Here is a 70,104-nt window from a genome sequence, read left to right as displayed (position 1 = left end):
TCTAATAGTGCGTAGGCTTCGACGTTTCCGGAGCTCAACGTGGACGTAGCCTTCCCAATCTTGGAAAGGTGAACCACGGTAAATTGTGGTGTTCTTAATCTTCTGTAATTGTGTCTTATTGGTTATAATCTGTGTTTGTGATGTGTTATTACAACAGTGGTATCAGAGCGGGTTTCGCCTTAGAGCCTAGAGCGAGTCTTGAGATCCGAATTTGAGAAAATTAATTTCTAGGTTTCATAGAAATTAGGGGTTTTCTAAAATTTCGAGTTCTAGGGTTCTTAGGAGTCTTTAGTATTTCTCTAAACCAGAAATAATCTAGAATCAACAACCGATTTCTAATTATGACACTACTAGTTCCACCCCAGGAAATTGCACATTACACGTAAAAATTGACTTCAATTCTTGGAAGAAGAAATGAATGCCCTACTTTCGCATAATAAAGTAGGGATTGCACTAGAAAAAGATGCTGAAAAGTGGTCAGCGGACAAGTTAAAAAGAAGCGAAATAGACGAGGAGCGCATACAACTTGATCGTGATGAACTTGGCAGACAACGTGCTGAGGAAAGTGGACGGATTGGAGGCTCCAATCGCACTCTAGGATAAACTCGAAACTCTATAGCTTTACAAACTGCACCAATCTTGCTTTCCTTGAAGGGTGCCTTTTTCATATAGAATGGACAGTAGTAAATCATAGAAATAATATTGAAATTCTTGAAATGACCATAGCCTAAAGGGTACTGACCAAGAATTAGGTGAAACGATTTTAGCATGATCCTGCTAAACTCTCTGACCGAAGACTATCAAGTTTAAGAACGTTTTACATATTCAGGCACAGTCCCTAGTGTAGATCTCATAGGATCAGGACAAAGGCTAGGGAATTGGAATTGAAGGTTTAGAAGAAGTGGCAATAACTGTTTTTTTAAAAGATAAACCTGATCTAGGTAGTTCCTCAAATGGCATGCCAAGAACAATTGGTCTAGGCTAAAAAGAAAGGAAAAGGGGCTAACAGAAATGGGAGACTAGAAAATGCTTTCACTGTAATAGGCCTGTCATCTAAAAAAGAATTGCTATGATTGGTTAGGAAACAAAAATCAGTGAACACTGAGAGCAATTTTGCATGTACTGATAAAACATTACTAATCCAGAAGTTCTAACTGTGTCTAGAACAGATCAGACTCATGACTGGGATTAGACTCTAGATGCTCCTTCCATATGAGCCCTAACAGAGTGGTTTCAGGATTTTAGGGGTGGTGAATATGAAACTGTCTATATGGGTAACAATACACTTGCCGAGTGTTAGGATTAGGTACATTAGCCTAAGACTAGATATGGAAAACCATTGTGTTATCAAATGTTGAGTACATTCCTAAACTAAAGAGGACCTAAACAATATCCCTAGGTACCCTAGATAGTCAGGATGTAGCTATAGGCTGAAAGGGGTTGTATAATGTTTTTAAGAATACTATTGTTCTAAGGGGTTGAAGAAGAATGGGCTATACATTCTTTGTGGCAGTTATTACTCTGAGAATGGAACAGTGCCTTGGTCTCCACAAATCTGAATGATACTAATAAGTGCATTGAGGTTAGGTCGCATGAGTGAAAGGGTATAGAGTATTCTTAGACACAGGGGTTATTTGGTAGAGATAAAATCAACAACCCTAGATTCTGTGAAACTTGTGTTTTGGGAAACCAATAGTAGGTTTCACCAAGGTATACACCTATCCCAAACTATTTAGATTATCTACATGCTGACCCCTTGGGGGCCTGAAAGAATTAGATCTCGTGGGGGAATTCCTATTTCTTTTCTATTGTTGATGACTTCAGTCGAAAGTTTGGGTATACCTCTGAAGTCTAAATGAGGCTCTTTCCAAGTTCCAAAACCCGAGACACTTGTGGAAAACCTAATTGATAGAAAAGTGAAGCTTTAAGGACAGAAAATGGTTTAGAATTCTGCAATATGGGTTTGACAATTATTGTAGGATCAAGGTATATTAAGGCATAGAACAGTTAGGAAAACCCCTTAGAAAAATGGAGTTGCTGAGAGAATGAACCGAACCTTGTTAGAAAGTCAGGTGTCTCTTGTTCACCTCAGGTCTCCCAAAAACTTTTTGGGGAGAAGCTTTGACCATTGCTGCCTACTTAATAAACAGAAGCCCTAATACTCCATAGATTCAATTGTCCTAAGTCAAAGTGGTTAGGAAGAGTAATTAAACCTCAGCCATCTAAGATGTTTGGATGTGCGGCTTATGCACATACCATGATGGGAAATTAGAGCCCGTCCATAAAGTGTCTATTTTTAGGATACTAGAGGGCACTAAAGGTTATAGATTGTGGGATAAGACTGCCACCAGGGTTAAGATTATTATTAGCAGAGATGTGATTTTTAATGAGGGATTTCCCTTGCAAGTTTGCTAATGTTGATGCAGATCTCCAAGCAACAAGGTAACACACCAAGCACTACACCAATTGAGTAGAGGCAACCAGAATAACCCACACCGAAGAATATCCTGCCACCAGAAAAGGAATTACACCTGATGAACCTGACCAAAATGAGGAGGAAACAAGAGACCCAAGACCCATTGCAGAATGATTTGCAGGATTACCAACTGGTAAGGGACGGACCAAGACATAGGCCACTATCAATATACTCATTTGCAGAACTGGTCTATAAGGCCCTAATGGCAGGAACTGAAATTCTGAGGACAGAACCAGAGTCATACTCTGAAGCAATCACCTCAAGACAAGCATAAATGGTGGCAAGCATGACAGAGGAAATTAACTCTCTACAAGTAAATGGGACTTGTCCCTAGTCCCTAAACCTAAACACCAAAATTATACATGTAAATGGTTTATAAAGATTAAAGAGGTGTAGATACGAATGAACCACCTAGATACAAAGCTAGATTGGTGGCCAAAGGGTTCACCCAAGGGAGGGCATAGACTTCAATGAATCTTCTCTCCCGTTGTCAAATAAAACCATTAGAATGATGATGTCTGTAGTAGCTCACCAAGACCTAGAGTTAGAGCAACTTGACGTGAAAACAGCATTCCTTCATGGGATTTAGAAGAACAAATTTACATGGCCCAACCACAGTTCTGTAGACTGCCTTAGACCTGACCATGTATGCAGACTGCATAAGTCCTTGTATGGACTTAAACAGTCACCCAGACAGTGGTATAAAATGTTTGATACCTTTATACTTAACCTAGATTCACTAGGATGCAGTATGATAACTATTTTTACTTTGCCTTGAAGATGCCATGCCTATTTACTTGTTGTTTATGTTGATGATATGCTCCTGATTATTAAATTAAAATCAAAGATAACTGAACTAAAATCTAGACTGAGTTCTGAATTTGATATGAAAGACCTAGGAGTGGCTAAGAAAATATGGGAATGATGATAACAAAGACAGAACCAGGAATACCCTAAAGGTTCATCAACACCATACCTACAGAAGCTAGTTTCCAAATTTGGAATGTCTAATTGTAAGCCTGTACAATGCCTCTTGCAAATCATGTTATTCTGTCTAAGTCCCAATGTCCAAAGAACTCTACTGAAACCATAAAAATGGAGATTGTCCCTTTATTCAAATGTGATAAGGTCTGTGATATATGCAATGATTAGCACCAGACCAATTTAGCTTTTGTAATTTCTTTACTGAGTAGGTTCATGTCAAATCTAGGAAGTGATCACTAGACGTGCATTGAATGGGTACTCAGATATATAAACTGTACTACATGTATAGGTTTAGAATATTGTAAAGAACATCTGCACTTGATCTTGTGGGGTTTGGGACTTAGACTTTGCAGGTGACGGGATAGCAGGAAGTCAACCACAGCCTACTGCTTCACCCTTGGAGGAAATTGCATCAGCTGGAAATCACAACTCCAGCCTCTAGTTGCCCTGTCAACAACTGAAGCAGGGTATTTGGCACTAGCAGATGGCTAAAAGGAGACTGTATAGATGCAAGGATTATTGATAGAATCGAATTGACTGACCAAACAAGTGACTATTTTCTCAGACAGTCAAAGTGCCATACTGTTAAGCAAAAATCCTATCTACCATGAGAGAACGAAACATGTGGACGTGAGTTTCACTTCATCAAAGACCTAATTACCAAAGGCAGATTGGTTAAGGAAAGTTCCCACTAAACAAAATCCAGCAGATATGGGAACCAAAATTGTCAGTCCGCCAAGTTCAAGCAATGCATGAACTTGCTATTCCTTAAATAATCAAAGCATCACCAGAGCTATGAGGGAATAAGTTGAGACAAACTGCACTGAAAGGGAAGTCAGTAAGAGAGTGGGTTTTATGTCTTCAAGGTGGAGATTGTAATTGTGAAGACCAAAACGGTGTCGTGTCACTTAACCAACACCTGTCGTTTCAAGCATGAATCTAGACCATCAGTTTTGAGAAGATCCAACGGCTGTGCTTAGTCCATCCTGGTCAACGTATATAAGTGAACAACAAGTACTAAAGACATAGACCCAAAACAGTAAGTCTTTGTAGTAGACCTGTCTGTTTATGTCTATTTGCCCAAATTGTCATCCCTGTCTACAACTCTTAGAAAAGTTGAACTTGACTAACACAGGAAAACTTTTTTTAGTTTGTGGAAAATTTGTACTTAGACCAATTATGCCTATGCATTACTCCATTTCATACGTCTATGTTGGAAAGGAAAATCTTTACAATTATTGTAATATTCTATGCTCTAATTTCCATTATTTAAAAATGAATTATATCGAGTCGATAAATTTCCAAGTTTTCTGAAAAACCAAGACCATTGAAGTGGTCAGACTTGTCTCACAACAATATCGAGGGTCTAATACCCACCTCCATATTGAGCATAAATGTAATAATTAGGTATGTTAACCTTTCTTAAATTTTAAACAAGCTTTAAACCAATATTTTGACGTTCTTCCATAGAAATCTACTCACTTTAGACCTAAGCTTTAACATAATCTAGGGATATATCCTAATTTACCACAATTTACATATACCCCTTTTATCTTCCAAGTCCTTGATCTATTGAACAACAATCTTAGTGGAGTTCTTCCTCAATGTTTGGAGAACTTGGGTAATTCTTTGGTAGTATTGAATCTCCAAAACAACTTAATTTACGGTCAATTCCTCAAAATTTGCAAAATCATAGTTATTGCACATAAATTCTTACACCATTACATTGGCAAGTACCAAGATCATTACTAAAATGGTAAGAGTTTCTTGATTTTGGAAACAAACTTATACATGACATTTTTCCTCAAATATGCAGGTACCTGTGGCATGTTATATAGGAAAAATTCTATACAAACTTAACGTTTCTTCACCCTTGAAATAATTGTACTTAGAGTAACTACAGCTAGGTTGCAATTTCCAATTTTCCACAGTGAATAGAGAGTGACCTTTTGGTCTTTGTTAGGAAAGATTTTGGAAAAGTTGGACATGTCTAGATGTGTAATTGTTCCCCCTATCTTTAACGTGTCCACCCACTCTTGACTTAAGAACTGCACATGAATGGAAGCTAAATATTTTTATATTAACAATGGGAGGAGTGTAGTATAAATCTTTTATTCTTGTCTAGTATTTTTTATAAAGGATAAAAAAATAGTAATTCACTCGTTAATATTAAAAATATAAATTCATTACTTTATAATGTCAGTTAGCCTTCTAGTAATCGAGTTTAGCTAAAATATTGAAGTTATTATATATGGAGGGTTAATAGGTAATTAATAATATAGACAAGACAGCTTGAATCCGACAACTAATATTAGCTTTCCCACTCTTATATTTAATTCAACATTTCTATATATCACTCTTATTTATATTTTTGTATAATTATTATGATATGCCTCTTCTAATCCATGTAAATATTTTCAAGTTGATGATTTGACGAAACAAACAGAGAATATAATGGATGGTGAAACGAGTATTATTGTTTTCAGTGACATTTTCTTCCCACTATATCCTATTATATTTTGGATAATTTTAACAAAATTTAAAATCTGAAGTTTGTCCAATTTAATTAGTGAACAAATTTGGCTACACATATTAATTTTAAATGATTAGTTAGTTGAGGTGGGCTGTTTCCTAAATTTTTATTTTAAATTATTTGAAATACAATATTAGTTATAAAAGACAGAATGATTAATTGACAATAGTTTTCTGGTTTTTATTTAACAATTAAAAATTTGCGTGATAGTTCATATTATAAAACAACACATAATAAAATCTAGAGACGAAAAAAAGAAAGGGAGATAGGATTAAAAGTAAATAAAGGTGAAATCAGGAGGGCCTGAAGAAAATGATTTTACAGGTGGAAAGGAATAAAGTTAGTTGTGTGGGTTCTTCTCCGTAAAGAAGAATACCTTCGGGGACGTTTGGTTCGAATGTTAGTTACTGGGAATATTGATTACTGAAAGATAGATTACCTTGGAAGATTACTGGGAATCTTTAAAAAATATGTTTGGTTAGTTGGTGGGTATGTTATATTAATATGTTTGGTTATGGGAATAATTGGTGGGTATGTTATTTAAATTACTAATTGACCTCCTTTTAAATATTAATAAATTATTTTTATTATTATTTTTGAATTATTTTTTAACCCCCATTTCAGATTTAGCTAAAACACCCCGCTTATAAAAAAACTTTAATTCTGACGAAATCACCCCACCTCCTGCCGCCACCGCGAAAACCGCCGGAAAATCGCCGGAGCCCAAAAACACTGGAAATTCTGTGGGAGGCTCCGGAGAGCTTCGATATGGCCGTTTTGGCCATATTGATGGCCGAAAACGGCCATATCGGGCCAGATCGAGGGATCTGGCCGTAAACGGCCAGATCCCTGGCCATTATCCCAGGTCTGACCAGACCTGGCCGTTAACGGCCACCGATCTGGCCGTTAGCGACCAGATCTGGCCCGATATGGCCGTTTTCGGCCATCATATGGCCAAAAACGGCCATATCGAAGCCTCCCGGAGCCTCCCACAGAATTTCCATGTTTTTGGGGGCTCCGGCGATTTTCCGGCAGTTGTTCGCGGTGGCGGCAGGCGGCGGTGGTGGGGCTGGTGGCCGTGGTGGTGGTGGCTTGTGTCAGTGGTGGTCTGTAAATTCTTTTAAATATAAGGGCATTATTGTCCAAAATTTTAATTAAAAGGGTAAAATTGAAATAGATATTAATGTAAATTTGTTTTAAAGTAGGGGTATTATTGTCCAAAATTTTTATAATAAGGGATAAATTGTAACAAAAAAAATAATACCCTGGTAATCTCAGAAAACCTAAAAAAATGGAGGTAATCAGATTACCTCTTATACCAAGTAACCACTATTGGTATTTAAGATTACTGGTATCTTATTACTTGACAACCAACGGTAATCAAGTAATATAAGATGACATTACCCCAGTATGTCACTTAACCCCGAACCAAACTGACCCTCGAAATAAGTTGCAAGTCATATCAATTTCCTGACACAGTCGCTTTAAATATAAACGACTGGTGCACGCGATTCGTTAAGTATTTAATCAAGAAGTAGTATCCTAGTATCTATATATACGGAGACCGTCACTTAAACAGATTACACAGTTTTTCAGAAATACATTTTCTTTGATGTCCTATTTTCTTCTGATTAAAGAGTAAATTCTTAGAATAATGGCTGCAAGGAAGAGGGACCAGCGATCGGAATTGATCTAGGGACTACATACTCTTGCGTGGCAGTATGGAAGAATGATAGAGTTGAGATCATAACCAATGAGCAGGCAACAGACGACGCCGTCTTGTGTGGCCTTTACTGATAAGGAACGTTTTATCGGTGAGCCTGTAAAGAACCAGTTTACATGAATCCTTGTAACACCGTTTACGGTAAGTATTTTTATACTTTCTCTGGTTTGATTTCATTAAATATGTTTTTTTTAGGTAAGGAATGTACTTGAAATTAACTTTCATTTAGTATATTGTTTCATTCTACGACACATGTTAATCATTGTAGATGCAAAAAGGTTGATTGGAAGAATATCGAAGATGAGTCAGTCCAGGGAGATATGCAGTTTTGGCCTTTCAGGGTCGTGGAAAGCCAATGATTCTAATTAACAACGAAGGTGAAGAAGCGGTTGGCTCCTGAGTTTGTCTCTCTATGGCACTTTCCAAGATGCGGCAGGTTGCCGAAGATTATCATGGTACAACGGTAAAGATGCAGTTATCGCTGTTCCTGCTTATTTCAATAACTCCCAACGTCAAGCCACCAAGGTTGCTGGTGAAATTGCTGGACTAAATGTTTAGAAATCATCAATGAACCCACTGCTGCAGCCATTGCTTATGGTCTCGACAAGAAGGACTCCATGTATGGGGAAAGAAATATATTGATTTTTGATCTTGGTGTGGTACTTTTGATGTGTCTTTGCTTACCATTGATAATGATATCTAAAGTGAAGGCAACCGCTGAGACACCCTCTTGGTGTGCAGATTTTGATAACAACATGGTAATCACTTTGCAAAGAGTTTAAGCGAAAGTACAAACAAGATTGTGAAATCCTCGAGCTCTTCAAAGATTGAGAACTGCTTGTGAGAGGGCGAAGAGGACTCTTGCATTCATGACGGAGCCTACTATTCAGATTGATTGTTTTCTTTAATGGTATTGATTCTATTCAAATATTAGTCGCGCCAAATTTGAGGAGCTCAATATGGATCTCTTCAGGAAGTGTCTGAGCCGGTTGAAATGTTTGAATGATGCTGAATGAATAAAATGAGTGTCCATATGTAGTCCTTGTGTGTTCTACAAGATTCCGAAAGTGCAGCAGCTATTGCAAGATTTTTTCAATGGAAAGACCTTTGCAAGGACATTAACGCAGATGAGGCAGTTGCCTACGGTGCTGCTATTCAGGCTCTTTTATTAAGCGGTCAGTGTAATGAGAAGGTGAAGGATCTTACTCTCTTGGACTTTATCCCTCTATCCCTTGGCATAGAAGTCGAGGGTGGCTATATGTCTGTTATGATCCCTAAAACACCGCAATTCCCACTAAGATAGAAAGATATACTTCAACTCCTGTGACAACCAAACTACCATGAGATTGACGTTTATGAGGTTGAGAGACCAAGAACTAGAGATAACAACTTGTTGGGCAGTTTCAATTTATATGGCATACCTCCACTCCCAAAGGGGATTCTAAGGTGAATGTCTGCTTTGATATTGATGCTAATGGAATCTTGAATGTCTCAGCTGAGGATAAAATCACTGGCAGATTGAAATTAATTAATTAATTCAATGTCTAAAATTGAAATTACGGTATGAATTCAATTAAGATTTTGTGGGATGAATTCAATTAATTCTGATATTCTCAATATGAAATTAAGCTTCTTCCTCTTGAAGCTAACCTCTTCAATAAGGCAACAAAAAGGCAAAGCAAAAATGCCATACTCAAAGGAATGCGGCCGAACGACATACTCCTACCCAAGCTTTGTCTCAAGTAAAGTGGTACCCAAAAAGTTTGAAAATGACAAATACCTATCTTCCATCCTATCTTGTTAGTGAATTCCATCTGTAATTATACAAAAGACTAAAATGCCCTTTTCTTCTTCATCCTCTTCTCTTCTTCCATTTTCTTCTCCCCGCTTTTACCACACATCTCCTTTTCCAAGATTTCATCTTAAGAATCTCTAATTTCTGTAACTTTTATATGTGATTCATATTATGTCTTCGGTTAAGCAGTCAAATTTTGTTATGAACTTAAACACAACTTGGAGCATCTCCCCACCAAATCCCACTCATTCTCTCTCTCTAAAATCTTTAATCAATCAATTCCCCTTCAAAATCACCATCCTCCTTTTTTTTTTTTTATTTAACACTTTGAACAGGGAAAACATGTTGTCTCCATCTCCACTATCTTTCTTCTGTGCTCTACTTCTCTGCTTACTCTTAGCCATTGGCTTCACTATCACTAGCCCCACCACCATCTCCTCTCAAAACACTTCTAACCACACCCGTCAACCCCACCCCATTATGCCATAGCCACAGCCCTGCCACCACCACCTCTGCCGTCGCCAATACCAAAAGATGATGAATTAAGATTTTAGATAATGATAGACAGTTTAAAGCTCAGATTCGGGTTTAAACAACCCGATTCTGCTCTAAGATAGACGGTTTCAAATTCTCATTGAACAAAGCGGAAATGTAAACCTCAAAAATCCGATTAGGCATCAGAGGCATCCCTTCACCAGAGTTCACGTGCTTCGCAAGGTTCCCAATACAACAGCGCGTTCTGTAAATTTGAATCCGGTTGGTTCGAGTCACCCGCTGACGGCCAATCGGTCTCCCCTACTATAATATCCACATCACCATAACCAACCTTCTTCATTGCTGAGTAAGTGTACAAAAAAAAAAAAAAAAAAAGATTGGTGATTTTGAAGGGGAATTGATTGATTAGATATTAGAGAGAGAGAGAGAGGAGAGAGAGAGAGATGATCTCGAGAAGGAGGTGCATAAAGCCGTGGGGAAGAAATGGAAGAAAGAAAGGGCGTTTTAGTCTTTTCCATGATCATAGACGGAATTCACTAACAGATGGACGAAAAGGGTATTTGTCTTTTCCAAACTTTTTGGTGTGCTAGCTTCCATAAGGCAAAGTTTGGGTAGGAACATGTCGTTCGGCCAAGGAATGCTTGAGCTGTACTATAGGTTCAGACAACGGTTTTGAATCCGACAATTAATTAAACCTTCGCACTCTTACATTTAATTCAACCATTTCTATGTATCACTCTTATTTATATTTTTGGAGAATTACCATGATTATACCTCTTTAATATACATGATGTTGAAAATTATAGCCAAACACACAAATAATGAAACGAAAAATAAGAAAATACATGTTATCATGATTGTAGACGTAAAAATCTACCTGTACAGAGGAGGGTCTGATCCCGTGAGGTTAAGGTCCACTAACGATTTACTACCCCTACACAGTAGAGAAACGAACGTGAAGCAACAGAAAACATCCGGGTGATGTTTGCCGTAGGTACTCCGACGCTCAAGTCAGCAAGGCTGAAAGAGGCTAATTTAGTGAGAGATAGGGAGTAGAGAGTTACCAAAAGTCTAGTCGGAGACTGTGACTAGACGCTTGATCTGAAGTTCTCAAGCGGAACTCCGGGTCTGAATGTGTAGTGTAATCTGCCTTGTGAGAGGGCTAATCTCTGTATAAATAGTAACTGTCTGGTCTCCCAATCCTGGTGGGATTGAGAGTCCTCGATCAATTCGTTTCCTCCAGGGATATATCTTTTGATCCCCTTATCCTAGTGTGAAAGGAATCCAAGTATTGCTCTGACATGGACCTTGGAGGAGTTGGGGTAATAGTGGATTACTTTGTCATTGTTGAATATGAATGTGATCCGTAGTAGCCGTGGGCTCTGAATTCGTTCCAAATCCAAGAAGTGAACTAGGATTAGGAGGCTTGTGTCCGATGGTTTGGGCCGACTGTCCCTCTTATCAATATGCCTAATTCGGCGATTTTCGGATTGGGCCACATCGGATTGGGCCTGGTCTTTTCCTCATTGTCAGACTCGTTTTTTAATTTAGGCCGAGGACGATTTTTGACCCTAACAATGATTCAAATGAAACGGAAAAATAAAGAAAATACATGTTTATCATGATTCATTTTTATGTAGGAACTACATTTAGTATTGAAGATAGAAAATTTTTTATTGAGTACTGCAAATACACGTAAATGACTGCAATTCACTCTTTCTCTCCTCTCTCTCAAGTGTTTTTCATATTAGGTTTTTCCCACTATTACAATACATAAAAGTAATTTTCGAGTGGTTTAGTGTATGCAGATAATCCCTGCAAAATATAAACCCCATCCAACACATGTAAATATTTTCCAAGTGATGAATTTGACGAAACAAAGAAATATAAATGGATGGGTGAAACAGAGTATTATTAATTGGAACAATAGTTTTCTGGTCTTTATTAACAACTAAAAAATATTGCGTGATCGTTCGTGTTAATAAACAGAACACATAAAATGTAAAGCTTTTCAGTACCAAACGAGAAAAAGAAAGGGAGATAGGATTAAAAAGTGTGAACAATGTTCTAAAAGTAAATAAATAGAAATTAAAGGCCCTTGGTACACAATTTTTCAATATCCTATTCCCTATTTCTATCAAAATACACATTTATTCCCTTATTCTCAAATATTATTCTATATATTCATTCCTTTTAAACCCCCTAGATTTTTATTTAACTAAATACCCCAAAAAAATTTATGAAATTGATAAAAACACCCTAGCAACCCACATTTGCCAGATTTCGACCACCACCATCGAAAGCTGGCTGAAATCTGGTATAATGGTGCACTACAGCTGGATTTGGCTGGTAATACACTGATCTAGCATTTTCTGACCAAATCTACGGTGATCTAGTAGAAAATACCAGATCTACTACCAAAGATCTGGTCGTCGATAAAGATCTGGTCGTTGATGGTCATTCTTTGGCCTGTAGCTATCGTCAACGATGGCCAAGATATGGCCGTCGTTGACCATCAACAACGTTCATTCTTTGGCCATCGTTGACAACCAAATGTAGTCAGATCTGGTCCCATGGCTAGACTTACCTTTTATCCAAATCTATCATGAATCTGGCTGAAAAAGGCCAAATCGATGTACAAAACACTAAATCCAATCGGTTATACGCTGATACGGTGACTCTAGCCATCCTCTGGTGTGTGGTCAGCTATCGACATTTAATGGGTGGGTGAATTGTTTTTGTTAATTTTTAATATTTTATATAGGAGTGTTTAGTAATAAAGAATATATAAGGTATTTTTGATAATTTTTAAATATTTATTGTATAACCATCTAATTTTACTTTTTATCACAATATTATCCTAAAAAGTATAGTAATTACCGAAGTGCACCCTAAGGCTTAATGATTTTAGAGTGTAAAGAATAAAAGTTTGCTGTAGTGGGATTCTTCTCAGTAAAAGAAGAATCCCTTCGGAAATAAGTTGCTGTCATATCGATATCCTCTACACAGTTTTTAATGATAGTAGATCACTTAAAACGACTGAAGTGCACGCGATTCATTGAGTACTTAACGAAGAAGTATATTCCTAAATCTACTATATACTGAGCCCGTCACTTAAACAGAATTACACAGCCATTCAAAATACAAATTTCTTCGACGTTCTATTTTCTTCTTAATTTTCTTCACATTAAAGAGCAATCTCTTAGAATAATGGCTGCAAGGAAGAGGGACCTGCAATCGGAATTGATCTAGGGACTACATACTCATGCTGTGCTATGTGGAAGAATGACAGAGTGGAGATCATAGCCATGATCAAGCAACAGGACGACGCCGTCTTTTATGTGGCGTTTACTGACAAGGAGCGATTTATTGGCGACGCTGCAAAGAACCAGGTTGACGTGAACCCCAAGAACACCGTTTATGGTAAGACCTTTTACATTTTCTCTGGTTTAGTTTTATTGAATTAGAATAAGATAGTAGTTTTTTTTCATCGTCAACATGAATTTAACCTTTATATTCTTAATGCTTCATCCTACATGTACTTTATCATTGTAGATGCAAAGAGGTTGATCGGTAGAAGTTCAATGATGAATCAGTCCAAGAGATATGAAGTTATGGCCTTTCAAGGTCGTTGATGGAGATGGTGGAAAGCCAATGATTTGACAAAGCAGGGGGAAGAGAAGCAGTTGGCTCCTGAATTAGTTTCTTCCATGATACTTTCCAAAATGCGTCGATTGCCGAAGATTTTCATGGTTCAACGGTGAAGAATGCAGTTATCACGGTTCCTGCCTATTTCAATGACTCCCAGCGTCAAGCCACCAAGGATGCTGGTGAAATTGCTGGACTAAATGTTATGAAATCATCAATGAACCCACCGCTGCAGCCATTGCTTATGGTCTCGACAAGAAGAATTCCGGTGCCGTGAAAGAAATGTTTTTGATTTTCGATCTTGGGGCGGTACTTTTGATGTGTCTTTGCTTACCATTGATAGATACCTTTCAATGAAGGCCATTGCTGGAGACACCCATCTCGGTGGTGAGGATTTTGATAACAACCTGGTAGATCACTTTGTTAAGGAGTTCAGGCAGAAGTATAAGAAAGCCGTCAGTCAAAACCTAGAGCTCTCCAGAGACTGAGATCTGCGTGCGAAGGGCCAAGAGACTCTTCATTCACTTCTCAAACTTCAATTCATGTTGATTGTTTGGTTCAGGGAATTGATTTCCATTCAAATATTAGCCGTACCAAATTCGAGGGCTCAACATGGATCTCTCAGCAAGTGTATTACACAGGTTGAGAATTGTTTGAGGGATGCTAAGATGGACAAGAATAGTGTCCATGATATAGTCCTTGTTGGTGGTTCAACCAGGATTCCGAAAGTGCAGCAGCTATGAAAGACTTCTTCAATGGGAAAAACCTTTGTAAAAACATTAACCCAGATGAATCTGTTGCTTACGTGCTGCAATTCAGGCTGCACTATTGAGTGGTCAGGTAATGAGACTATGCAGGGACTCGTCCTCACGGACGTTACCCCTCTTTCTCTTGGAGTTGAAGTTGGAGGTTGTATCATGTCTGTTTTAATCCCAAGGAACTACAATCCCCACAAGAAAGAAAAGGTGTTCTCAACATGCGCAGATTTTCAATCTGTAGTCAGGATCGACGTTTATGAGGGTGAGAGAGCAGAACTATGGATAACATTTTTGGGAAGAGTCAGTCTCTTCGGTATTCTACCCTCCAAGGGGTTTTCCTCAGATCAATGTCTGCTTCGAAATTGATGAAAATGGAATCCTGAATGTCTCAGCTGAGGACAAGACCACTGGCATGACGAGCAAGATTACAATCACCATGATAGGGGAAGGATGTCTAGGTGAAATTGAAAGATGGTTAAGGACAGAGAAGTACGAGGCTGAAGATAAAGAGTATAAAAGAAAGTTGAGGCCAAGCTTTCTTTGGAGGGTTATGTCAGCCATATGAGCACATTGTCAAGTCTGAGAATAAACATCTAAGCTCCCTGCTGGTAAGAAGAAGAAGATTTTGGGTGATATTAATCGTGTCATTGAGTGGCTTAATGAAGAGACGAAGTTGTTGAGGCAACATTTACGAGGACAGAAGCAGGAGCTTGAAAAATTTGCCGCCCATTTTTTGAAATTCTTTCGGAAGACGATGTGACATTGAAGTTGGCATTGATGTGAAGCTTTCCTGAGCTATGCCATGGGTGGTGTCAAGATCGAGGATGTTGACTAAGTTTTTCCTAAGTGTTTTGAATATGCTAGCACTAGGCGAAGCGTATCTGCGTACTTATGGTTACGTTGATTAGAACTTATGATTGTATTATCTTTCTTTTATAATTTCGACTTGTTTGTGCAAAGAATCAAGCCCCGTTAACTAACCTTAAAATCGTTTGTGTACCTTAACACCTGTAAGCTTTACACTTATGGTTTATATGGTAACTACTCCACTTGAGTTTACGCTAAGCACATTAATTTGATCCCACGTAACAGCCTCTAGGCCAAACCAAACTTAGTTTTAAGACATTTCAACTTACAAAACATAACAATAATATTTCTAATATCATATCTTATACATTAGTACACCTTAATCTAAAATATTATTTAAAAGTATTATCTAATCTGCTTCATATATTTATATAGTAATGTTACGGACACCGAAATTTTACACTAAATTTTTGTACCGAGGACATGGCAACCAGTCAGACATGACCACGCTGAGTCTTTTGTGAATGAACAGTCGTCCAACATCATTCACAGCCGTCTAACATTTATGGATGTCCGCTCATAGTTAATGGACTCTCGTTCATATTATAGGACGGGTGTCTATTTACTATGGACAGACGTCTAAAAAAATTTTAAAAGCAAAAAAATCATGGGCGTTCGTCCATAATTTATGATATACTAAAGCTTATTTCTTGGAGAAAAACAGCTGAACTGTTGATATACTAAAGCTCATGTCTTCTACGCGGCTGCTCTACGCCAAGCCATTGACTTGAGGCATTCAGAGAGAAAACCTAAAAACACTGCAAAGAACACAGCAAGTTCCTTAAGGATTTAAATTATTGTAGGCTTTACTGTGCATATGTATCTTTGTAAAAGAATTTAATTAAAAGATCATATTTCTAATATTAATACTTATATTAATCTCATATTTAAGGTTTTCTATATTATGCCCCTATATTTAGGGTTTTTAAAATTTTATTTTACATAAAAAAATTATATATGATTCTAGATTATTAGTAAAAGAGTTTTAATTTTTTTACTTTTCAATTCTGGAAAAAAAATCTATTTACTAGTTTCCAAGACTTAAGTAAAGGAAAACTTGGACATACATAATCTAAAATGATATCAGCTTTACCTCTCTAAAGATTTTGCTTTTTCTTTTACTTTTAATATGCAATTTTATACAATTTCATAAACCTTCAAAATTATAAACCAGAGTATTGTGCTTGTTCTTTTCATCTTGTTCATAATAACATTTCTCACTTTCTCCATGTTAGTAATGTATTGAATATGTTGACAGTATACTAAAAAAAAAAAGAAAAATCTCAAGTCAGTTTCCTGCATTTAAGCATTTAAAATTTGATCGCCTGAGATTGTTGGCTGCATTAATTAATTTGTTGGACAATCGGCATTTACTTGAATAATATGAGGTGTATACATTAACCCCACTTGTAACCTTGATTTCTATTGAATGAAATTGCGGCTACTTGCTCTTCGTTGATTTTTGAGCTTGCAGGGGAAGAGTTTTGTTGTCGTAACCCACTTAATTTACATCATTTATCAATAAGTTCCGCGATATCTACGCGGTCGTCTTTGTCATATGCTTAATTAATTAATTGACAATGTCTAAAATGAAATTGCAGGTATATTTCATTAAGATTTTTGTGGGATGAATTCAATTAATTCATGATATTCATCAATATGAAATTAAGCTCTTCCTCTGAAGCTACCCTCTCATAAGCAACAAAAAGCAAAGTAAAAATGTCCTACTCAAAGGAATGCATGAAGCTGTACTATATGTCGGACAACGGTTTGAATCCGCACTTAATTAAAGCTTTCGCACTCTTACATTTAATTCAACCTTTCTATGTATCACTCTTATTTATATTTTTGGAGAATTACCATGATAGACCTCTTTATAATACATGATGTTGAAAATTATCGCCAAAACACACAAATAATGAAACAGAAAATAAAGAAAATGCATGATTTATCGTGATTGTAGATGTAAAATATACCTGTACAGAAGAAGGGCCTGATTCTATAAGGTTGAGGTCACTAACAATCTACTGTATCTGCACACTAAGAAACAAACATAAAGCGACGGAAAACACTAGGGATGGCGTTTGCTGTAGGCACTCCGACGCTTAAGTCAGCAAGGTTGAAAGAGGCTAATTTAATGAGGGCTAGGAAGTAGAGAGGTTACCAAAAGTCTATTCGGGACTATGACTATGACTGTGATCTGAAGTTCTCAAGCGGGAACTCCGGGTCTGAATGTGTAGTGTAATCTATCTTGTAAGAGGGCTGACCTTTGTTTAATAGTGACTGTCTGGTCTCCCAATCCTGATGGGATTGGGAGTCCTCGTAGCAATCTGTTTCCTCTAGGGATTATTCCTTTGATCCCCTTATCCTAATGTGAAAGGGAGTCCAAATATGGCTCTGACATGCCTTGGAGGAGTTGGGGTGATAGGGGACTACTTTGTCAGTGTTCGAATATGAATGTGATCCGTAGGTGGTCGTAGGCTCTGAATTCTTTCACAGATCCAAGAAGTACTAGGATTAGGAGGCTTGTGTCCGATGGTTTGGGCTGACTATACCTCTTATCAAATATGCCTAATTCGGCGAGTTTCGGATTGAGCCACATCGGGATTGGCCTGGTCTTGTCCTCATTGTTAGACTCGTTTCCCATTTGGGCCGAGGATAATTTTTGGCCCTAACAATGATTCAAATGAAACAGAAAAAAAGAAAATACATGATTTATCATGATTCATTTTTAATATGGAACTACGTTCAGTATTCAATAGAAAATTTTTTTGTTGAGTACTGCAACAAATACACAGTAAATGACTGCAATTCACTCTTCTCTCCTCTCTCTCTCAGTGTTTTTCATAGGTTTTTTCCCACTATTAACGTACATAAAGTAATTTCCAGGTGGTTTATGTGATGCAGATAATCCCTGCAAAATATAACCACATCCAACACATGTAAATATTTTCCAAGTGATGAATTTGACGAAACAAAGAAATAAAAATGGATGGGTGAAACAGAGTATTATTAATTGGAACAATAGTTTTTTGGTCTTTATTTAACAATTAAAAATATTGCGTGATGGTTCTGTTATAAACAGACACACTAAAATGTAAAGCATTTTCAGTACCAAACGAGAAAAAAGAAAGGGAGATGGATAAAAGTGATGAACAATGTTCTAAAAGTAATAATGAAATTAAAGGCCCTTTGGTACACAATTTTTCAATATTCTATTCCCTATCTATTAAAAACACATTATTCTCTTATCTCAAAATATTATTCTATTTATTCAATTCCTTTTAAACCCCCTAATTATTAATTTAACTAAATACCCAAAAAATTTTTAGAAATCGTATAAACCCACCCAGCAAGCCACATTTACCAATTCCGACCACCACTATGCCGAAAGCTGGCTGGAATCGGTTGATGCGCACTATGCTGGATCTGGTTGTATGGCATGTCTAGCCTTTTCCGACCAAATCCATGGTGAATCTTGCAGGAATGTCAATCTACAGCCAAAAAAGGGCCAGATCTTTGACCGTAGCCAGTCGTCAACGATAGCCAAGATAGGACCGTCAGTCATATCTTTATCCATCGTTGACAACCAATGCAGTCGATCTGGCCGTCAATGGCTAGATCTACCGTAGACTTGTATTTTAGGTCAAATCTACCTGGATCTGGTCGAAAAAAGCTAAATCGACGCACAACCGCCTAGATCCAGTCGGTCATGCGCTGATATGGTGACTCTAACCACCCTTGGTGGTGGTGGTAGGCTATCGGTATTTAATGGGTGGGTGAGAGTATTTTTGTTAATTTTTAATATTTTATTATAGGGTTTTTAGTAATTACCAATGCACTAAGGTTTCGATGAAGAGGGGCATATGATTTTAGAGGTGGAAAGAAATAAAAGTTTGCTGTAGTGGGATTCTTCTCAGTAAAGAAGAATCCCTTCGGAAATAAGTTGCTGGTCATATCGATATCCTCTACACAGTTTTAATGATAGATGACACTTAAAACGACTGAAGTGCACGCGATTCATTGAGTACTTAACGAAGATAATATCCTAATATCTATATATCTGAGCCCGTCACTTAAACAGAATTACACAGCCATTCAGAAATACAAATTTCTTCGACGTTCTATTTTCTTCTTAATTTTCTTCACATTAAAGAGCAATCTCTTAATAATGGCTGCAAGGAAGAGGGACCTGCAATCGGAATTATCTAGGGACTACATACTCATGCGTGGCTATGTGGAAGAATGACAGAGTGGAGATCATAGCCAATGATCAAGGCAACAGGACACGCCGTCTTATGTGGCGTTTACTGACAAGGAGCGATTTATTGGCGACGCTGCAAAGAACCAGGTTGACGTGAACCCCAAGAACACCGTTTATGTAACCTTTTACATTTTCTCTGGTTTAGTTTTATTGAATTGAATAAGATAGTAGTTTTATTTTCATCGTCAACATAATTTAACCTTTATATTCTTATAATCTTCATCCTACAATGTACTTTTCATTGTAGATGCAAAGAGGTTGATCGGTAGAAGATTCATATGAATCAGTCCAGAGAGATATGAAGTTATGGCCTTTCAAGGTCGTTGATGGAGATGGTGGAAAGCCAATGATTGTGATCAAAACAAGGGGAAGAGAAGCAGTTGGCTCCTGAATTAGTTTCTTCCATGATACTTTCCAAAATGCGTCAGATTGCCGAAGATTTTCATGGTTCAACGGTGAAGAATGCAGTTATCACGGTTCCTGCCTATTTCAATGACTCCCAGCGTCAAGCCACCAAGGATCTGGTGAAATTGCTGGACTAAATGTTATGAAATCATCAATGAACCACCGCTGCAGCCTTGCTTATGGTCTCGACAGAAGAATTCCGGTGCCGGTGAAAGAAATGTTTTGATTTTCGATCTTGGGGGCGGTACTTTGATGTGTCTTTGCTTACCATTGATAAAGATACCTTTCAAGTGAAGGCCATTGCTGGAGACACCCATCTCGGTGGTGAGGATTTTGATAACAACCTGGTAGATCACTTTGTTAAGGAGTTCGGCAGAATAAGAAAAGAAGACGTCAGTCAAAAACCTAGAGCTCTCCAGAGACTGAGATCTGCGTGCGAGAGGGCCAAGAGGACTCTTTCATTCACTTCTCAAACTTCAATTCAGTTGATTGTTTGGTTCAGGGAATTGATTTCCATTCAAATTTAGCCGTACCAAATTCGAGGAGCTCAACATGATCTCTTCAGCAAGTGTATTACCCAGGTTGAGAATTGTTTGAGGGATGCTAAGATGGACAAGATAGTGTCCATGATATAGTCCTTGTTGGTGGTTCAACCAGGATTCCGAAAGTGCAGCAGCTATTGAAAGACTTCTTCAATGGGAAAAACCTTTGTAAAAACATTACCCGATGAATCTGTTGCTTACGGTGCTGCAATTCAGGCTGCACTAGGAGTGGTCAGGGTAATGAGACTATGCAGGGACTCGTCCTCACGGACGTTACCCCTCTTTCTCTTGGAGTTGAAGTTGGAGGTTGTATCATGTCGTTTCTAATCCCAAGGAACACTACAATCCCCACAAGAAAGAAAAGGTGTTCTCAACATGCGCAGTTTTTCAATCTGTAGTCAGGATCGACGTTTATGAGGGTGAGAGAGCAAACTGGATAACAATTTTTTGGGAAGAGTCAGTCTCTTCGGTATTCTACCCCTCCAGGGGTTTTCCTCAGATCAATGTCTGCTTCGAAATTGATGAAAATGGAATCCTGAATGTCTCAGCTGAGGACAAGACCACTGGCATGACGAGCAAGATTACAATCACCAGTGATAAGGGAAGGATGTCTAGGGATGAAATTGAGAAGATGGTTAAGGAGGCAGAGAAGTACGAGGTGAAGATAAGAGTATAAAAAGAAAGTTGAGCCAGCTTTCTTTGGAGGGTTATGTCAGCCATATGAGGCACATTGTCAAGTCTGAAAGATAACATCTAAGCTCCCTGCTGGTAAGAAGAAAAAGATTTTGGGTGATATTAATCGTGTCATTGGTGGCTTAATGAGAGAGAAGTTGTTGAGGCAAACATTTACGAGGACAAGAAGCAGGAGCTTGAAATAATTTGCCGCCCAGTTTTTGAAATTCTTTCGGAAGACGATGGTGACATTGAAGTTGGCATTGATGATGAAGCTTTCTGAGCTATGCCATGGGTGGTGTCAAATCGAGGATGTTGACTAAGTTTTTCCTAAGTGTTTTGAATATGCTAGGCACTAGGCAGAAGCGTATCTGCGTACTTTAGGTTACGTTGATTAGAACTTATGATTGTATTATCTTTCTTTTATAATTTCGACTGTTTGTGCAAAGAATCAAGCCCCGTTAACTAACCTATAAATCAGTTTGTGTAACCTTAACACTGTAGCTTTACACTTATGAGTTTATATGGGTAACTATCCCTTGAGTTTACGCTAAGCACATTTAAATTTGATCCCACGTAACAGCCTCTAGGCCAAACCAAACATTAGTTTTAAGACAATTTCAACTTACAAACATAACAATATATATTCTATATCATATCTTTATACATTAGTACACCTTATATAAATATTATTTAAAAGTATTATCTAATCTGCTTCAATATATTATATGAGTAATGTTCGGACACCGAAATTTTACACTAAATTTTGTACCGAAGGACATGGCAACCAGTCAGACATGACCACGTTAGTCTTTTGTGTGAACAGTCGTCCAACATCATCACAGCCGCTAACATTTATGGATGTCCGCTCATAGTTAATAGACTCTCGTCATATTATATGGACGGGTGTCTATTTACTATGGACGACGTCTAAAAAATTTTAAAAGCAAAAAAATCATGGGCGGTCGTCCATAATTATGGTATACTAAAGCTTATTTCTTGGAGAAAAACAGCTGAAGCTGTTGATATACTAAAGCTCATGTCTTCTCCGCGGCTGCTCTACGCCAGCCATTGACTTGAGGCATTCAAGGAGAACCTGAAAACACACTGCAAAGAACACGCAAGTTCCTTAAGGATTTAAATTATATGTAGGCTTTACTGTGCATATGTATCTTTGTAAAAGAATTTAAATTAAAAGATCATATTTCTAATATTAATCTTATATTAATCTCATTTTAAGGTTTTCCTATATTAGCCCCTATATTTAGGGTTTTTAAAATTTTTTTACATAAAAATATATATATGATTCTAGATTATTAGTAAAAAGAGTTTTAATTTTTTACTTCTCAATTCTGGAAAAAAAAATCTATTTACTAGTTTCCAAGACATTAAAAGGAAAACTTGGACATACAATAATCTAAAATGATATCAGCTTACCTCTCTAAAGATTTTGCTTTTTCTTTACTTTTAATATGCAATTTTATACAATTTCCATAAACCATTCAAAAATTTAAACCAAGAGTAGTGTGCTTGTTTCTTTCATCTTGTTCATAATAGCATTTCTCACTTCTCCATGTTAGTAATATGTATTGAATATATGTTTGACAGTATTACTAAAAAAAAAAAAGAAAAAATCTCAAGTCAGTTCCTGCATTTAAGAGCATTTAAAATTTTGATCGCCTGAGATTGTTGGCTGCATTAATTAATTTGTTGGACATCGGCATTTACTTGAATAATATGAGGTGTATACATTAACCCCACTTGTAACCTTGATTTCTATTGAATGAAATGCGGCTACTTGCTAGACTTCGTTGATTTTTGAGCTTGCAGGGGAAGAGTTTTGTGGTCGTACCCACTTAATTTACTCATTTATCAATAAGTTCCGCGATATCTACGCGGTCGTCTTTGTCATATGCATTAATTAATTAATTGACAATGTCTAAATTGAAATTGCAGGTATGAATTCAATTAAGATTTTTTGTGGGATATTCATATATATTCATGATATTCATCAATATGAAATTAAGCTTCTTCCTCTTGAAGCTACCCTCTTCAAATAGGCAACAAAAAAGCAAGTAAAAATGTCCTACTCAAAGGAATCATGAAGCTGTACTATATGATCGGACAAGACGGTTTAATCCGACAATTAATTAAAGCTTTCGCACTCTTCCATTTAATTCAACCATTTCTATGTATCACTCTATTTATATTTTGGAGAATTACCATGATATGACCTCTTTAATAATACTGATGTTGAAATTATCGCCAAAACCACCAAATAATGAAACAGAAAATAAAGAAAATGCATGATTTATCGTGATTGTAGATGTAAAAATATACCTGTACAGAAGAAGGGCCTGATTCTATAGGTTGAGGTCACCTACACATCTACTGTATCGCACCACTAGAGAAACAAACATAAAGCGACGGAAAACACTTGGATGGCGTTTGCTGTAGGCACTCGCCGCTTAAGTCGCAAGGTTGAAAGAGGCTAATTTAATGAGGGCTAGGAAGTAGAAGTTACCAAAAGTCTAGTCGGGGACTATGACTATGACTGTGATCTGAAGTTCTCAAGCGGGAACTCCGGGGTCTGAATGTGTAGTGTAATCTATCTTGTAAGAGGGCTGACCTTTGTTTAAATAGTGACTGTCTGGTCTCCCAATCCTGATGGGATTGGGAGTCCTCGTAGCAATCTGTTTCCTCTAGGGATATATCCTTGATCCCCTTATCCTAATGTGAAAGGGAGTCCAAATATGGCTCTGACATGGACCTTGGAGGAGTTGGGGTGATATGGACTACTTTGTCATGTTCGAATATGAATGTGATCCGTGGGTGGTCGTAGGCTCTGAATTCGTTCCACGAGTCCAAGAAGTGAACTAGGATTAGGAGGCTTGTGTCCGATGGTTTGGGCTGACTATACCTCTTATCAAATATGCCTAATTCGCAGTTTCGGATTGAGTCCCATCGGGATTGGGCCTGGTCTTGTCCTCATTGTAGACTCGTTTTCCCATTTGGGCCGAGGATAATTTTTGGCCCTAACAATGATTCAAATGAAACAGAAAAATAAAGAAAATACATGATTTATCATGATCATTTTTAATATAGGAACTACGTTCAGTTTCAATAGAAATTTTTTTGTTGAGTACTGCAAACAATACACAGTAAATGACTGCAATTCACTCTTTCTCTCCTCTCTCTCAAGTGTTTTTCATATTAGGTTTTTCCCACTATTACAGTACATAAGTAATTTCCGAGTGGTTTAGTGTATGCAGATAATCCCTGCAAAATATAAACCACATCCAACACTGTAAATATTTTCCAAGTGTGAATTTGACGAAACAAAGAAATAAATGGAGGGGTGAAACAGAGTATTATTATGGAACAATAGTTTTTTGGTCTTTATTTAACAATTAAAATATTGCGTGATAGTTCATGTTAATAAAACAGAACACAATAAAATGTAAAGCATTTTCAGTACCAAACGAGAAAAAGAAAGGGAGATAGGTAAAAGTGATGAACAATGTTCTAAAAGTAAATAAAGATAGAAATTAAAGGCCCTTGGTACACAATTTTTCAATATTCTATTCCCTATTCTATTAAAAATACACATTTATTCTCTATTCTCAAAATATTATTCTATTTATCAATTCCTTTTAAACCCCCTAAATTATTAATTTAATCAATCCCAATTTTAGAAATCGATAAAACCACCCAGCAAGCCACATTTACCAGATTCCGACCACCACTGCCGAAGCTGGCTAATCTGTATGATGGCGCACTATAGGCTGGATCTGGTTGAAGTGCACTGATCTAGCCTTTTCCGACCAAATCCATGGTGAATCTTGCAGGAAAATGTCAGATCTACAGCCAAAAAAGGGCCAGATCTTTGACCGTAGCCAGTCGTCAACGATAGCCAAGATATACCGTCAATCATATCTTTATCCATCGTTGACAACCAAATGCAGTCAGATCTGGCCGTCAATGGCTAGATCTAACCGTAGATCTTTTATTTTTGGTCAAATCTACCATGGATCTTCGAAAAAAGCTAAATCGACGCACAACCGACTAGATCCATCGGTCATGCGCTGATATGGTGACTCTAACCACCCTTGGTGGTGGGTAGGCTATCGGTATTTAATGGGTGGTGAGGTATTTTTGTTAATTTTTAAATTTTATTATAAGGGTTTTTAGTAATTAACCAAATTGCACCCTAAGGTTTCGATGAAGAGGGGCATAATGATTTTAGAGGTGGAAAGAAATAAAAGTTTGCTGTAGTGGGATTCTCTCAGTAAAGAAGAATCCCTTCGGAAATAAGTTGCTGGTCATATCGATATCCTCTACACAGTTTTTAATGATAGATGACACTTAAAACGCCTGAAGTGCACGCGATTCATTGAGTACTTAACGAAGAAGTAATATCCTAATATCTATATATACGAGCCCGTCACTTAAACAGAATTACAGCCATTCGAAATACAAATTTCTTCGACGTTCTATTTTCTTCTTAATTTTCTTCACATTAAAGAGCAATCTCTTAGAAATAATGGCTGCAAAGGAAAGGGACCTGCAATCGGAATTGATCTAGGGACTACATACTCATGCGTGGCTATGTGGAAGAATGACAGAGTGGAGATCATAGCCATGATCAAGGCAACAGGACGACGCCGTCTTATGTGGCGTTTCTGACAAGGAGCGATTTATTGGCGACGCTGCAAAGAACCAGGTTGACGTGAACCCCAAGAACACCGTTATGGTAAGACCTTTACATTTTTCTGGTTTAGTTTTATTGAATTAGAATAAGATAGTAGTTTTATTTTCATCGTCAACATGAATTTAACCTTTATATTCTTATAATGCTTCATCCTACAATGTACTTTATCATTGTAGATGCAAAGAGGTTGATCGGTAGAAGATTCATGATGAATCAGTCCAGAGAGATATGAAGTTATGGCCTTTCAAGGTCGTTGATGGAGATGGTGGAAAGCCAATGATTGTGATCAAAAGCAAGGGGAAGAGAAGCAGTTGGCTCCTGAATTAGTTTCTTCCATGATACTTTCCAAAATGCGTCAGATTGCCGAAGATTTTCATGGTTCAACGGTGAAGAATGCAGTTATCACGGTTCCTGCCTATTTCAATGACTCCCGCGTCAGCCACCAAGGATGCTGGTGAAATTGCTGACTAAATGTTATGAAAATCTCAATGAACCCACCGCTGCAGCCATTGCTATGGTCTCGACAAGAAGAATTCCGGTGCCGTGAAAGAAATGTTTTGATTTTCGATCTTGGGCGGTACTTTTGATGTGTCTTTGCTTACCATTGATAAAGATACCTTTCAAGTGAAGGCCATTGCTGGAGACACCCATCTCGGTGGTGAGGATTTTGATAACAACCTGGTAGATCACTTTGTTAAGGAGTTCAGGCAGAAGTATAAGAAAGACGTCAGTCAAAAACCTAGAGCTCTCCAGAGACTGAGATCTGCGTGCGAGAGGCCAAGAGGACTCTTTCATTCACTTCTCAAACTTCAATTCATGTTGATTGTTTGGTTCAGGGAATTGATTTCCATTCAAATATTAGCCGTACCAATTCGAGGAGCTCAACATGGATCTCTTCAGCAAGTGTATTACACAGGTTGAGAATTGTTTGAGGGATGGTAAGATGGACAAGAATAGTGTCCGATATAGTCCTTGTTGGTGGTTCAACCAGGATTCCGAAAGTGCAGCAGCTATTGAAAGACTTCTTCAATGGAAAAAACCTTTGTAAAACATTAACCCAGATGAATCTGTTGCTTACGGTGCTGCAATTCAGGCTGCCCTATTGAGTGGTCAGGGTAATGAGACTATGCAGGGACGTCCTCATGGACGTTACCCCTCTTTCTCTTGGAATTGAAGTTGGTGGTTGTATCATGTCTGTTTTAATCCCAAGGAACACTGCAATCCCCACAAAGAAAGAAGATGTGTTCACACCTGCGCAGATTTTCAATCTGTTGTCAGTATCGACGTTTATGAGGGTGAGAGAGCAAAAACTGAGGATAACCATTTTTTGGGAAGAGTCAGTCTCTTCGGTATTCTACCCGCTCCAAGGGGTTTTCTCAGATCAATGTCTGCTTTGAAATTGATGAAAATGGAATCCTGAATGTCTCAGCTGAGGACAAGACCACTGGCATGACGAAAAGATCACAATCACCAATGACAAGGGAAGGATGTCTAGGGATGAAATTGAGAAGATGGTTAAGGAGGCAGAGAAGTACGAGGCTGAAGATAAGAGTAAAAAGAAAGTTGAGGCCAAGCTTTCTCTGAGGGTTATGTCTGCCAAATGAGGCACATTGTCAAGTCTGAGATGATAGCATCTAAGCTCCCTGCTGGTAAAGAAGAAGATTAAGGTGATATTATCGTGTCATTGAGTGGCTTGATGAAAGCGATGAAGTTGTTGAGGCAAACATATCGAGGACAAGAAGAAGGAGCTTGAAATAATTTGCCGCCCAGTTTTTGAAATTCTTTCGGAAAACGATGGTAACATTGAAGTTGGCATTGATGATGAAGCTTTCCTGAGCTACGCCTGGTGGTGTCAAGATTGAGGATGTTGACTAAGCTTTTCTAAGTGTTTTGAAATATGCTAGGCAGAAAGCGGGGCAGTCTAAGCACTTATGTTTCATGGTTACGTTGATTAGAACATATGACTGTATTTTTCTTTCCTTTATAATTTCTGTAAGTATCTTTTAATGAATAGTATCTACACTTGCTTTATACTTAGGAGTTTATATGGGTAATTATCCACTTAAGTTTACACTGAGCACATTTAAATTTGATCGCACGTAACGTAACAACCTCTAGGCCAAACCAAACATTAGTTATAACAATTTCAACCTACAAAACATAACAATAATATATTCTAATATCATATCTTCGTACATTACATACACCTTAATCTGAAATATTATTTAAAAGTATTATCTAATCTGCTTTAATATAATATGTGTATAGGGGAAAAAAGCATGTTGAAAACCCAAGCCTAGGCCTTCAATCTAGCAAACCATGTCCAAGGACCAAGTCAGATGCAGGCCCAAGACGAGAGTCCAGAGTTCCAAGGACCAAATCATGTCAGGGCTCAATATACAAGGCCCAAAAATCCATATCAAGTGGGCCTAGACCCACGGATCAAACCAAGGTCCTGGACTACCTTATTCAGACTGAGTCAACCAAAATCGCCTCCTGATATCTCGAAAATGCATCCTAATATCTTTAAATTGCATCCTAATATCTTGAAATTGTCCCTTGAAACCTTGGAGGATTTTCAGAAGACCAACGGCACTCCCTCTAAACTCTATAAATACACCCTTTCTAGCATAAGAAAAGGGAGCTTCAGGCAACTCATAGTCAGCATCAAATCTCTTCTAACACACTCTCAAAAGCTATCTCACTCTTTAAGACATTTTGGCTACCGTTCCCCAGAAAATCAGACCACCTGTTTCCAGAGGACCGATGAACCTCTTCGGAGGACCAGCATTAGCATTCATACATCCACACCATCGCGATTGCTTTCACACATAACACAATTTACTTTCTATTTCTATTTAAATTCCGAACATAATTCTAATTTGGGCGTCAAAGTCTCTCATGCTGGCACCATCTCAATGTCAAGAATCTTCGTTTTTCTCGTTTAACATATTGCCATGTTCCCAATTTTCGGGATTGTGGATTCCGAGCATCTACAATATGTCATGTCTTTTTATTTTAAATTGATCAATGACCTAAACTTTTTTTAATTGAAAACCAAAACTGTCAAGATCATCGGAGGCTAAAAAAATATAAAGAATTTTAGGCATCACAATAAGTGTTGATTAATGTAATTTAGAGTTTGAGAAGCTGGTTACTTTCGCTTGGCCCTAAAAAGTGATAATTCAAATAAATAAATAAAGGAGACAAGAAGTCTAAGGATATTATGGCCACATTCATGTGTTATGAATTCGGCCCATCAAGGCCCAATTCTTCTTAAGAGGGGAGATAGGCCCAGTCAAAGAAATTCAGCATGACCTCCACGCGTTCGAATTTAAACCAAACAACGTTTTCTTAATTCAAAAACAAAACCCTCTACGATTCTAAATTTTAAGGCGCGTAGCCGACCTAGTCAAATTCCAAGACCAGATTTCAACAATCTAAGACGTCCATTACCCTCCCATCAACGGCTGCAAATTCCTCGAGACCACGGAACATTCTAGAACGAATCTCCCATAACATCTATATAAACTCAACCCTAGCCCTACACACAACCACTCAGTTTGTTATTTACAAACAACAGATCAAATTTTCTATTTTCTTTTTTCTCTAAGAATTTAAATTCATTATAATATTGTTTCGTGAGAATGGCCGGAAAAGGAGAAGGTCCGGCGATCGGTATCGATCTAGGTACCACGTACTCGTGCGTTGGCGTGTGGCAGCACGATAGAGTGGAGATCATAGCCAATGATCAAGGGAATAGAACGACGCCGTCTTATGTGGGGTTCACCGATACAGAGCGTCTCATTGGTGACGCTGCTAAGAACCAAGTCGCCATGAACCCAATTAACACAGTTTTTGGTAAGCATTCTTTACACTAGATCTAGTGTTGTTTTTTCTTTTCAGATCTGATTTTGTTTCTTTTTTTATTTTATTTTAATAATGTTTATGACTTAGTTTTTTTAATGAAGAAAGTAATTATAGCGAACGATTTTTTTTTTTTTTTAATAAATGCATTATTGTGTTTAGATTAATGTTATTATAGTTTTATATTTATAGAATGTGACAAATCTTAATTTTTATGTGTAGCTACTTATTATTGTGTTTAGATCTACGTTATTCATACTGTTCATATTTATCGAAGTTGAGAAAATCTGGGTTTTGTTTCACATTATGATTCTTATTTTTAGCTTTCTACAATTTTTTCGTTATTTTATTTTATTTTAATTTTTTGGTTATTATCAGGCTTTCTTAAATAAAATCTAAGTTATTGTTTTATGTTTTGATATGAAAGTAATGTGAAAACGTTGAATGTCTTATAATTTTTTTTGGTTCTACTGCTATGTTTTATGTTTCTTTTTCTTTTTTTTTTTTTTTTTTGGGTGGAGCCGTTTGTATTAATTGTACATTGTTATTTGCATGTATTGTAGATGCAAAGAGGTTGATTGGTAGGAGATTCAGTGACTCGTCAGTTCAGAGTGACATCAAGCTCTGGCCATCAAGGTCATTCCTGGACCAGGAGACAAGCCCATGATTGGGGTTAACTATAAGGGTGAAGAGAAGCAGTTTGCTGCCAGGAAATCTCTTCTATGGTTCTCATTAAGATGCGTGAGATTGCTGAGGCTTACCTTGGCTCAAATATTAAGAACGCAGTTGTCATGTCCCAGCTTACTTCAAGACTCAGCGTCAAGACAAAGGATGCGGTGTCATTGCTGGACTCAATGTTATGCGTATTATCAATGAACCCACGTGCAGCCATGCTTATGGTCTGACAGAAGGCCACCAGCGTTGGTGAGAAGAATGTGTTGATTTTTGACCTGGTGGGTGGTACTTTTGATGTGTCTTTACTTACATTGAAGAAGGTATCTTTGAAGTCAAGGCCACTGCTGGAGACACTCATCTTGGTGGTGAGGATTTTGATAACAGAATGGTTTATCACTTTGTCCAGGAGTTCAAGAGAAGACAAGAAGGATATTAGTGGAAACCCAGGGCTCTTAGGAGATTGAGGACAGCTTGTGAGAGAGCTAAGAGGACCTTTCATCTACTGCTCAGACAACAATCGAGATTGATTCTTTGTATGAGGGTATTGATTTCTATTCAACCATTACTCGTGCCAGATTTGAGGAGCTTAACATGGATCTCTTTAGAAAGTGTATGGAGCCCGTTGAGAAGTGTTTGAGAGACGCTAAGATGGACAAGAGCACTGTCCATGATGTTGTGCTTGTTGGTGGTTCAACTAGGATTCCAAAAGTGCAACAGCTTTTGCAAGACTTCTTCAATGGAAAGGAGCTTGCAAGAATATTAATCCGGATGAGGCTGTTGCATATGGTTGGTTCAGGCTGCCATCTTGAGTGGAGAGGGCAACGAGAAGGTGCAGGACTGTTGCTTTTGATGTTACCCCTCTGTCCCTGGGTTGGAAACTGCAGGAGGGGTCATGACTGTTTTGATCCCAAGAAACCCAACAATACCACCAAGAAGAGGAAAAGTATTTTTCACTTACAGACAACCAACCTGGTGTCTTGATTCAAGTCTACGAGGGTGAGAGAACAAGAACCAGGGATAACAACTTGTTGGGAAAATTCGAGCTCTCTGGCATTCCTCCAGCCCCGAGGGGTGTTCCTCAGATCACTGTCTGCTTTGATATTGATGCAAATGGTATCTTAAATGTCTCAGCCGAGGACAAGACAACCGGCCAGAAGAACAAGATCACTATCACCAATGACAAGGGTAGGTTGTCGAAGGACGAAATAGAGAAGATGGTTCAGGAAGCGGAGAAGTACAAGTCTGAAGATGAAGAGCACAAAAAGAAGGTTGAGGCCAAGAACGCACTGGAGAATTATGCTTACAACATGAGGAACACAGTCAAGGATGAGAAGATTGGTTCCAAGCTTGGTACAGAGGACAAGAAGAAAATTGAGGATGCCATTGAGGAATCCATTCAATGGTTAGATGGCAACCAGCTTGCTGAGGCAGATGAGTTCGAGGATAAGATGAAGGAGTTGGAGAGCATTTGCAATCCAATTATTGCTAAGATGTATCAAGGTGCTGGTGCTGACATGGGTGGTGGAGGCATGGAGGATGATGCTCCCCCAGCTGGTGGAAGTGGTGCAGGTCCCAAGATTGAGGAAGTTGACTAAGCGTCAATATTTTTATTTTCATGGAGAAGTGGATTTAATTTTTCGAAGTTTATGCGGATTTCATCCTTCCCTTTTTTTCTTGTTATTTTTATTTTGAAAGATAGTTTAGACTTCCGTGTATTTCTTTTTCTCATTTCTTCAAGTCTATAGGGGATTAATGCATTTCGGCTTTTAAATATTTAATTCAAAAGACATGTTGCTCAATTTTTTGCTTATCAGTTATTTAAATGCTTCTCTCCAACAACCTTAAAATTATAAATTGGTTACTGTGTGTGTACACGAGAAAATTGGTGCCTTGCCAAAACGGGTAGAAGATCAACTCTGTATATTACATTACAGAAGGGAAATAAAAACAAGAATGAAAACAAATAGATTGGACTCTGCTTATATTATTAAAGACCGCTGTAGTTTGAAACCATTTTGACAACCTCTTCTTCCATTTCCACTAGTTGACGGCAAAAACTTTCAACATCATGGGCCTCTTCCTTGAATGTGAACCTGAATTCTTTCCACTGGAATTCGCCGATTCCATCCGTCATTACCGGATTAGGAACCTTTCCCAGCACATCAAATCCTTTGCTATCAACAGAAAGCATAAATGCATCCTGAAACACCATGCAACGGCCAGTTTATTAAAGATTAAAGCAAGTTGATAGTTGGAGATTAACATGCAGAATATAAAACACAAATGCAATCTTTCAAACATCTAAAATTGGGGTAGATATTCATGTGTACTTGTGAGGCTTATATTGATTTAACAAGTACTTAATAAGAACTTAGTTAAGTGTCTTACTCTTGCATTTGCATTTGCGTATATGAAGCAAAAAAGCATCAACGCCTTGCGCCTTGCTTCACTTTGGTTAATGCCATCAATTAGATTAGCAGAAAGAGGTGCTGCAAGTGAAACAAATTCAAGATGTAATTTTATTAGTACATGCCAAAAAAGTATAACCTCCAAGACATAATAGGTATTCCATTCTGATGAAGACACAGTGATTATCCTTAATGAAAGTTCTTACCTATCACATCTGATTTACATGTCTCAATATCCTTCAAGTCTACTTTATGATTGCACCCGTTGCCATCAATAAACATGCATGAACTGAAAAATAAAGATCATATGTCAGATTTGCATCAACATATTGGATTCCTTATTTCAGTTTTTCCTTCTTGCCAATAAAATTTAGTCTACAAGAAGTTGAACCTCAAGAGTTTACTTTCTCCAGAAAGTTATGCAACAAATTAATTTTAATATTTGAGATATCTTCAATTTTGCAATCACCTACTACATGTATTCATAAATTTGACCTCATATGATATCAGCTTAACCAGAAATGACTCAAATACATTTTCTAGATTCTTAAGATAAAACCAATCCCGAATCATAAAAGACAAATAAATGATGCAACCTTTACATTCAGATCAGACTTCAAAGAAAGATTAACAGATGAAATCGGTCCACACAAAAGCTTTTTACCTTAAATTAAACTTATAAATCTCGTATTTTTCTCCCTCATCAATTAGCTCCTTGAGGTTTTCACTTCGGGAAGCAGTAATAAAGTCAGAAGAACTTAATACACCAGAAACTGTATAACTGGATTCACTGATCACCCGTTGTTCAGACAGAATGATTTCTTTAAGACTTTCTGAAGCTGACTGAGCCTATAACAAGAACAAGAAAAATACAATCAATCTATTCTAGGCACAATAATTGTAAACCAAGTAAAGACAAGAATCAGCACATTGAATTATAGAATATAATACACCTTCATATGCTCCTATCCATAAAATTAGAATCAACATATTAACTTAAAAATCCAGTCCAATTCAAGCATGAGTTTCAAGTCATGTTTAGGTAGCTTACCTTTTCACTTTTAAGAGGCACAAGATCCCCACTTAAAGCAGCTCGAGTTGGTAACTGCAGCATGGGCAAAATTCAACTAAGTTAGACCATTACTTTGTCTTGTCTCAAGTAAACTAGTTCAACAATTCAATTCTTCTCTATTATGCACAAGCATGGATCAACATTACATAGTAGCTTGTGAGAGGAAGTTTCCTCCCAGGATTGAAATGACATAGAAATGTAGGGAGGGAGGGGGAAGAAGTTTTGTTAGTATGCAGCAATTTCTTGCATAACTGAATAAGGAAAGTAGTGCTACTCCAAATCAACACCAACCTTTTTAATTGATCTAAGTAACTTAGCCAGAGGGCCTGGGAAAGGACTAGCAACTGCAAATGAACCACGTTCATCAATAATTGTGTTCTGCATCAAAACAAAAAGGGAAAAGTAACCAAAAGTTAGGAGGCAAAATGACAAAACAATTTCAAACAGAGTATAAAGAGTACAGGAATTTTTGTGGATTTGTTCATTGGTTATGTCCAATATATGACTTTATTTCCATATTGAGTCCAAACATTTTGCTAAATATTTCAAGAAAAACTTAAGATTGTCAATCAACCATACATTTGAACATGGAAAAAGTAATTTTATGAATAAAAAAATAAAATAAAAAGGCAAAACAAAACAACAACGCAAAGAGAAGCCATACCACATTATGAAGCTCCTTTTCAGGTACCCAGAGGTATGGTCTGCCCCTATTTATTATGTACTTGACTTTTGAGGTGTATATGTCTTCTTTGCTAAACCAATCACGCAGAATAAAAAAAAAAAAAAAAAAATTAATCAACACAATATATAGTTTATCAGTTTTCAACCATCCATTTGGTTCCTCGAAAACTTAACAAATAAAGCTAAAACTACAAACCCATCTCTTAAATATGGTACTTTCGTATTTCTCTTAGCTTTCTAAATATTAAGCTCATTCCCAACTATGCCAAATAATCACATCCTTGCTTCAAGCTCAACAAATTCTATAACACAAATCTGAAAACTTGTTTTGTTTTCTTAATTTTCTCAAAACAAGCAAAATTTAAGAACAAAAAACCAAAGAGTTAAAAGAAAACCGGGTACCTTCCTTTGGCATCAGCTTTGATGGTATTGAGGTGACCCTGCCAATTTGCCGCCAGTATATTCTGCAATAAATTTTAAACTTAAACTTGAGTAATCAACATAGTGTAAGTTTAAACTCGCTAAGCCGAATAACATTTTTGAGAGATAAGGAGAGACCTTGCATTTCTCAGCTAGTGTTAAGACAGTTGCCTTGTTGGCTTTCATCCTTTTTCACGACTCACGCCAAATGTTCGACGAAATTACTCCTCTAAGTTCTGTTATTTGTTTTTGTTGGAAGTGACTCGCATTGAACGCCACCTCGATGGTTTTTAAACAAGGGTTTTCTTTTTGTAAAATCAACCACAATTAAAAGTTTAAAACTGTACTTTTAAAAAATAACCTCTCTTAATTCCTCATAATCTAACCAAAATATAACCCACCAAGACCAAAATGTCCAACCGAATCTCCTTAAGGAAAGTCACCCGACTCGACTCGCCGTGTCACAGTCAACTCGGAGTCGGAGCTGACAACTCAAAGGGAACTCAATAGATCAGAATCCATTCATTATCATCAAATCTTAGAATCTTTACTGTCTTCAGCACCGTACATGGAAGCATCAGCAGGTAGAGAGTGGGACCAAATTTCATCAGAAGATGAATACCAGCCGGTATTTTCACGTCCGTTATCACACTTCGATAGAGACCGACACTTGGCGTACCTGGAGATGATGTACCAGATGTTGCCGCATTATTACCAGAAACAGGAGATCAATCGCATTACTCTAGCTCATTTCGCCATCTCCGGTCTCCAACTTCTCGGCGCCTTAGATCGCGTACGCTTATTTTACTTCTCCGTGTTTGTTTCCCGAGAAAAAAAAATTAAATTTAGCTAATTTTATTCATTTTCAATGTCATATGCAATAAATGATGCTTCGCAGGGTGGATTCTGTGAAAGAAAATGCATTTAGCCTCGTATAGTACATGGTTGGTTGATTGCGAACAGTCTGATTTAGAAGACAAATTTAAGAATAATTAACCACTACAATGTTTTCTTTTTTAGTTGCCAATTTTCTATTTTGATGGACTTTCATATATTTAAATGTAAAGAAAATTAAGGGACACTTGATTCGCGATTTGGTAACAGGTTAAGAAACTTTAAAGGGTGGAGTAATTTGGATGCAGTTCATGGAAACTAACGGAAACATATTAATATTCGGGTTTTACAACAATTTCTTGACCAAAGTATTCTTAAGAGATTTTTTCTCAAACTTGTTTCCGGAACAAAGAAATTTATGCTAACCAATCAGACTCAGGTTTTTTTTTTCTATGGAGGAGATATCTTATGGTGTGTTATGACTTTATTTTCTGAATATTTTTTAATTGGCACCATGTTGATTTAAAGAGAATAACCTGAACAGAAGTTTGATACGTATACATTTACATACTAGGTTGACAAGGAAGCAGTTTCAAATTGGGTTTTATCATTGCAAGCTCACCCAAGAAATGAAGCTGACCTGAACAGCGGTATGGCTTTGGTCACTAAGAAATTTGAATCTGATTGTCTTGAGTTGGATGCTATAGTTTGTGGTGACATTGAATTTTATATATGTTTGTGACTTAAAATCTTTCCTTTTCTCAAGTGGGAAATGGATTTTCTTCTGGCTTAAGCGCCACTGGCATATTCACTTAGCTGTTGAAGGGATCGTGTATAATGAAGTTTTGTTTTTTTCTGCAGGAGAATTATATGGATTCCATGGTTCTCGAAGCTCACAGTTTCCTCCGGATGATAATGGGGTACAAGGAATTTTGTTATATACTATCCATTTATTATTTGACTTGATGCTTATTTTAGCAAGTTTCTAACATTCCAACTAATTTTACCATTCTAAATTTATTTCTTTATGCTTTCTGATATCAGTTATCCTGTTTAATCTGCATGTAGGTTTTGACTCACAATGGTAGTCACTTGGCGAGCACATTCTGTGCCCTAGCCATTCTAAAGGCTGTTGGCTATAGTTTTGCAAATATTGATCGTGTTTCAATATTGACATCAATGAAAAATCTTCAACAGCCTGATGGGAGGTATGCATTCCTCTTCTTTATAATTCTTCGCAATTATACTAGAAACAAACTGTTGTAGGTTCTCCATATATTAACTGCTTTCTCCATTTTGTTAAATATTCTTTCCAGAAAGACAACTGCTTTAGGTTCTTGTAAAAAATTTTGGGAATGTTTTGTCCTTTTCCTATAGAACTAAAACCATTCATGTAATGTTTTGTGCAAAGCATGAAAGTAGATAGTTTGATATGCTTGATTACTGTGGCATATAATATATCTTCTTTGTAAAGTTTTAATCATAGATTACCCCCAATAATTTGCTTTTATGCCTACTAGCAAATGAAGAGAAAGTTATGTGCATGTACTAAAATAATTAAGAATGATATGAGACTGAAATCAGATTACTTTTTCAACTTAGGTTTCTAGCAATTTGTAACATTCACATAACAACTTTGAGATTGGTTAATCTTCTGAGATAATACCAAAATTCTTTATTTCACAGTTTCATGCCTATCCATTGTGGGGCAGAGATGGACCTTCGGTTCGTATACTGTGCTGGTAAGAAATGAATAATGGATTTACAGTCTAGCATTTAAAATTAAGATTCATTTTAAGTGAAATATCAGTGTAGCAAATTCATGTATCAGCTGCAATCTGTCATATGTTGGAGGATTGGAGTGGCATGGAGCGGGAGAAAGCTAAGGATTACATATTAAACTGCCAGGTCTGCCTATTCTTGGTTGCTTTTGTTCTACAATGTTAATGTTTTGCATTCAATCTGCTATTCGTTTAACGAATTATCCATTTATATACTTACAAGTGATACTGTTCTTTCAGTCATATGATGGTGGGTTTGGCTTGATTCCTGGTTCAGAATCACATGGTAAGTTGAAACAAGTTTTTATGTTTGTGATATTTATCCTTTCAACATAGGTTGCAATTTTGTTAGTTCTACTATATTCCTTTGTGACCCTACCACAATATCAAGTGGGCGGTTGTAGTTTTCTTGTAGTGAGGAAAATTGTTGTCATTTCTCTTTATTACTGAGGACACATTTTGATAAATCAGTTCTGACTTCTGTAGTATAGATTTCTTTATTCTCAGTATTCTATTCATTTCGATTATATTTCCAACGGTATTTGTCTTAGTGGCACAGGCGGTGGTACCTACTGTGCAGTTGCATCTCTCCGATTAATGGGGTTCATAGAAGATGATGTTCTTTCTAATTCTGTATCTTCTTCCGTTATCAACTTGCCATTGTTGCTGAATTGGTGTTTGCAGGTTTATTTGCCTCTTAGTCTCTAGAAACTTTATTATTATTCTATGAAGCTGTGCTTTTAGACTTTAACATTTAGTCGAAGACAATGGACAGACATAAAGGCCATAAAGCTTAGGAACTGTCAAGAAAGTAAATGCTTCTGAAATAATGATTCTTTCATTGTTTATCATGCTCATTTCATTCATGTGCCATCTTAGGTTACTTTGATATGGGAGAGATTCATTGACTTTTAAATATAGACAGAGCCAAGAGGTTCCAAAATTCATTTTAAGCCTCTCCATGGGTGAGGTTTCTGCAAAATTTAGAAATCCATGAGAGTTCTCTTATGCACTTCATAATTGCCCCATTTTGGTTGTATTTAACCCAAAAGTCAGCAGAGGTTTCTCTTATGAAAAATAATAATCCTTAGCCGTTACTTTTTCCTAAAGAGTAATACCGTACTCTCTTTGTTTTTTTTTGCACAGAGGCAAGAGGATGATGGTGGATTTCAAGGTAGAGCCAACAAGCCTAGTGACACATGTTATGCATTTTGGTAAGAATAGAACACTTTAAAAAATGAAGTTCCCTCAGTTTGATTTTTTGCCTTGATGGTTGCAATCTGCTTATGTAGGATTGGGGCAGTTTTGAGGATCTTGGGCGGCTATAAGTTCATTGACACGGAAGCTTTACGTGGATTTTTGCTAACTTGTCAGTCTCAGGTGCTACCTCTTATCCTTTACTTGCACTCTGTAAATATTTTGATTTAATTCTTTCAACTAAAATAAGTTCCTTCACCAGTATGGTGGTTTCAGTAAATACCCAGGGGAGCTGCCTGATCTATACCACTCATACTATGGATATACTGCATTTAGTCTTCTGGAAGAACCTGGGCTAAACCCACTTTGTCCCGAACTGGGAATGACAGATTTTTCGACTTTGGGAATATGACTTGATCATAATTCTTAGTGAAATATATTATTTGCCCCCTCTCACACCTCATTTTTCAGGATGATTGTACCTGTGCTCACTTCTTTTTTCTTTCAATGTTGTTTGTATATTGTGATTAAAAGGATGTATCTAATGATAAGCTAAACTTAAAACTTACCATACCAATTTTTTGACCATGTAATCTCTGAGCACGATATAGAATTTTTTCTGATAATGTTGGAGAAATTTTTTACCTTCATCATCTTGTTTGTTCCTAAGATTGTTGCTATTGATTTATTTTGCCTGTAAAATTCTAAATCTTTCATTTTCAGTTGCCTTGCCTGCATGTTTGATCTGCGAAGTTAAATGTTTATGCTGCATCAGAATTCTTTGTTTGCAAGAGCATGCTGCTATGTCCTATCGTTTTCCATAGCATCAATTACTGACTATATTAAGAATGGCAGTGGAACTATTACTGTTTTCCGTTTTATTATGCGAGAACTTATTATGCATATTCGAATTGACTTTGGTGTCTGTGAGATGGAAAGATTGTAATCAATCAAAATTTAGCGGTATGGCTTTGGTCACTAAGAAATTTGAATCTGATTGTCTTGAGTTGGATGCTATAGTTTGTGGTGATATCGAATTTTATATATGTTTGTGACTTAAAATCTTTCCTTTTCTCAAGTGGGAAATGGATTTTCTTCTGGCTTAAGCACCACTCGCATATTCACTTAGCTGTTGAAGGGATCGTGTATAATGAAGTTTTGTTTTTTTCTGCAGGAGAATTATATGGATTCCATGGTTCTCGAAGCTCACAGTTTCCTCCGGATGATAATGGGGTACAAGGAATTTTGTTATATACTATCCATTTATTATTTGACTTGATGCTTATTTTAGCAAGTTTCTAACCTTCCAACTAATTTTACCATTCTAAATTTATTTCTTTATGCTTTCTGATATCAGTTATCCTGTTTAATCTGCATGTAGGTTTTGACTCACAATGGTAGTCACTTGGCGAGCACATTCTGTGCCCTAGCCATTCTAAAGGCTGTTGGCTATAGTTTTGCAAATATTGATCGTGTTTCAATATTGACATCAATGAAAAATCTTCAACAGCCTGATGGGAGGTATGCATTCCTCTTCTTTATAATTCTTCGCAATTATACTAGAAACAAACTGTTGTAGGTTCTCCATATATTAACTGCTTTCTCCATTTTGTTAAATATTCTTTCCAGAAAGACAACTGCTTTAGGTTCTTGTAAAAAATTTTGGGAATGTTTTGTCCTTTTCCTATAGAACTAAAACCATTCATGTAATGTTTTGTGCAAAGCATGAAAGTAGATAGTTTGATATGCTTGATTACTGTAGCATATAATATATCTTCTCTGTAAAGTTTTAATCATAGATTACCCCCAATAATTTGCTTTTATGCCTACTAGCAAATGAAGAGAAAGTTACGTGCATGTACTAAAACAATTAAGAATGATATGAGACTGAAATCAGATTACTTTTTCAACTTAGCTTTCTAGCAATTTGTAACATTCACATAACAACTTTGAGATTGATTAATCTTCTGAGATAATACCAAAATTCTTTATTTCACAGTTTCATGCCTATCCATTGTGGGGCAGAGATGGATCTTCGGTTCGTATACTGTGCTGGTAAGAAATGAATAATGGATTTACAGTCTAGCATTTAAAATTAAGATTCATTTTAAGTGAAATATCAGTGTAGCAAATTCATGTATCAGCTGCAATCTGTCATATGTTGGACGATTGGAGTGGCATGGACCGGGAGAAAGCTAAGGATTACATATTAAACTGCCAGGTCTGCCTATTCTTGGTGGCTTTTTGTTTTCCTAGCTTTTGTTCTTCAATGATTATGTTTTGCATTCAATGTGCTATTCGTTTAACAAATTATCCATTTATATACTTACAAGTGATACTGTTCTTTCAGTCATATGATGGTGGGTTTGGCTTGATTCCTGGTTCAGAATCACATGGTAAGTTGAAACAAGTTTTTATGATTGTGATATTTATCCTTTCAACATAGGTTGCAATTTTGTTAGTTCTACTATATTCCTTTGTGACCCTACCACAATATCAAGTGGGCGGTTGTAGTTTTCTTGTAGTGAGGAAAATTGTTGTCATTTCTCTTTATTACTGAGGACACATTTTGATAAATCAGTTCTGACTTCTGTAGTATAGATTTCTTTATTCTCAGTATTCTATTCATTTCGATTATATTTCCAACGGTATTTGTCTTAGTGGCACAGGCGGTGGTACCTACTGCGCAGTTGCATCTCTCAGATTGATGGGGTTCATAGAAGATGATGTTCTTTCTAAGTCTGTATCTTCTTCCGTTATCAACTTGCCATTGATGCTGAATTGGTGTTTGCAGGTTTATTTGCCTCTTAGTCTCTAGAAACTTTATTATTATTCTATGAAGCTGTGCTTTTAGACTTTAACATTTAGTCGAAGACAATGGACAGACATAAAGGCCATAAAGCTTAGGAACTGTCAAGAAAGTAAATGCTTCTGAAATAATGATTCTTTCATTGTTTATCATGCTCATTTCATTCATGTGCCATCTTAGGTTACTTTGATATGGGAGAGATTCATTGACTTTTAAATATAGACAGAGCCAAGAGGTTCCAAAATTCATTTTAAGCCTCTCCATGGGTGAGGTTTCTGCAAAATTTAGAAATCCATGAGAGTTCTCTTATGCACTTCATAATTGCCCCATTTTGGTTGTATTTAACCCAAAAGTCAGCAGAGGTTTCTCTTATGAAAAATAATAATCCTTAGCCGTTACTTTTTCCTAAAGAGTAATACCGTACTCTCTTTGTTTTTTTTTGCACAGAGGCAAGAGGATGATGGTGGATTTCAAGGTAGAGCCAACAAGCCTAGTGACACATGTTATGCATTTTGGTAAGAATAGAACACTTTAAAAAATGAAGTTCCCTCAGTTTGATTTTTTGCCTTGACGGTTGCAATCTGCTTATGTAGGATTGGGGCAGTTTTGAGGATCTTGGGCGGCTATAAGTTCATTGACACGGAAGCTTTACGTGGATTTTTGCTAACTTGTCAGTCTCAGGTGCTACCTCTTTTCCTTTACTTGCACTCTGTAAATATTTTGATTTAATTCTTTCAACTAAAATAAGTTCCTTCACCAGTATGGTGGTTTCAGTAAATACCCAGGGGAGCTGCCTGATCTATACCACTCATACTATGGATATACTGCATTTAGTCTTCTGGAAGAACCTGGGCTAAACCCACTTTGTCCCGAACTGGGAATGACAGATTTTTCGACTTTGGGAATATGACTTGATCATAATTCTTAGTGAAATATATTATTTGCCCCCTCTCACACCTCATTTTTCAGGATGATTGTACCTGTGCTCACTTCTTTTTTCTTTCAATGTTGTTTGTATATTGTGATTAAAAGGATGTATCTAATGATAAGCTAAACTTAAAACTTACCATACCAATTTTTTGACCATGTAATCTCTGAGCACGATATAGAATTTTTTCTGATAATGTTGGAGAAATTTTTTACCTTCATCATCTTGTTTGTTCCTAAGATTGTTGCTATTGATTTATTTTGCCTGTAAAATTCTAAATCTTTCATTTTCAGTTGCCTTGCCTGCATGTTTGATCTGCGAAGTTAAATGTTTATGCTGCATCAGAATTCTTTGTTTGCAAGAGCATGCTGCTATGTCCTATCGTTTTCCATAGCATCAATTACTGACTATATTAAGAATGGCAGTGGAACTATTACTGTTTTCCGTTTTATTATGCGAGAACTTATTATGCATATTCGAATTGACTTTGGTGTCTGTGAGATGGAAAGATTGTAATCAATCAAAATTTGGATAAAGATTGGCTGACAATCAAATTTTACAAACTTTTTTTCACAATCTCTTACAAACTTTCTTTCACAATCTCAATATGATTGTTCTAATTGGTCAATTTGGCGAACGGGACCCATAACAAGCAGGAACTTATTTGTGAGTTATTACATCGGACTTGTAAAAGAAAGGTTGTGAGATTAGATTGTGAGTGTAGAATTACCCATTAAAATTTTATTTTATTTATTTATTTTAAAAGAAAATCGGCATTAAAATGAGATCAAGATGGAGCTGCATATAAGTGGTTCTAGGTTTAATCCAATTTAAACAGCCAATCTTTCAAGTTTTAGTAGGAAAATACGATGACATCGTTATTATATCCCCAACATATATAACGTTTTCATGGTTTTAGTTTTCAGAAATTATGAAATTGGAATTAAATCAAATTTCAAAACCCAAATTAATAGTTATAAAAATTTGAATCAAATTCAAATTCAAATTAAACCCAAAAAAAAATCAATTTAAGCATACCCAATATTTCTTTTTCAAAACGTAACATATTGTTCTTCACTATATGTTATGGTTGTTTTTTTCATTATTTGCTCAAGTTGTAAAATCTAGCCATATTGTATCTTTTTAAGTGAATTATAACCTAAAGTTTAAAAAGAGTTGAAGCTCATGTAACGCAACAACTAATTAATCCAAATAAAAGCTTGCGGGGGTCGTTTTAAACAGTTGGTTACATTTACATGACAACTCATGATTATAAGCCAGGGTCACCTTAAGATTTTCAACATAACAAAGAGCTGAAAAAAGAAAGCAAATGGCTGTAATGATTCTTGAAGGTGGGCACCTTTCGGTTCAACTCTATCCCCCACAAGACATTTTCACGGGCAAAATAACATCACTTCTTGTTGTTTAGGAAAAAGCCCAAAACCCCAATACCTTTTTCCAGTTTTGTCACTTTCTTCAATGGTATCTATCTCCCTTACCCACTTTCACATACAGATAAAACTCTCATCTTCACTCTCTTTCACCTTTGTCAGGTGCTGATCACACGGTCCAAAACATTTTTTTAGAAAAAGTCTAGTGGGGAATACAGATATGATCACCCTCCAATAAAAGGGAAAGTGGGTCAAGGGAAAAACTTCTATTTATGTGTGTATGTGTTTGTGTGTCATAAGCATGGAGAGAAAAGAAGAGAAAAGAGAGGAAAAAAAGAAAAGTGTTGAAAGGATTTTAACAGGTATCTATGGACAAGAAATCAGTGGTACCATCACTCACAAGAATGATTACAGGTATCAGACAGCTCAGGAGACATGGAGATTGAATAAAACAAATAACCCCACAAGTCCACCACTTCCACTTTCACTAGACTGCACACTCTCAACACCATGTTGCAGAGAATGTTGTCTCCCCTAATTCAAATTAAAAATTAAAAATAAATACTACAAGATACATTTTACAAGGGTATTTTGTAGATGATTTAGATTAATCCTTGATTGCATCCCCAAACACCCCTAAAGAAATAAGTAAAACTCAAATGGAATTAATTCTTCTAGGCTGGTGAGGATCTAAATGTTGAAGGTGAAGACGCAAGTGGAAGTACCTGTGAAGAGCTTGAATGAAACTGAGGTAGTTGGTTATGGTGATGATTATTAAGCTCTCTTTCTTTGTTTCTATCAACAATGATTGTGATGAAGGATCCATCTTCCTCCTCTTTGAGAAAATTTGAACTAGGAGATTTGGTTCCATTTTCTTGAACTGACCCTTCAGTCTTGTGTGCCTTCTTCTCAGCTTCTAATAATTTTCTTCTGTAAAGTTTCTCCTCAGCATCTTGTAAAAACTTGAACTTTGGAGGAGGGGATGACCTTATCTTATTGAACTCAAAATCTGTTGAAGATTCAAAGAGAGGGTTGAATCCTTGTTGGTAGTAGGAAGAGTTCATAGGAGTGAGAGGTGGAGTGAAAAGTGACGGAGAAGCAAGAGGGGTTAAATATGGAGTCTCCATTGTCAGAAGTAGATCACTCAAGCTTCTATTTCTAGAACCTTTTCTGCTCTTGTTATCACTTCTAGACTTGCCATCTTCAGAATCAAGATCCTCTTTTGTTTCTTCAATAATTGTGAAGAGAAATCTGGGTGGACCTGAAAGATTGTGCAGCCTCATGAGCTCTGTCTCCATGGTATCATCACCAAAGGGCTTGAGCAAGAAATCCTTGTTATTTGAGTGAGGTTCTTGAACAAGGGTATCATTAATTCTCAGAGAAGAACACACTTCTTGGGGATTCAAAGCTGAGTGTCTCAGAGAATTAGAGGGCTTTCTCCAACAAAACATGTATAAAAATTCTCTTGCTGGGTTGCTATAATCATTCTCAATCTCTCTACTAGTGAACCTCTTCTTCCACCATAACAAATAGTAAAGCTCAGCAACTAAAGCCAACAAAAGACAACCAAAAACAACACTCAACCCAAGTCCTACACTACTCAAAGATTTCATCTTTACCCAAAATCTCTCCACAAAAAAACTCAAAACTACTCAAAACAATCAAACTTAGCTAAAAACAACCAAACTTACTTGTAAATAGCAACTTTTCCACTGAACAGTCTCGATCTTCACTGAACAGAAGCCAAAACCAAGAACCAAAAGTGATGAACTTTGACAAGAACTGCAAGAGAATATCAAAGCTTACTGATTCTCTCTTCAACCAAAGAGCTTTAGCATATTCATTCCAACTTTATCTGCAAAAAATCTAAAAAAGCTTTTTTCTTTCTCTGAAAATCACATTATTAAATGATGAAGCATGATTAGTAAGCTTTTAACGATAAACCCACATGAGTTAAACTCTTAACCACTCATTTTGATGAACTGGATATATATATACACTTAACATCTTTTGCCCTTCAAACAGTGAAACACAAACTCTAAGCTACCAAACCGTATGTTTCACTAAATTGGCTTTCAATAAAAAAAAAAACAATAATATCAGGAAGGAAGTTTCAAGCAAGGCACATGAAAGCTGTGAAAACAAAGGGCTAATAAAAACAGAAAGCAAGTAGAACTAGGCAATAGTTGGCAAAATGTCTCAGCAGTTTATGGTTGCCAGGTCTCTTCCCTTCCTTCGAGAGATGCTCACATGGGATTGGGATCACAAACTAAAGGAAAGTGATGTGTCATTTCATTCATTCATCTTAATTTTTTTTTTTTTTCTTCAGCCAATTTACTACAATGCCCTAGAGAGTTGATGTGTTCATTTCTTCACGACTAAGGTTAACATTGTCTTTCTATTGTTTGAGAGGTAAAATGAGATTAATAGGAAGGTAATTCAATTATAGACAGGTTTTATTATCTGAGTAATGTTAGTAACCTTCTCTCACCATCTCTGACGCGGGTTATATTTTGCGAATCGATCAAAGATGAACTATCACGTTAGAGATTATAAAAAAAGCCATGTTATTATTTCTTACCTCTCTCGAGGTATTAGAAATCTTCCATTATCTCTTCTCACATTTCATAATCTCTTGAGTATGTTAACTTTGACTATTAGAATTCAGTAAAGAATCGAACTTGAGAGCATATGTTGGACTATTTGCAACCCTCTTAATTTTCTTTTATTGTTGGACTATAGGTGGGTGAGATTCAATAATATTCATGTAAATATAATTGGATAATATTATTAGATAAATACATAATATTTATTTAATTACGGTTAAACTAACTTTGATAATGCATTTAGCATAGATATCAACTCGCTAATTAAATGCTCTTTGATAATTTCATTCAATTGTTTTGGGCCAACAACTCATGATAATGAAAAAGGACTTGGGGAAATAACATTAATTATTAATATGGTGCGAATTAATGAAATTATGAAATACAAGTACTAGGAATAGACATTATTAATTTAATCAAAAGTTTATTCAGCTTAATTTCAAAATTCTCAATCATGTTGTCTATCTTTTAAGGTATGGAGATTGGTCTCACTTGATTCTGTGTATAGAATCTCACCAAAATTTCATCACTTAAATCATCTTATTTCAGCCGTTCTGGTCAAACTAACATTCATTGTTAACCTAATAATTTTTTAAGTGTATATATATATAGTTATTATCATTATCATTAGAGTTAATTAATTTTCACTTATTAGGATTGATGTAAAAATGTTTTTCCCTCTTTAATTTAGAAAACTAACGTTGACAGTTTGACACCCTGGATGTTACTATCAGGTAAATGTGACAGTCCAAAAAGTAGAATATAAATTTGAGTAAATTATTTTTTTCCACCCAAATAATAGTTTAATGATACTGTTCTACTCACAAACTTTTAAAATATTACTTTATTATCTAAATTTATATTCTATTTCAGATTTCGACATCATTACGACCCCACGTTACCACTATTCTCTTCTCTGATCATCACTCACCAAAACCCCCCAAACCCTACTCTGGTCGATCTGACAATCGAGCGATTAAGGCTTACATAGCCACCCTTCCCAAGTCAAATTCTAATTAATCTCAACCATCAAAAGACTCATCGGCTTTTCCTCTTCAAAATCCCTAATAGCCTGGACCAGTTTGTTCTTTATTCGCTGTTAAAATATAAATTTTGATAATAAAATGGTATTTTAAAAGTTTGTGAATAAAAAAATATCATTAAACCATTATTTGTGTGGGAAAAAGTGGTCAACTCTATAAATTTTGAATAAACAGGTGATGGCTTTGGTCAAATAAGTGGCTATTTTTATATTCAATAATTGTAATGGTGCTAATAACGGTTAATCAATTAGTCAAGACTTTCTAATGTTTGCTTAAAACTACAAGTTGATTAACCAAAACTTCCAATCATTTTAATAAAAAGTTGTCAACGATGTATATAAAATATGTCTTTTTACCCTTTGAATTGTTATTTTTAACTAGTACCATTGGAGGGTGATAGCATTAGTTTCCTAAATTAGAAGGAAAGCATGTTGTGCCGTAACTTAGAGGTAACGTAGTAATGAAAACCCTATGTTGATACAACAACCAAGGTCTTAGATTACATATTTAAGGCTCATTTAGAAACAAAATAAGAGAGAATTCTACCTAACAATAACTATTAGTCTACATTAGTATTTTGATACATGACAATTAAATTTTTTGGTGACCTAGGGTATCTGGGCAGTCTGTGCGCATTTCGATTAATTCTCCAAGGTCCTGAAGTTAACGACCGAGTAAACCCTACAGTGGTCACCCCTATTAACAATCGAAAAGAATCAAACTGAAGACTTTTTGAGTAATATATCCAAGAGTCTCTATCGCCTTAGGAGTGGTTAATATGTCACTATATTGTCTTCATGATTGAATTTCATTGTACATTTAATCATCATAAATCTTTTATGACCAAAAAATAAATTCCTCAACGTTCCTATTTAATGTAAAGGCTAATTAAATGGCTGAATGTTTAATTTAGACCCAGGCAATTTCTCTGAACAGTATAAATCAGAAAAAAAAAAAAAAGAGTAAATGACATATTCCCACCCAAGGTTTGACGAAATCCCAAGTTGGTATCACAGGTTCTATTTATTCCAGATTCTCACCTTTAAAATAACACTGTTAACATTTTATAGGATAGTGAGGGTGCAATTACCATAATGCCCTTTAACCCTAAATTAATAAATTATATTTTAACCCCTAAATTACTAAAATTATAAAATTAACCATCTTATTTTGAAATTACATCAATTACGCCCTCAGCAACTATGCACTGTCTCGGTTTTCACCGGATCTGGGCTATTTTCGATGCCGGTGAAAACCCTGGTCACCTCCATCACCTTCCCCATCATCCGTCGTCCAAAACCCCTCTGGTTCCTGACTCATTGGGCTCTCCGATCGTCGGTGCCATCAAGCTTAGGTTTTTGTCGTTCTTCGCCGGATTCCGATCGATTCTGGCAACGAAAATCTAATTCGACGTCACCACTGCAACCAGTGTCTCCTAATTTACAAAACTCCTATGTCCTAGCAACCGTTTAGTAGCCATTCGCCGGTGGACACCGATGAAAACCAGTTGCATGTGGTCGCTATCGTGGCTGAAGATCGGCGGGCGATGAGGGGTTGTCAAGGGTATGGTTTTGTAGAGGGGAGGATGAGGGTTCGAATGGTGGTGACAAGGGTGATTTTGGTGGAAGAATCGCTGGAAAAGAGCGAAAAACGATGGCGGCAATGTTGCTAACGTGCGCCGGATTTTTGTTAAGGCGGCGATCTGCTAATGTGCGCCTCCTTTGTGAAATGACCAATTTACCCCTGAGTCGTTATATCTAACCATTTCTCATTACTTTAAGGGTGGAAATCTAGAATAAATAGAACCTGTGGTACCAACTTAGGATTTCGTCAAACCTTGGGTGGGAACATGTCGTTTACTCAAAAAAAATAATAATGAAGAGAAGAAGACTCTTAATTCGTTAAATGGCAAAAAAAAAATTGACAAGTGCATTAGAAATAAATGTTGGGCCCGTGGGCCAGCTTATAAGAGCATGGGTTGAGCGTTACATTTACCGACTGTGATGGAACTGACAACTCTGGGCCTAACAGTTTTATAGTATAAATGCACTGTTTTGTGGTGCATTTCTAGAGCATGAATTTTAATGCCCTTTTATTACTCTGTTATGTGGTTAACCCATTCATGTACGCTTCATGGGTTGGGATCATGCCCATGTCCACTTACACTTAGGATATATTATTAAAAAACAAATGGAAAAACATAACACTAAGATCAAATAACAGACGTCCAAAGAAAAAATTTATTTCTTGCTTCTTTTAAAATATCAAATTTTGATTTCGACGGCCTTGATGGGACAACAATTAATTAANTTGACAAGTGCATTAGAAATAAATGTTGGGCCCGTGGGCCAGCTTATAAGAGCATGGGTTGAGCGTTACATTTACCGACTGTGATGGAATGGAACTGACAACTCTGGGCCGAACAGTTTTATAGTATAAATGCACTGTTTTGTGGATCGTGAAAATTTATGCATTTCTAGAGCATGAATTTTAATGCCCTTTTATTACTCTGTTATGTGTTTAACCCATTCATGTACGCTTCATGGGTTGGGATCATGCCCATGCCCACTTACACTTAGGATATATTATTAAAAAACAAAAGGAAAAAATAACACTAAGATCAAAGAACAGACGTCCAAAGAAAAAATTTATCTTCTTTTAAAATATCAAATTTTGATTGCGACGGCATTGATGGGACAAAAATTAATTAAAAAAATAAACATATGATTTCTCACCGGCTTATGATGTTTCCCACGCTACTATTTGCCGGCGACCCGGCAACAATGTGATGAACCGGCGTATCAGCTCGGCAAAGCGGGCAATTTGAGTGAGAGTAAAGCCACATATCAATACAATGAACGTGAAACGAGTGCAAACATTCAGGCAAAATCCTAATGGCATCGCCATCGTTGAACTCGCATAAGCATATTGCACAAGTAACGTCTTCAGATTTTGACAACAACCCAATGTCTTTGGTGAACTTGTAATGGGGGATGAGCTCGGTTATTGAATCTACCAAGCTGTTTGGCGGTAAGTCTTGACCGAAATGGTCAGCAAGAGACAGTGAGTTTTGCGGCATTTGTTGATGGGTAACGATGGTTTGCCTTCTCGTGCAGCAACGGATGATGATGAAATGGTAGATTATTAGCAGTGCACCGGCTGAGGCAATGACGATAATGGCCACAGAGAGTGCATTGAAACCAGGAACTCTTGAGGAATTGTTGGCCATTTTTGAGAAGGAGAATGATCAGAAGTCGAGGCATTTGAACTTATAGGACCGGCCAGAATTATATAATAAGCTGTGGATGATTAAAAATTGGCTAAAGTTTTAAACTTATTTGATTGTTTATTGTGTAGATTCGGTTTTACAAAAGATGAGGACTAACTATTAAGTTAAATTTTGGCATCTCCCAATATTTAAATTTTATACATAGAATTAAAACGCCTTCAAAATGATTTTTTTGTTGCGTTACACAATATTTGAATAACTATCAAATTAACTTTACAAGACAAACATTTTCGCCATCAAACCAACACTCGGGTTCTAGATTGTACGACGATCTGTAACATATCGGGCTCCAACCCGACCGGACTGAGTTCCGACGGCGGAAAAATTTGCGGCGAAGGCACCGCATCCGCGCGACACATAGGGCAATTGGGATGAGAATAAAGCCACATATCAATACATGGTGCATGAAATGAATGCAAACATTCTGGCAAAGTACGCAGCTCCTCACCCTCTTCAAATTCACACAAGCACACTGAACAAAGGCCGTCGTCGCCCACCAAGCCCATACCCTTTTGGTATTTGTGGGCTGGGATGAGCTGGCCCGTTAGGTTCTCAGTGATGTTAGCCATCTCGACGTTTTGGGGCGTTAAAGTTCTGGGTTCTGATGGGCTCGGCCTGGGGACGTGGCGGCTGCACCAACCCACGGAGACGCAATGGTAGATTGCAGTCACAAATGCAGCTGATCCAACGCCTAAAAGAATCATTGATACTCTGGTGTCACCGAAAAGGTCGCCACCACCGTCATGTTCCATTGTTAAAAGTGATTAGCAATATTGGTTAATTAAGTCCTTAATGAAGAAGTTAAAACAAATTATATGGCAGCGACGGTAATTACAAGAAGAGCTTTGTCTAATGGAAGTTTATTATATTGCTAGAGAAAGTTACATAGTAAAAAGTATGCATTATATAATTTATAATGATCTATAAAAACACATCTTAACTGCAATATGGAATAGATTTATTTTCAAAGAACATTCATGTACATTGGATTTGGGCATGTTTCGTTTTGATTCATTAATAAATAATAAGCATCATATTTATTATAAAAATCTGCAGTAATGCAGGTGATATCTGGGACGAGTGCTTCTTCTGCTATTATTATTATTTTTTTTTTGTGAAGAAAAAGACAAGAGATTGTTGCTAAGGTGGACAGATTTGAACCGTATAAGGCCAATATCATCCTCAAAATCCTTTAAAAAAAAAATGTATAAAGTCTCCCACTAAGCTTGTGATGTCAGTGCTCTCATTTTAAGTTGAAGGCTCGTGTTTTAATTGCATAGATAATAGCCTATTTTTGTACATTAATTTATTCTAAAAACGGTGAATCGAGTTCTTTCCTAGAAAAGGGACTGAATACAGCTGTGGTGTCACCCAGAACAGTGATAACCGATAGCTTAAAGAAGCATGACATGATCTTCTGTAATCAATGGCTGACATTTGGCAAACAAACAATGAACGAAACAAGATAACGATTTCAACAAAGCGACCGCTACTTCGCCTCCACAAAATGCCACTTTTGATGATGATTGGTGGTTAGAATTGTATAGGTAGAACCGCTTATGAAAGTTCAAGTAATTACTAATTACAGCCATCAACAACAGAAATACCCAGTTAAAAGTCAGAAGGAGAAAAGGGTTTCTCTACAGGAAAACAAGCTATCAAATCATCCACTGAACACAGTCAGGCTTCCGCATAGTATTCTTCTTCTTTTTCAATTAAAAAAATAAAAAAAAAAAAATGAAAAAGAAGGAATCTTGAAATACAAATTATTGGGTTCTGCTTCCATTATTGTTGAATAGTTTACTCACAAATAACCAATCACTTATCACTTATATGGACTAGAAAAAAAGCAACACACCAAACAGAAAAAGACATGAATCCAAGCAATCAATAGTTGCTATGTATTATCGATAAGTGGATTAATAAGCCTAAATAAACTAATGAAATCAATTCTACTTTTTCTGAAGAAAAAGCTTCAAGTTCTTCACAATTGCCAAAATATTTGTCGTTTAAGCAGTTTCAAGAGCTTTTCTTCTTTTAAATAATGGCCTTTGGATTCCTAATAAGACTGCATAATTTTCAACATCTTTTGTCTCTTCTTGGCACTAATTGGATAACAATTTCTAATTGAAGGCGTGATGTAATCCCAAAACAATGATAATTATATCATCAAATGTCCTTGTTGATTCTAATGGCCATGATCTCATCTTCACATTAGATTGTAAAATACAATGGTACATCACAAATTTTGACCATCTTTTATATTGTATAATAATACCCAAATGAAAGAAAAAAAAAAAGCCCTTTTTATTATTGTTAAAATCTAAACAATTCTCATAAATAAATTAATCCAATCCAAACCCGAATTAACAAAATTTTCTCTAATTAAATTTCCATCGACTCAAGGTTAACAACCTTTTTTTTTTTTTTTAATTGATCGAGAGTGTCTGAACCAGTTTACACATATTTCAACTAATTTCTCAAAATCCTGAAACTATCGATCGAATAAAAACTCTAATAGATACTTCTATTAGCAATTGAAGAAAGACTCGAATTTAACACCTCTTTAAATAATACATCTAATAATCCCTATTGAGGTAGTTAACAACCCATCTTATGTTATTTCCTTCTTAATTATCTAACAAACAAACAAATGCATTGAAATTAATGTTAATTGCACCCTTTTTTTTGACTCACCTAACACTACAAAAAGAACCCATTTTTTTTGTTTTACTCTCTATTTTAGTATTGTTTGGTTGTTTGTAGAGTTTGAGGTAAAAGTAAAGGTTAGTAATGTTTATGGTTAATTTAGTTACAAGGTTGAATGTGACATGTTTCTTTTTTAACAACATTGTAAATAAATATGAGACGCCACTTTTGACTATTGTCTTCTCACTTTCACCGTTAATTAACGACATCGACATCCATCCAATCCATCATCAACGTCGTCGTTTACTGGTGTAGGTGTTTTCTACACAACACCGTCTCTTTAAACAGACTCCGTTACCTATCTGCCTTCTCTCTCCCTCTCCTTCTCTCTCTATCTCTCTAATTGGGGATCGGCTGTCAACTCTCTCTGTATCTCTTGATTCAGAAGCCTCTCTTTTTAGGTAATTTTTGAATATTTCTTTTGATTTTGTATTTATATTTTGTGGGTTTTAATTTTTGGTTGCTTTGAATCTGTACTTTATTCGTTACAGTCCAATGGTTTTATGAGATTCTGTAGGTTGTGGAATATTTTGTGTATTTTTTTTTTTTCTGTTCTGTTTATAGGCTGTTTGGTTGCTGAGAAAGTGGAGGAAAAGAAAGGAAATTTGAAGTTCTTAATCTTAAAGTTTAATATGGAAACCCTAAAATAGAAAATAAATAGAAGCTTTTAATTATCTGAGATGAATCCCAATTAATTCGGAATTATAAAGCTGATTGCTTTTTATTTTTTTTTATGTGATTCTAAAAAATAAAGAAAACAAGAAGCAGCAGATTCAATTAACTTCCTTTTTTTCTTTTCTCTCTCAGCAACCAAACTGAAAGATAAGGTTCCTTGGTAATTCAATATATTTATAGAGATATTTTGTTAAATAGAAATTAAACGTTTGATTGTGATGAGACAATTTTTTTTGATTGTTTGCAGGTTGGGGTTGACCTTACAATGTTAAATTATTCTTGTTTGGTGTTCTCTGGATTGCTTGATGAATCTTTCTGAGTTCTTTTTGTGGGGATCTATGTGTAAGTGGATCATGAAGATTTATATGAGCTCTCTTTGTGGTTTTGTGGATTGATTGATAAATCTGCATAATTTATGGGTTTCCTTTGACATAATAAGATGTTTGTGAGGTGATTTTTTTTACTTTAGTTTGATCAAAACTACACCCCAGAAGCCAGTGAAGAAGAAACAAATATGGGGGAAGCTTTACTTACAACCTTGTCAATTGAGAATTACCATCCATCCACACTTTTGTCAATGGATTCAGGTTTTTTGTCACATGATGAATTGGAGAGGGAGATGAATCGATCTGCAGTACTTCCTCGGCCACCAGATATCAATCTTCCATTGTCATCTGAGCCTGGCCCGCCTCTCCTAGCTTGGAATGATCCGTGTGATATCTTAGATGTTGGTCTTGGGCCTCAAATTTATGAGGCTGAAACAGTTGTTCATGTCCCAAAAGCTACAAAAAAGTTCACTAAGCGGCTTGATAGTGTATGGGGTGCTTGGTTCTTCTTCAGTTTCTACTTCAAGCCTGTTTTAAATGAGAAATCAAAGAGTAAGATTGTTTGGGATGCTAAAGGAGTTTCTGGGTATGAGAAATCAGATTTGCAGCTAGATGCTTTTTTGGTTCAGCATGATATGGAGAACATGTATATGTGGGTTTTCAAGGAAAGGCCTGAAAATGCTCTGGGCAAGATGCAGCTCAGGAGTTATATGAATGGGCACTCTCGACAAGGGGAGCGACCTTTTCCTTTCAGTGTGGATAAGGGTTTTGTCCGATCTCACAGAATGCAGAGAAAGCATTACAGGGGTCTGTCTAACCCTCAATGTGTTCATGGGATTGAAGTTGTTCGGACTCCTAACTTCTTGAATCTTGATGAGGAAGAGAAGAAGAGGTGGAAGGAGCTCACAGGCCGTGATATAAACTTCTCTATCCCTCTTGAAGCAAGTGAATTTGGTTCATGGAGGAATCACTCAGAATTTGAGCTTGAACGCCCTCCTCCTTCATTGAAGACCAGCATAAATCCCCACCCAAGAAAATTGCTCAATGGGACTGGCTTGAATTTATCAACACAGCCATCAGATCACAGCAATGGTGACAGAATGGATGTTTCATCCACTTGTCACAAGCGGAAGAAGGATTATTTCCAGCGTGGGAGTGATGATGATTCTTGCTTAACTAATGGTTCACATTCTGAAAGGGTACTCGATACAAAAATCCAGCTGGTTGAATCTCCATGGATCAACGAATTTAGTGGAGTAATGAAGAAAGTTTTTGGGCCTGTGACAGCTGCAAAAACAATTTATGAAGACGATGAAGGGTTCTTGATCATTGTCAGTTTGCCTTTTGCTGATCTTGAAAGGGTGAAAGTAACTTGGAGGAATACTCCCTCCCATGGGATCGTGAAGATATCTTGTGTTAGTACAGCCTGCATGCCATTCATTAAAAGGCATGATAGAACATTTAAGCTAACTGATCCAACACCAGAGCACTGCCCTCCAGGGGAATTTATTAGGGAAATTCCCCTTCCAAAACGCATCCCAGAAGATGCTAAATTAGAAGCATATCGAGATGAGACGGGAACAATGCTTGAAATTATTGTGCCCAAAAGTCGTGAAGGACCAGAAGAACATGAGGTCCACGTATGCCTTCGCCCCTCTCCTTGGAGTGAGCGACCATTTGTTGACCTTAAAGAAGCATTTGTCTGATATGTAAGGATGGTTGGTGCTTCATTGTTTACTAACCTCATTCCATTAAGGAAATTTGTGAATTGAAATCTGCATTTTTTTCAGATTGTCTTGTCGGTCCATTAAATTTTCTTTTTCTTTCTTTACAAGTAGGGTATGCAATTGGTTATAATAGGTTTTAGTAAGTTTATTTTTGTTGTTGACTTAAGCTTGCATTAATTGTTCATCGGATTAAAAGAAGCGAAATGGTGGATATATATTATCATTTGTTCTATAGTTTGCTTTGAATCTGTTACTGTTAATATATATCTCGCATCAGTCCTGCAATCTCCTTGATGTTAAGTGAATCAGCATGTATCTGATAACGGTGCATTCGTTCTATTATAAGAGAGTGATGAAAAACCTTGTACAAAGGGTATTCTACAAACTTAACCTTTACCATTTGCAGTTAAAACCAATTTGATATACAATTCTACAAACTTTTATCTTTACCATTGGCAATTTAAACCAATTTTATATTTCTTTATTGTTGATGCAGAATATAATAACTCATTGTGGGTGTTTTTCACTTCTTGTGTCGGCAAGTGAGCGACAAAGTTCCAACAGAGGTTTGAAGATTAGAATGAACCGACTAATCTCTTATGTCAGACTTGGCTGTTATTATCCAATGAAGTACATAATTCTTTGCAATTTTCTAAATATAAGTTAGATTACTTATGTTTCAAACCGCCATCTTGAATATGCCGAAAGATATTAATTTAGCTTGTTCCTCATAACCTCCATTTCCTTTCAGTACTTCTGACTGGAGTTCATAACCTACAACCGATAAGGAGAAAATGCATGTGAAAATCTCAATGATGATTCAGTAAGATACGCTTATACGAACTAGAATTTCAAGATATGAGTAAACAATCAAACTGCCCTTGAACATCCATCCAGAACTTTGATGCAAGTAAACGACAAAATATTATAAATGTTTAGCAATAATGACTTGAAATATATTTTGAAATCGGTCCATCTTCTCTAAAGATGGATAAAAAATTGAAGCAGTATCGATCAATAAGAAAATACTAACTTATGGTTTCTTATATGAACCCCTACTACTATTACCACCAAACAAAAACATAAATGACGACTTTATATTTAAAAATTAAAAGTCCTAGTAGACTATGTAAATCTAAAACTACCAACTTAATCGACTTCTTCAATCTTGGGGCCAGCACCACTGCCACCAGTAGGAGGAACGTCTTCATCCATACCACCCGGAGGAGCACCAGCACCACCCTGGTACATCTTGGCTATGATGGGATTGCAAAGGCTCTCCAACTCTTTCATCTTGTCCTCGAATTCATCTGCTTCTGCAAGCTGATTGGCATCCAACCATTGAATAGCCTGTTCAATTGCGTCCTCAATCTTCTTCTTGTCTTCTGCAGCGAGTTTGGAACCGATCTGGTCATCCTTCACCGTGTTCCTCATGTTGTAAGCATAGTTCTCCAAGGCATTCTTTGCCTCAACCTTCTTTTTGTGCTCCTCGTCTTCGGACTTGTACTTCTCAGCCTCCTGAACCATATTCTCAATTTCTTCCTTGGACAATCTTCCCTTGTCGTTTGTAATTGTAATCTTATTCTTTTGGCCAGTGGTCTTGTCTTCAGCAGAGACATTCAAAATACCGTTAGCATCGATATCGAAACAGACAGTAATCTGAGGAACACCCCTTGGAGCTGGAGGAATGCCGGAAAGTTCAAATTTGCCCAGCAAATTGTTGTCCCTAGTTCTTGCTCTCTCACCCTCGTAAACCTGGATCAGCACACCAGGTTGGTTGTCAGAGTAAGTTGAAAACACCTGCTCTTTCTTGGTTGGAATTGTGGTATTCCTTGGAATCAACACAGTCATGACACCTCCAGCAGTCTCCAAACCTTGAGACAGAGGGGTGACATCCAAGAGCAATAGATCCTGCACTTTTTCATTACCCTCACCGCTCAGGATAGCTGCCTGAACAGCAGCACCGTAAGCAACAGCTTCATCCGGGTTAATGCTCTTGCACAGCTCCTTTCCATTGAAAAAATCTTGCAAAAGTTGCTGCACCTTGGGAATCCTAGTGGAACCACCAACAAGGACGACATCATGGACAGTGCTCTTGTCCATCTTAGCGTCTCTCAAACACTTCTCAACAGGCTCCATACACTTTCTAAAGAGATCCATGTTAAGCTCCTCAAATCTGGCACGAGTAATGGTTGAATAGAAATCGATACCCTCATACAAAGAATCAATTTCAATTGTAGTCTGAGCAGTAGATGAAAGAGTCCTCTTTGCTCTCTCACAAGCTGTCCTCAATCTCCTAAGAGCTCTGGGGTTTCCGGTAATATCCTTCTTGTTCTTTCTCTTGAACTCTTGCACAAAATGATTGACCATTCTATTATCAAAATCTTCACCACCTAGATGAGTGTCTCCAGCAGTGGCCTTCACTTCAAAAATACCCTCTTCAATAGTAAGCAAAGACACATCAAAAGTACCACCACCAAGATCAAAAATCAACACGTTCTTTTCACCAACACTGGTAGCCTTCTTATCAAGACCATAAGCAATGGCAGCAGCCGTGGGCTCATTTATAATACGCAAAACATTGAGTCCAGCAATAACACCAGCATCCTTTGTAGCCTGACGCTGAGAGTCATTGAAATAAGCAGGGACAGTAACCACTGCATTCTTAATAGATAAGCCAAGGAAAGCCTCAGCAACCTCACGCATCTTCATAAGCACCATAGAAGAGATTTCCTCAGCTGCAAATTGTTTCTCTTCGCCCTTGTAATTCACAATAATCATGGGCTTATCAGCCGGTCCAGGAATGACCTTAAATGGCCAAAGCTTCATGTCACTCTGGACTGACGAGTCACTGAATCTCCTACCAATCAACCTCTTCGCATCTACAATAGTAATAAATAAATTATTATAAAAAAATAAAATAAAATATTATAATAACAACATCAACAGTTATAATCATTAAAACTCCCTAACCTATAAAACTGAAAATAAAAATCATTGAAACATTCACTAATTAATCAAAGTATTAAACATTCTAGAAAAACTAAAAATATAAAACAAAATTTCTCTGAAGAATAATCAAAACAAACATTAAGCAAATCTAGCCACACAAATCTTGGTATACACAAAAGAATAAAGAAAATAATAATTAATTGATTAATTAACTAAACAGAGAGACAAGATCATACCAAAAACAGTGTTGATAGGGTTCATAGCAACCTGGTTCTTGGCAGCGTCACCAATCAAACGCTCCGTATCAGTGAAACCCACGTAAGAAGGCGTCGTTCTGTTGCCTTGGTCATTGGCTATGATCTCCACGCGGTCGTGCTGCCACACGCCGACGCAGGAGTACGTAGTCCCCAGATCGATCCCGATCGCTGGTCCTTCTCCTTTTCCGGCCATCTGATATGGATCTTACTTCTGAAACCAACGGCTGAGATTCGATCCAAGAGATTTACTTCGATTTATGAGATTTTGTGTGTAGATAGTGAAGAGAGCTAGGAAGAGGAGGTTTATTTTATGGTTTCGTTTCCAGTTCTAGAATGTTCCATTCATTGAATCTAGGCCGTCGGTTTGGATTTTTTAAACGGTCAACGAAGAAACCTATTTTCCCGGTTTTGTTTGGCTGTTGATATTTTTGACTTTTATTTATTTAATTGGATGGGAAAGCATCCCGTGTCTTTCATTTAAAGTGAATTTCGTAGACTTGGTCTACTACTTTAATTATTATTTATTGAAATAAATTATATAATATTTTTACAAATGAAAATCATGAAATTATCTCAAGAATAGTGATGGAGCTCCAAAAGTAATAATATAAAGTGAAAAGGAAATCAACGCAATATCACAGAGCAATGAATTAATTCTGCTCTTAGAAGAAGCATGAGAGGAGTTTCAACTTTCAATGTCACCAACACAAATATACTAAGTGCCTTCATATAGAATACTACTCTGAAAACAAATTAATTCTTGACAAAATAACGCAATCAATGGGCAGAAGGAGCGTCATCATCATATGTATCATTCATGAAACAATGAAATATGACCAGATTTCCTCTCATTCAAGTTCAACAGCTGCTTTCATGGCTTTGATGGTGGATGCACATTTCCAATAGGGTTTGGTCCAGAAGGTACTTTATGAATACTATCTGTCACCTGTTTTCTTAATTTTATCTGTTCACAGAAGCAACAACAACATTTGGATAAAATAAAAAAACTGATCACCAACTTTCATTAACTGATCAGAACACTAAAAAGAGAATTACCTTACTCACCCAAGTACCTAATAAATCCCGGCTGGCTGTGCTCATTCTTGGTTTTGCCGGTTCAACCATGAGATCAACTGCATGAAGCATTACAAAAAAAGTATAAGTAATAATTCATCATCACTTCATATACAATAACACATTATTAACTTATAAACTGCTGGCCTGATTTTGCAGCTTGAATTCCGATATCAGTAGAGGAACTACAATGAGAAGCTATAAGGGAGAGTACTATAAATAGAATATATGCTTCATTCTTCATCTTTCACTTCAACTTGGGAATTTTGACAGCAAATATAGAATTTAAATATTTGAGGCCTTAGTTATACAAGCAGGAAGACTTAAAACATTTATAACTGATAGATTTATCGAGTTAATGATAGCTTACTTTGAAAAATGAAAAGTATATACTAAAGGTGTCTGGAAAGTGGGAATCCTATGGGTACGAACTTTGATTTCTTGTCTTAATATGTTGACTTCTTTTTGGGCTATCATATCACATTGCTAACCAGATTCTGCACGGTTCATCACCATTGTTATATCTTGCACTATATATATATATATATAAAACGGCTTATTCCAATGCAGAGAATGTATCGTAGTAAATTATTACGATGTCAAGACTGACATTGCCAATCTGTCGCTTAAGGCTCATCATTAAACTGTTTTCTCAATACAAACTACGTCGCTGAACTTACGTTGTATTACGTCGGAAATGGTTGCGTAGTAGAGAGCTAGTCAAAAAATCACATTTTCCTTGTAGCGTTGGCCACCGCAAAATCTTGAAATTTTTCAGGCTTAAATTCAAATCTTGTAATGTATTTGATCATGAGGCTTTGCGTAGTAGAGAGCAATTTTGATCTTCTGTTGAGGCTCGATCAAATTTTAATTAGCTTAAAGTAACAATCAGCTTCTCATTATTAGCTGCCAAAGCCGTGCAGCAGCTCTTTCAAGAAGATTGAATGTGACATGAATCCATTTATCAATGAGAGTAAAATAAGAGTGTATGGGACACCACTTAAAAAAGGAGAAGTCTCTTTACCATGTGGTAATGATTTTGTATCCTTCATTGACTCCCAAATGAGACAACTTATAATCATAAAATGAAGCCACTGTCACTAGAAATTGTCTGCAAATTTTTGTTTTTGTTTGTTTGTTATGTTATGTTATTATTGATTTTGTTCTCGTTTTGGGTTCTGGGATTAAAAGTTTGTTGTCTGCTTTTGGATTATCCCTGTTATGCTTGTGCTTGAGCATCTTGTTTTGTTAATTCATTAACACAACTAGTAGTTTGTTGTTGAAAAGCCCCTATCATGCATACAATTATTAGAATTACAGAATCCTAATCAATCTTTCCTGGATATTTTATTGATTATGTTGTCTCCAATGGCTTTGAAATTCAAAAGTATCATTGGTACAAGCAGCGTCATAGCCAAAATTTTCTAGTGGGTGAAAAGATCTAAATTGATGAAATTATAATAAAATATATGTTAAAGTAATAAGTATAACAAAATTTAATCTAAAAATTTAATTTTAAAAGTTATATATACTAAATTATCAATTTTATAATTGTTCTCGATAATTTTTCATATTTTAAAAACTTTGTATAATTGTCTCATTAACAATGTCATCAAACATCTTTCTCTCAATATATGAAATAAGACAATTATTTAACTAAACCCAATTCATTCAACATACAATTATGTCAATTACATACATAAAATGGTAAAAACAACTTAGGGCAACATAGCTCATGATCTTTCATCAATTAATAAAGATAGAAAAAAAACATTTTTAAGCAAAATAACAAAAAAATGAACATCATCTTACTTTGTGACCTCTAAATGAGTAGTTTTTCTTAATTAATCCAACCAAAAAAAGAAGAAAATACAAGAGAAGAGGAGAGGAACAGAGGAAGAGAGAAAACATGAAAAAATATGGGTATTTTTGAATTATAGGATCAACAAAATATGAAAATTAATAAAATATGGGTAATTTTAGTGGAGTCAATATAAATTTTAGTTGGGTCAAAATTATTAATTACTATAAAATATATACCTATTTTTAATAATTTCAGTAGGGTGAAATGATCCCACTTAGTTTACTTTGGCTACGCTCAGGATACTAGGCAAAATCAGTTAATTATACGGTTGTGCACGGTCGGTCTTTAGATTACGCAGTAAACTTACATGGGGTTGCCATCCTCATCCTTGGGAAATGAGAGAGAGAGATAATTAAAAGGATGTGATTTTTAAAAAGAATTATATACCGAGTAATATTATACATACGTCATTTTTATATAACATTTCTCATACTGGCAAGATATGATTGGCTAATTTAAAGTTAAAATTAAACTTTCATCCAATCATATCTTGTCACATAATATTGTATGAGAATTATATATGTGTAGTATTATTTTTATATACCTCTCTAAATTATAATTTACCCCTTTAAACTATAATTATATATCCTGATATTATCATTTGACCCCTAAAAGAATATCAAGAAACCCTCTTATCAGGGGATATATAATACTTTTCAAAAGTTGTGGATGGACCGGATTAGCTCATCTCTCAAGGGGTGGAAAAAACTTAAATTCTGAAATTAGAAATATATTTTATATTATTTTGTGAAGACCGTTAAGCAATTGGGCATTTGGTCTAGTGGTATGATTCTCGCTTAGGGTGCGAGAGGTCCCGAGTTCAATTCTCGGAATGCCCCCCTTTCCACTACTTTTGCATTGGCCTTTTGGGGCTCCTTTCAATGTCAAGTTAAAAACATTAATTTGACAAAATTATCGCTAATTTAAGTTGATTGGGATTCTACTTTTAAAATTTTTTATCTAAAAATTATTAGTCAAGAAATTAAGTGGAGTTTGGCCTCGTCATCATGCTCCTAAAAATCCAGCACTCAGTGCATCCACACGTGTCAACCATTGTGTCACGAAACAAATACGCATATACGGAAAACCCAAATCAATCTTATCATCCCTTTACTTCTCATATTAAAATAACTATTTTTTTAATTTTTTTATTAAAACACTAATATTTGTGTAAACATAAACCTTAAACTATAAGATCTCTAAAACAACCCTTTTTTTTCTTTGTAAATGTGACATTTCATTTTTTGATCAAATACAAATTTAAAGATTAATTAATATTAACAGCTCAAACAAATGAAAGAAATGGGTATTGTTTCTTTAACTACTCTCATCCCATGTGAGATATGATAAAAACAAACATAACTTTATTAAAAAAAGAAAGGAATGAAGGTGGGCATGCCTTTGCTATGGACTCTAGCAAAATAAAGTGATTAAATTCCATGCCTAAACCCAATTGAGAATCTCAAAATTTTATTATCAAAATTTACTTTTCATAGGTTTGGTCCAACCATCTACCATGTGCTCGTATCTTTACTCATTGAGTGGTGCATATCCAAGATCCTATTCCAAAAGCAAATTTCAAGAAGTTATTCCACTTTAAAAATAAAAAATAAAAAAAAAATTCATAATTGAATTGGAAAACGATAGAAAAGATAGTGAAGAACTTGTTGCCAAAGGTTATACTCAAACTTATGGAATTGATTATATGAAGACGTTCGCATCAGTGGCCAAAATTAATATTGTTCGTATCTTGCTATCTTTGGTTGTCAACCTTGACTGGTCGTTATAACAATTCGATGTGAGAATGCTTTTTTGCATGGAGATCTCGAAGAGGAAGTATATATGGAATTGCCTCCTAGATGTACCATGCAGATTGAGGGAAGCAAACAAGTTTGCAAATTGAGGAAGTCCTTGTATGATTTGAAACAATCTCCTAGAGTTTGGTTTGGAAGATTCACGAGTTCTATGAAAGCTTCTGGATACAAACAAAGTAACTCGAATCGTACTCTCTTCTTGAAGAATAATAAAGAAAATATCACTACTCTTATTGTGTATGTTGATGATATGATGGTGATTGGAAATGATCCGGAAGAAAAAAAAAGTCATTGCAAGATCATCTTGCCCGTAAGTTTGAAATGAAAGATCTTGGTTTGTTGAGGATTTCCTAGGAATAGAAGTGCTAAGATCCAAGAAAGGTATTTTCTTGTCTCAAAGGAAATATACCTTAGATTTGTTGAATGAAATTGGTATGCCAACTTGCAGACCGGTTAGCACTCCTATGGAAGAAAGTCTGAGACTAGGTGTGTATTCAAACCCTGGTTAGTAAATTCACGTTTTATATGCGTATTCCCGTATTTTATAAAGGCTACCAAATTATACACATATAATATAAATATCTGTATAATTTGCGAATTTTTGCCCAAAAAAAAAAAAAAAAAAAAAAAACTGATTGATCACCCCAAAACAACCTCGTTTTAGTGGGGTTTGACTCAAAATCGAATTAAAACAAAATCTCTTTTCTCATTTTCCTCAGTTCTATAACTCTCTTTGACATCGTTAACTTTTATTCAAATGAATCAGAATCAAATCTTCAACAGTTCAATGGATTGCTCTCTTTAAAGTTTAAAGTTGTTTTCTAGTTTTCTTCATCTCTTGAGTCTTGATCTCTTCTCTTTTTAACTCCCTTTTCCAAGCTTCAAGTTCGGGACTTCAAGGTACACATTTCTTCTCTTCTCTTTGAATTTCGTATGTTGGTTGATTGCTTGTGTTTGTGTTGGTATGTGAGTAGTAGCAATAGGAGGGGCTGGTGGATTGATGGATTTGTTTGAAACATGTTTGATGAAATGCTTGTGAGAGTCATATTTGTATTTGATTGTGATTTTACATGCGCAGACAAGGCCAGTAAGTAAAAGGGATCAGGCAAACCGAAAAAGGCAACTCAATCTGTTGCTTGGCAGTCCCTCAAAGAGGTGTTGTCCCTGCTAGTGAGCCAAATCAAACTGAGCAGACCGATAAAGTTCCTCATGTCGTCTCTCAGACTGAGATCCAATCCACTCCTGCGGTCCTGCCATAGCTCCTCCCTTGAGCACACCATTGCCGTGCTTCCTGCGAGTAAGGCTTCTTGTACTTTGCTTCAGTTCTTGTTAGACTTTTGTTTGTGTTGTAGAGGTGCCAGAAGCTACTACTTAGTTGGTTTTGTTTTTAAATGAATTTAACGAAAAATGATGATTAAAAAGAAGAAATTAAACGTGAAATAGAAGCTACTAATTAGCTAGTTGCCTAGTTTTGCTTTTAAATGAATGTAAGGAAAAGTGATGATTAAAAAAAAGAAATTAAACGTGAAACGGAAGCCACTACTTAGCTACTTGCCTAGTTTTGCTTTTACATGAATTCAAGGAAAACTGGTGATTAAAAAGAAGAAATTAAAGAGTACGTAATTCATTGGTTTAATGCCCTTATTTGGCTATTTAACTACGAGTTGAGATGGGGTGTATTAATTGGGATGATGTGTTCTCTGGTTAACTTATACATTCGAACACTGAAAGTGTTTTCAAAGACATTTTGATTACATACAGTTTATATAAATTCAGTGTTTTCATGAAAATAATTTACAAAATCATATTTTATCCTTATGGCACTAAGTAAGATGTAGAGATTGATAATAAGCAAATCGAAGAAATAATAGTATTTTTTTTTTCCTTTTGTATTTGATGATGTTCTCTTTCATATTCTTGTAAATACAGACTCAAACCAATATGGTACGAAAAAAAGATAAAATTTGGGAGCATGTTGAGGAGCTTTAAGGGAATAAATGGAAATGTAAATTTTGTCAAAAAGTATTTAGTGGTGGGGCTTATAGAATTAAAGCACACTTGTCGAGAATTACTGCCATGATGTTGAGATTTGTGGTAATGTCAATCATGAGACACAAGCATGTGCAATCTTAGCTATGTCTGGAAGTGGAAGTAACAAAAAATTAAAAAGTTCAGCCGGTTCTTCTATTGCTTTAAACTCTAATGATCATGAGGAAGAAATAGATTCACCATTTTCACCACTTTCTAAGGGTAGCCAAAGACGTCAAAGTCAAACATCTTTACTAGAAATGAATAAGGAAAAAGACAAGGAGTTTGTTGATAAAATGCTTGGTAAGTGTTTTGTGGTGAACAATATCACTTTTAATGTTGTTCAAACTGGTGCTTTTGGAGAATTTGTTAAGGCAGTAGCTAAATATGGTGTAGCATACAAGCTTCCATCTTACTCAACTCTTTGAACTGAGTTAATTCCAGAATCTAGAAAAGGTGTTGATGAGTATGTTGCTATGGTGAAGCGTTCTTGGGATACATCTAAATCTGGTTACACTATAATGTCTGATATATGGACTGATATAAGGCACTGATCTTTCATTAATCTTGTGGCATATTCACCTGGCGGTGTAGTGTTTATAAAATCATTGGATGTTTCCCGAGAAAGAAAAATTGGGATTTATCTGAAAGAAATTGTTGTTTCTATGATTTAGACAAGAACATGTTGTGTAATTCATAACTGATAATGGTAGCAGTTTCACATCTGCTGGTGACATGCTTATTGAATTGTATCCTCGAATGTATAAGACGAGGTGTGCTACTCATGGAATTCAACTTCTTTTAAAAGACATATATGAAGAAGTTAATTGGGTAAAAGTTGCCACAGATGAAGCAAAAATAATAGTTATGTTCATGACACGGTACACAGTTCTTCATGCAACAATGAAAGAGTACATTAAAGATAGACAATGAGACAACCTTGTGCCACAAGATTCGCTTCAAATTTTTTAATGCTTCAATCTGTGTTGGATTTGGAGAATGAACTTCGACTTTTTGTTGCTTCATCTGAATGGAGGGGTTTTGATTATTGTAAAGACCGAATCAGGTAAAAGGGTCACTGAAATTGTTTAGAATGATTTTTGGGCTAGAGGAAGGGAGGTTATAAAGAACTATTGAGCCATTGGTTCGAGATCTTCGTTTCGTTGATGGTGATAGAGCTACTACTGGTTACTTACATGAAGCAATGATAAGGGCAAAAGTTGCAATCAAAGAAAGATGTAATAGTGAGGCAAGCAAGTATGGGAGAATTTGGGAATTGTTTGAGAATCATCTTTACGCATAGAGTTCTGACGTTCGACCATCTCCATGAATTCATCTGCCAGACATTCTACATTAGTCCATGTTGATGAAATTTTGACGGGCTCTGAATAAGCTTTCTAGCGGTATCTTACAGGCCCCGTAACACTTCCCGGATGAAAAGTTATGACTGTTTGAATGGGGCATGCTCATTTAAGCCCTTTGGGTTTTACAAACAGTGTTCTAACGTTCAGCCTGCTCCATGAATTCATCCATCAGACATTCTATATTCATCCACATCAACGAGCTCTGAATGAGATTTTCAACAGTATCTTACAGGCCCCGTAACTCTTCTCGGATGAAAAGTTATGGCCGTCTGAATGGGACATGCTCATTTAAGCCCTTTGGGCTTTACGCATGGAGTTATGAAGTTTAGCCCATTCCATAAATTCATCCGTCAGACATTCTATATTAGTCCACGTCGACGGGCTTTGAATAAGATTTCCAACGGTATCTTACAAGCCTCATAACTCTGCTCGGATGAAAAGTTATGGTTGTCTGCATGAGACATGCTCATTTAAGCCATTTGGGCTTTACGCACGGAGTTCTGACATTCAACCCGCTCCATGAATTCGTCCGCTAGATGTTCTACGTTAGTCCTCGATGACGGACTACTGATGACCTTTGAATGAGCTTTCCAACTGTTCTTATAGATCGTATAGCCACACTTTCACGTCCACATTGGTCTGGTTTCTTGTATTTTCCTTGGGAACTACTTTCATAAATAGTTCAAGATTTCCAACCCCTTCTCTAGAATTGAGCATAGCCGCTCTTGACCTGCAATCTGCTTCATCTCATACGACTTCAGCCTCATTCTTTCCAGCAATGTACCGAGTGTATTATGGAGCGAGTTAAACATGGTTGAGAACAGTCATATAAAGAGAAGGATGATATGTGAAATGACACTCAGACAATAATCACTTAAAATGGTGCAAGAATTTATAATTTATTTTTTATAATTCATCAATTTAATTGATGTTTTAAGAAATGGCTGATAAAATTAATCAAGCCTGTCTCAGTCTATGATTATTAATTTACTATGAAAAATGTCATTTATATAACTTGATTGTGCCTATAGGTTCTGAATAATTATCCTCTCACAAGTATAAAATGGGGCAAGATCCAGTTACCAGGAATCTGTAACCATATATATCTAAGTTCAAATTAATGATAACTGAATAAAATGGTATGAAGATGACAATAAACACACATCAAAATGTAAATATGAAAATAAAAATTCGAAAAAGAAATTTAAAAAGAAATAAATTTTTTCAGTAGTTTGCTTACCTTAACACCGAGAAAACAAGAGTAGAGTTTGAGAGAGAGTTGGTACGAGCATGATGAGAGAGAAAATAAGAGAAATAATTGAGAATTTGATTAGATAATTTATTATTGATATTTTCACTTTAAAACTGTTAGGAAAAGAATTAAATGTGCATATTGACAAAACATCATAATATAATATGAATGCATTTCTAATATTTCAGAAAGCTAAAGTGAAGTGAAAATGAAGAACGGAGTGTTTTAAAGTAGTGATGACAATGGGTCGGGCCGGGACCGGATACCCCTTGGCCCAGGCCCGAGCCCGACCAAGGTATGAAAAGTAAAACCCAAGCCCGGCCCAACGGGCTTTTTGTAACCTCAGGCCTGGCCCAAGCCTGCCCATTTTTATAATGTGAATTTTTAAATATTAATAAATTTCAATTTTTTTTATATTTTTAATTTTAGAAACAATTTTTAAATATTAATTTATTTTTAAATACTCACCAAATATATAAATAACTTTCCAGAAAGTGCATCCATCTATCCATGTAGGATTTGGGAAAAATGAGTATATATATGTAGGATAATCTTGTAATTAAATATACAGTATAAGGGTAATTTAATATATTTAATACTAAAATTGTTGGGCCCGGTCAGGCCTGAAGACATACCTAGGCCCGGCCTGTACTCGAGGTCGGGCCTTAAAATCAGGCCAAGGCCCAAGGCCCAAGCCCAAGCCCGCGACATCGGGTAAAGCCTGATCATTTCAGGACAGGCCGGGCCGGGTACCCAAAAATATCGAGCCCATTACCATCTCTATTTTAAAGTTTTAAATATATTAAGACAAACACAAAAACAGACAATATTTCATCACAAGTGCTTTATAAGTTTATTCATCAAATAGGAAAAATAGATAGACATTAGCTATCACTAGACACTAGTTGCCTTAACTCTAGTTGAACTTCATATCTTGGCTCTGCGTCTTCAATAAGATAGGCCTGCATAAACAAACAATAACAAGATAGTTAAATTACAGATTATGGATTAAAATATAAGATATGAATCGTTGCTGTTAATTTCAAGGTCGAGGAGAAACAAAACATGGTAAGAGATCACAATGTAATGACTGGATCCATATCATACATTCTCTTCTTGAGGGCAATGAAAATCTTACCTTAATTAGTTACGGAAATCTGAAATATATGTAAGAGAGTTAAGTAC

The 70,104-nt window shown here is 36.3% G+C and overlaps 9 protein-coding genes, 1 non-coding gene and 4 pseudogenes across 10 annotated transcripts; 8 read left to right on the top strand and 6 right to left on the bottom strand.

Annotated features, from left to right (window-relative positions):
• The first annotated feature begins 3,502 nt into the window (after window positions 1-3,502).
• On the top strand, window positions 3,503-9,019 carry LOC116126120 (annotated as a pseudogene).
• A 2,288-nt stretch (window positions 9,020-11,307) lies between these two features.
• Window positions 11,308-21,445, top strand: LOC116126119 (annotated as a pseudogene).
• Window positions 21,446-23,926: 2,481 nt separating this feature from the next.
• On the top strand, window positions 23,927-27,904 carry LOC116126118 (annotated as a pseudogene).
• Window positions 27,905-29,422: 1,518 nt separating this feature from the next.
• On the top strand, window positions 29,423-32,214 carry LOC116126123 (annotated as a pseudogene).
• A 91-nt stretch (window positions 32,215-32,305) lies between these two features.
• LOC116126125 lies at window positions 32,306-35,303 on the bottom strand. Its single transcript, XM_031411829.1, has 9 exons — window positions 35,138-35,303; window positions 34,982-35,043; window positions 34,560-34,650; window positions 34,187-34,273; window positions 33,875-33,928; window positions 33,488-33,672; window positions 33,030-33,112; window positions 32,804-32,904; window positions 32,306-32,615 (listed from the first exon to the last, which is right to left on the bottom strand). Exons 1-9 carry the CDS (start codon window positions 35,183-35,185, stop codon window positions 32,403-32,405), a joined length of 924 nt encoding a protein of 307 aa, XP_031267689.1. The 5' UTR covers window positions 35,186-35,303; the 3' UTR covers window positions 32,306-32,402.
• Window positions 35,304-35,432: 129 nt separating this feature from the next.
• On the top strand, window positions 35,433-39,452 carry LOC116126124 (geranylgeranyl transferase type-1 subunit beta-like). Its single transcript, XM_031411828.1, has 11 exons — window positions 35,433-35,792; window positions 36,408-36,483; window positions 36,695-36,753; window positions 36,902-37,041; window positions 37,520-37,575; window positions 37,665-37,741; window positions 37,855-37,900; window positions 38,174-38,298; window positions 38,761-38,828; window positions 38,907-38,994; window positions 39,074-39,452. Exons 1-11 carry the CDS (start codon window positions 35,568-35,570, stop codon window positions 39,221-39,223), a joined length of 1,110 nt encoding a protein of 369 aa, XP_031267688.1. The 5' UTR covers window positions 35,433-35,567; the 3' UTR covers window positions 39,224-39,452.
• Window positions 39,453-39,776: 324 nt separating this feature from the next.
• LOC116126116 (geranylgeranyl transferase type-1 subunit beta-like) lies at window positions 39,777-42,759 on the top strand. Its single transcript, XM_031411824.1, has 10 exons — window positions 39,777-39,837; window positions 39,986-40,044; window positions 40,193-40,332; window positions 40,811-40,866; window positions 40,956-41,032; window positions 41,162-41,207; window positions 41,481-41,605; window positions 42,068-42,135; window positions 42,214-42,301; window positions 42,381-42,759. The coding sequence occupies exons 1-10, from the start codon at window positions 39,777-39,779 to the stop codon at window positions 42,528-42,530; spliced, it is 870 nt and encodes a 289-aa protein (XP_031267684.1). The 3' UTR covers window positions 42,531-42,759.
• Window positions 42,760-44,308: 1,549 nt separating this feature from the next.
• On the bottom strand, window positions 44,309-46,042 carry LOC116126106. Its single transcript, XM_031411816.1, has one exon. It carries the CDS (start codon window positions 45,550-45,552, stop codon window positions 44,614-44,616), a length of 939 nt encoding a protein of 312 aa, XP_031267676.1. The 5' UTR covers window positions 45,553-46,042; the 3' UTR covers window positions 44,309-44,613.
• Window positions 46,043-50,319: 4,277 nt separating this feature from the next.
• Window positions 50,320-50,817, bottom strand: LOC116126115 (RING-H2 finger protein ATL52-like). Its single transcript, XM_031411823.1, has one exon. It carries the CDS (start codon window positions 50,815-50,817, stop codon window positions 50,320-50,322), a length of 498 nt encoding a protein of 165 aa, XP_031267683.1.
• Window positions 50,818-51,101: 284 nt separating this feature from the next.
• On the bottom strand, window positions 51,102-51,636 carry LOC116126109 (RING-H2 finger protein ATL52-like). Its single transcript, XM_031411818.1, has one exon. The coding sequence runs from the start codon at window positions 51,627-51,629 to the stop codon at window positions 51,114-51,116; it is 516 nt and encodes a 171-aa protein (XP_031267678.1). The 5' UTR covers window positions 51,630-51,636; the 3' UTR covers window positions 51,102-51,113.
• Window positions 51,637-53,876: 2,240 nt separating this feature from the next.
• On the top strand, window positions 53,877-56,560 carry LOC116126126. Its single transcript, XM_031411830.1, has 2 exons — window positions 53,877-53,987; window positions 54,509-56,560. The coding sequence occupies exon 2, from the start codon at window positions 54,776-54,778 to the stop codon at window positions 56,291-56,293; it is 1,518 nt and encodes a 505-aa protein (XP_031267690.1). The 5' UTR covers window positions 53,877-53,987; window positions 54,509-54,775; the 3' UTR covers window positions 56,294-56,560.
• A 665-nt stretch (window positions 56,561-57,225) lies between these two features.
• On the bottom strand, window positions 57,226-59,815 carry LOC116126122 (heat shock cognate 70 kDa protein 2-like). The gene is made up of 2 exons (XM_031411827.1): window positions 59,503-59,815; window positions 57,226-59,196 (listed from the first exon to the last, which is right to left on the bottom strand). The coding sequence occupies exons 1-2, from the start codon at window positions 59,714-59,716 to the stop codon at window positions 57,464-57,466; spliced, it is 1,947 nt and encodes a 648-aa protein (XP_031267687.1). The 5' UTR covers window positions 59,717-59,815; the 3' UTR covers window positions 57,226-57,463.
• Window positions 59,816-60,169: 354 nt separating this feature from the next.
• LOC116126108 (CLAVATA3/ESR (CLE)-related protein 46-like) lies at window positions 60,170-60,882 on the bottom strand. The gene is made up of 3 exons (XM_031411817.1): window positions 60,745-60,882; window positions 60,589-60,656; window positions 60,170-60,487 (listed from the first exon to the last, which is right to left on the bottom strand). The coding sequence occupies exons 1-3, from the start codon at window positions 60,839-60,841 to the stop codon at window positions 60,395-60,397; spliced, it is 258 nt and encodes an 85-aa protein (XP_031267677.1). The 5' UTR covers window positions 60,842-60,882; the 3' UTR covers window positions 60,170-60,394.
• A 2,346-nt stretch (window positions 60,883-63,228) lies between these two features.
• Window positions 63,229-63,300, top strand: TRNAP-AGG. Its single transcript has one exon. It is a non-coding gene; the product is annotated as a tRNA-Pro (tRNA).
• Window positions 63,301-70,104: the final 6,804 nt, after the last annotated feature.

Source organism: Pistacia vera, unplaced genomic scaffold (assembly GCF_008641045.1).
Source record: "Pistacia vera cultivar Batoury unplaced genomic scaffold, PisVer_v2 Contig175, whole genome shotgun sequence".
NCBI classification, from domain to species: domain Eukaryota; kingdom Viridiplantae; phylum Streptophyta; class Magnoliopsida; order Sapindales; family Anacardiaceae; genus Pistacia; species Pistacia vera.
The sequence above is the reverse complement of the archived record's forward strand: the minus strand, read 5'-3'. Positions and strand labels throughout refer to the sequence as shown.

Bases quoted from the DNA above. Each gene is read 5' to 3' on its own strand.
- LOC116126125 (XM_031411829.1), bottom strand. From the start codon at position 35,185: ATGAAAGCCAACAAGGCAACTGTCTTAACACTAGCTGAGAAATGCAAG. The intron at 34,274-34,559 runs GTATGGCTTCTC...GTTTTGATGCAG, and splicing joins AAAAGGAGCTTCATAATGTG to AACACAATTATTGATGAACG. The intron at 32,905-33,029 runs GTAAGAACTTTC...TTTCACTTGCAG, and splicing joins ATGTAAATCAGATGTGATAG to CACCTCTTTCTGCTAATCTA.
- LOC116126124 (XM_031411828.1), top strand. From the start codon at position 35,568: ATGGAAGCATCAGCAGGTAGAGAGTGGGACCAAATTTCATCAGAAGAT. The intron at 36,484-36,694 runs GTATGGCTTTGG...TTTTTTCTGCAG, and splicing joins TGAAGCTGACCTGAACAGCG to GAGAATTATATGGATTCCAT. The intron at 38,299-38,760 runs GTTTATTTGCCT...TTTTTTGCACAG, and splicing joins TGCTGAATTGGTGTTTGCAG to AGGCAAGAGGATGATGGTGG.
- LOC116126116 (XM_031411824.1), top strand. From the start codon at position 39,777: ATGGCTTTGGTCACTAAGAAATTTGAATCTGATTGTCTTGAGTTGGAT. The intron at 39,838-39,985 runs GTGATATCGAAT...TTTTTTCTGCAG, and splicing joins GTTGGATGCTATAGTTTGTG to GAGAATTATATGGATTCCAT. The intron at 40,045-40,192 runs GTACAAGGAATT...ATCTGCATGTAG, and splicing joins TTCCTCCGGATGATAATGGG to GTTTTGACTCACAATGGTAG.
- LOC116126106 (XM_031411816.1), bottom strand. From the start codon at position 45,552: ATGAAATCTTTGAGTAGTGTAGGACTTGGGTTGAGTGTTGTTTTTGGT.
- LOC116126115 (XM_031411823.1), bottom strand. From the start codon at position 50,817: ATGGCCAACAATTCCTCAAGAGTTCCTGGTTTCAATGCACTCTCTGTG.
- LOC116126109 (XM_031411818.1), bottom strand. From the start codon at position 51,629: ATGGAACATGACGGTGGTGGCGACCTTTTCGGTGACACCAGAGTATCA.
- LOC116126126 (XM_031411830.1), top strand. From the start codon at position 54,776: ATGGGGGAAGCTTTACTTACAACCTTGTCAATTGAGAATTACCATCCA.
- LOC116126122 (XM_031411827.1), bottom strand. From the start codon at position 59,716: ATGGCCGGAAAAGGAGAAGGACCAGCGATCGGGATCGATCTGGGGACT. The intron at 59,197-59,502 runs GTATGATCTTGT...TTACTATTGTAG, and splicing joins CCCTATCAACACTGTTTTTG to ATGCGAAGAGGTTGATTGGT.
- LOC116126108 (XM_031411817.1), bottom strand. From the start codon at position 60,841: ATGAAGAATGAAGCATATATTCTATTTATAGTACTCTCCCTTATAGCT. The intron at 60,657-60,744 runs GCCAGCAGTTTA...TGCTTCATGCAG, and splicing joins AATTCAAGCTGCAAAATCAG to TTGATCTCATGGTTGAACCG. The intron at 60,488-60,588 runs GTGAGTAAGGTA...TTCTGTGAACAG, and splicing joins GGGATTTATTAGGTACTTGG to ATAAAATTAAGAAAACAGGT.